The sequence below is a fragment of the Cotesia glomerata genome, linkage group LG9 (genome assembly GCF_020080835.1).
Source record: "Cotesia glomerata isolate CgM1 linkage group LG9, MPM_Cglom_v2.3, whole genome shotgun sequence".
NCBI classification, from domain to species: Eukaryota; Metazoa; Arthropoda; class Insecta; order Hymenoptera; family Braconidae; genus Cotesia; species Cotesia glomerata.
The window spans coordinates 10,866,903-10,938,991 of NC_058166.1; the positions used below are offsets into that span (position 1 = coordinate 10,866,903).

The 72,089-nt window shown below is 33.7% G+C and overlaps 2 protein-coding genes and 1 long non-coding RNA gene across 3 annotated transcripts; all 3 read right to left on the reverse strand.

The window, feature by feature from the left end:
- Window positions 1–5,592: 5,592 nt before the first annotated feature.
- LOC123271844 (prion-like-(Q/N-rich) domain-bearing protein 25) lies at window positions 5,593–30,889 on the reverse strand. Its single transcript, XM_044738339.1, has 8 exons — window positions 30,001–30,889; window positions 15,152–15,331; window positions 14,820–15,068; window positions 14,486–14,734; window positions 14,153–14,398; window positions 13,838–14,083; window positions 13,528–13,776; window positions 5,593–6,407 (listed from the first exon to the last, which is right to left on the reverse strand). Exons 1-8 carry the CDS (start codon window positions 30,236–30,238, stop codon window positions 6,148–6,150), a joined length of 1,917 nt encoding a protein of 638 aa, XP_044594274.1. The 5' UTR covers window positions 30,239–30,889; the 3' UTR covers window positions 5,593–6,147.
- On the reverse strand, window positions 18,627–24,365 carry LOC123271957. Its single transcript, XR_006510989.1, has 2 exons — window positions 24,326–24,365; window positions 18,627–19,236 (listed from the first exon to the last, which is right to left on the reverse strand). It is a non-coding gene; the product is annotated as an uncharacterized LOC123271957 (long non-coding RNA).
- Window positions 30,890–49,311: 18,422 nt separating the features above from the next.
- On the reverse strand, window positions 49,312–56,657 carry LOC123271847. The gene is made up of 2 exons (XM_044738344.1): window positions 54,998–56,657; window positions 49,312–51,201 (listed from the first exon to the last, which is right to left on the reverse strand). The coding sequence occupies exons 1-2, from the start codon at window positions 56,001–56,003 to the stop codon at window positions 50,360–50,362; spliced, it is 1,848 nt and encodes a 615-aa protein (XP_044594279.1). The 5' UTR covers window positions 56,004–56,657; the 3' UTR covers window positions 49,312–50,359.
- Window positions 56,658–72,089: the final 15,432 nt, after the last annotated feature.

The following is a 72,089-nucleotide window of genomic DNA, read 5'->3' on the forward strand; positions in this document are numbered from 1 at the left end:
CGTTTTCTTTGAGTGCCGTCGATTTTACCCACAGCGAGATGAGCTGGAGATGATCCTAAAGAAGAAAATCCAACCAGAGACAATAGTAGAAGCAATGTTGTCATCAAGAGCCTTCTGGAACGCCATCAACACATTTGCAACAGAAGTCCTTATAGACTTGCGTTCCATCGAAAGAAGAAGAGCAAATGACAACAACTAGAAGAAAGGTAAAATAACACCTTAGCTACCAGAAGAAAGAGCAGTAGCTAGATCCTCCCCTCACGAAGTAATGCCCAACGGCGGTTTCCATGAGGGATTAGGGGAAAGAGGAAAAGGGGTTTAGGGTTTAGTGGGTAGGGGCGCTAGCGTCGAGTTTTAGTATGACACTGCGTCGAGTCGCCACATATCCAGGCCAAACAACTATGCCTAGAATCCGTAAAAAGGATTCCCCCTTAAAAAAAACACACACACACACACAGGCATACATACATACATACATACATACAGACATAGTGACACCCTCGCGGGAATAGTCAGGAAAGCTTCCTAGAACCTCAAAACGTCGAGATCTGATGAAAACTCGATTTTCGAAAAACGGGGTAAAACCAATAACTTCCCGATTTTCGAAAATTTTCAATTTTCTTATCGGGAAGTTAAAAATAAAATGATAAATTTGACTTAGCAGCAGAAAAAGTTTAGAAAAGTTTGTATGAATATTAACGAATTAAAATAAAATGTCGACAATATAAATTAAATTTATGAAGGTAATATGAACTTATAAGTATCTAAGTACATAACAAGTAGTATTTATAAAATATTTTTCGATCGTAAAGTACTCTATGATACTTTGCATAATGAGTCGAGCAATAAATATTTTCTAAAGTTTAGTTTTGAATAGTCCGCCGTTACTCAAGAGAATCTATACACTCTGGTAGAAGTTGACTATTACACTACCTTCTGGTGATTTCGAACAATAGTCGAAAGTGCAATAGCTCAAGTACAATTTCAGCTGTATTCACGCATCAAATAAAGTTATATTTATAAAAATAAATAGTATGGTTGATCGAGAGGTAGAAAGTTGGTTGTAACTCCCAGTCGAAATATATTAATTATAATTAAACAAAACAATACTGAGCTAAAATTTCCAAAAAAGTTCTTCGCGTTGAACACATGAAAGGATTAAAAGCAAAATTGGGTTAGAAGAGAGGATTGATTTAAAGTTATTGTGTTTATAAGCCCAGTGATTCTTAAGGAATTTACTTCATGTCATTAAAAACAGTTCAATGATTGAGGCTTGAATCTGATCATCTTAGGGCTTGAATTTCAAAGAAATAGTTCTGAAATAGACAAAGTAAACTTGTATTCTGTAAAAAATTCTAGAAAGTGCGATGGCGGCGATAATACAGTGATAAAAGTGGCAGCGAGATAGTAACGGTTACAGGAATAGAGCAAAAAAAGGGAACGTGGAGAATAGGAAAGGTTGAGCTGGTCCTTGACGTTCCTGACAGAAACGGCTCACCCTAGCTGTTGGACATGCTGTAGCCTTCAACCGAATTAGAATAAATTGTCCCTTGTCCTTTTGGTTTGCTCACTTTTACGCCTTGTACTGCGCTATTTTTCCAGGTTTTCTCCCGAAATACTTCACACTATATCATACAAGTTTGATTAATAAATCTATTACTGAAAAAAAATAAAACTTTTATTCCTCAAAATTCTGATGATATCTAAAGTGATAAATCTATTTTATAAAGCTATTTTTCGCGTGGTATTAAATTTTTATAGATATCTTCGTAGGTCCTTCAACCTCCAGCTCTTATCAACATTTGTTGATATACAGAGAAATCCAGAACCCAATCTGCTGCGAGTTACATAATATTTTTACGATTTTCCGAGGTACTAGAGAGCCCAAAGAGACGAGAGGAGAAAAAGGTAAAGTCGGAGGTCTGAGACTTTAAGTCCCCAGTGACATCTTCAACAGAGACAACTGGATAAGTTTTCCTCTACCACGAGAAGGAGAACAGAAAATGAAATGGCGGGGATAATCTCGTGTATCTTTCGGATAAGAGAGCTATAAATTTGTTTGGCTTGTCAGCTAAGCATTAAGGCGAGTGAAGTAAGAAGCCTCCAATCTGTTGGTTATACCACCAATGGCGTTGTCCTGGATTTTCGGAAACACCCGAATCCAAGCTACGATTCTTAAACACCCACCGCGTACGGTCTTTGTATAAGTATATATATTCATCTTTATACACAAACAGAGCTGGGATAATGTTGTAGGGGAAGGGCGTAGGGTCGAATCAAATGAAACAAGAAGGGACGTAGGACCTTAACTCAGTGAACTCTTATCCTCGGCAAACTTTTCGCCTCCTCTTTTCTTTTCAGTACAAATTTATCTGTATCTTTTGTTCCCGTGCTGGAGATTGTCAGGTGTGGTTTATGGGATTTTGTTTTAGTCAATCCTTGACATCAATCTTTTGATACTAAGATGAAATAACTTTATAGGGCATCATATATTTTATATTTAGATTTATAATTTATAGTCATTGTAAGAATTGAAAAAATTTTTTATTGTCAATTTTTGCGAAGTAATGTTGTTCTCGAGTAGTTCTGTATAGTAGCAATTATTATTATACTCTGGTTAGTACGTGAAACTTTCATAAATTGTTTACCATCAAACTGATAATTCAATCACAATTAATTATCTAATCTTAAAAAATTTATTTAGTGTAATTTTTCTGGTTTGAAATTTTGATTTTTACAAGTAAATTATGAATACTGATTCAATCTATTGAGTTAAAATGATTGAGTTACCAAAATCATTTATCTTCAATATAGAAATCGCTATTGCATAAACTACGGAGATTAATATTTATTGATAAATAAGAAAATAGCTGAGATTAAAAGAAAACTCAAAAATTAGCCTTTTTTAACTTCCCGCTAAGAAAATTGAAAATTTTTAAAAATCGGGAAGTTATTAGTTTTACCCAGTTTTTTGAAAATCAAGTTTTCATCAGATCTCAACGTTTTGAGGTCCTAGGAAGCTTCACTAACTATTCCCGCGAGGGTGTCACTATGTCTGTATGTGTGTGTGTGTGTGTGTGTGTGTGTGTGTGTGTGTGTGTGTGTGTGTGTGTGTGTGTGTGTGTGTGTGTGTAAACCTTTCATAACTTTTGAACAGATCAACCGATTTAAACGAGGTTGGCGCCGTTCGAAAGGGCTTAACCAAACTTAGATTTTAAATACAATTTAGACCGATTCGAACCAGTAGATTTTGAGAAATCTAAAAAAAACTACAAAAAAAAAATTTTTCAAATGTGGTTTTGTTGGAATAATTTTTAAACGGCTTCCCCTATCAGCTCCAAAAACCAATCAGCTCTCAATATTAAAAAAATTAGGAAAACGGTTGACCCTGAAGGCCATCCCTGCAACTTCCCGCTTATTCCATACTTAGGCGCTTAAAATTGCACCAATGACGTTTTTGAGCTCTTCGAGCTCAAAAATACAATAGGTTATTTTGAACTCTCCAAGCTCAAAGAGATTGCTTTCCTATGCTTTTGAGCTCTTTGAGCTCAAAAGTCTGATAAGGATTTGATGACACTACTTTTTGAATTTTTAAACCGCAATAACTTTTGAATTAATGAACCGATTTTCACGCGGTTGGCAGAATTCGACGCAGTTTTTTAAGCCTCACAAAGAATCTTAGATTTTAAATTGATTGCGCTAGAAATTTCGGAGTTATTCCGAAAAAACACTTTTTTTGGTTTTCTTTCGTTCACGATATCTCTCGAACGAATCAACCGATTTCGACCGGACTGATGGCGATCGACGTAGTTTTTTGAGGTCAAGAGCTGATTAGTTTTCGGAATTGAACCATCAAGCCGTTTAAAAGTTATTCAAAAAAAAAACACATTTGAAAAAATTTTTTTTTTCAGTTTTTTGAAGATTTCTCAAAATCTATTGATCTGAATTGGTCCAAATAGTTTTCAAAATCTAAGTTTGGTGAAGCCCTTTCGAATGGCACCAACCGCGATGAAATCGGTCAAGCCGTTCAAAAGTTATAAGCGGTTCACACACACACACACACACACACACACACACATACAGACACCTTGACAACCTCGCGGGGATAGTCAGGGAAGCTTCCTGTGACCTTCAAACGTCGAGATCTGGTTGAGCTGGTCAAAATCGGTCGATTTGTTCGTGAGTTATCGTTGACGAAAAAAATCGAAAAAAAGTGATTTTTTCGAATTACACTGGAATTTCTGGTTTGATCAATTTGCGTTCAAAAGTATATCATAAGATTTAAAAAACTGCGTCGAATGCTGCCAATCGCGTGAAAATCGGTTAATTCATTCAAAAGTAATTCCCGTTTGAATATTTAAATAATAGTGTTTTATTAAACGCCTATCAGACTTTTGAGCTCAAAGAGCTCAAAAGCTTAGAACAGCTAACTCTTTGAGCTCAGAGAGCTTAGAATAACACATAAATTATATTTTCGAGCTCAAAAACGTCATAAGTGCAATTTGAAGCGCTTAGATATGGAATTAGCAGGAAGTTGCAGGGATGGCCTTTAGGGTCCACCATTTTTCTAATTTTTTACGATATAATTGAATGAAAAATGAGCAGTTAAGAATAAAACGCAGAAACAATGTCTAATCTTGCAACTTTCCTTCAGCTCATTTTGGCAGAAACGGAAATGCCGTACATAGATGGCTCATCGTAAACGCGCATGATTTGAAACATAACAGTGTGGAGTAATAAAGTTTTTTGCATAATGGGAATAATTAGAGAGTGCTCTACGATCAATAAATTTCTCTCTTTTTAAAATTTTATATCACAGAAAAACCCACTTTGTTTTTATAATAATACATTAGTGCCATCATTATTTAGATTTAAAAAAAAACGCATGCTACTGCTCATATTCATTTGTTACAAAAGTGTATCTTTAGCAAAAAATTACACATGTCTGCCTGGAACAGAAAAATCAAAGTTATTAATTATGCCTTTACTAAAAGAATGACGAAAAAACAAATAAAGATTGAAATATCATTATTAAGTTTCATAAAATAGAGTTCATTTTTTGATTCAACGAAATTATTATAACGTTAAAGTAAGAAAAAAAAATGTATAAAATTATTTTATTAAACAACAATTCACATTGAAGTTTAAATTAAATAACACATCAAATCTGATTTCTGTACAAATTGTAACAAAATAGAAAGCCAATGCTTTTGTAATTGTCTAATAAACTCGAGTATAACGTATAAGTAAACGGTTTTCCGCATTAAATTTGCGGTTGAGTGTATCATTGTTTGCACATCAATGCATACTATCTCAGCTCATAGCAGATAATAGCAAGCCCATGAGTAGCAGAAATCGAGTGGTGCTCATTATGCCAATTGCAAAGCTGCGATTCATTAATAATTGCGCGTACTCTGATACCATTCCCGGGAGAGTGGTAAACGGTAGAATGGTAAAAAGATAATGAAAAATTTTTAATGTTTGTTTTTATTAAAAGGCATCGATAAACGCTAATGAATATATTTTTCTTTTAGTTTTTATTACTATTGAAGATTTTTATAATAACAGTGCTCATTGAGCTTCTATGTTCAAGTTATTTCAGACAATTTTAAATAACAAAACAATTAAATCGATTATTTGATCTTTAACTTAAAAACTTTCATTACTATTTACAAATTAAGTTCACAAATAATACACTTAAACTCATCGATCTTATAAAAATAAAAAGTTTCAAATGACATGGTAAGTCTAGTTTTATGGCGCTCTTACTGTAAGCCTCTCTACACGGGTCCATATGTTATAAAAATTTTCGTACAACAAAAATTATAATGCCTGGTCATGAAATGTAAGATTTTCTCGAATTTCTTTCTTAAATATCAAAAATTGAATATTGTGAGTACTTATTCTAGTTATTTATATGGTAAGTCATCTTGAAGACATCAGTTGTCGTTAAGAAGTCTTCTCTGTAAACGTACGTGGATAAAAAAGCTTCTCGCTTTGGATAATGCAGTTCGAACCCTCAGAAAATAATGTCAGCGAGAGATAAAAGAGGATTTGCTGTTGTCGATAGATGCTTTCTTATGGGTTAAAACTGCAGAGCTCAGTGGGTCATGAAGGTATTGATTTTGTCTATAGAAGAAATTATTTTCATAAATTCACTCTGACGCACAAATTATTGGCGACGGGAATGTAGCCAACTTCACAGAAGCAATGATAATCCAGACAAACAGAATTTTTTGTGACACATTGTTCGTCGCGCCAGCAGAGACCTTTTAGAAGCGGATAACATGTTGAAATATTGATCGCCACACTGTTTTCTTTGCATGAACACTTTTTTTCATTTGAGCATTCTCCGTGCCAGGGTTCTCCACATTCCAGATCATCGCTACAAGAAGACATCGCCATCTCTGCAATCAAACAATGCAATTAGGCATTTAAATTCTATTCCATCGCGACGTTCAAGAAATTTTGAGGAAGGTATTCTTACTTATTTGATCTTTAATTCTAAAAGTAAAATTTCAAATATGCAATAGTATTGATGAATAACTTTGATACTATTTTCAATTTTCAATTAAACGTCAACAGAAAGGAATTTATGTACTTCACAGTACCAGATTAAATTGAAATAATAAACCTTATAATAAAATAATTACAAAAAAATACAAGAAATTAATTTTACTTCGCAAGTTTCCATCACGGAGATGAGAATATTAACCTTCAGAGTATACGACTCCAAACAGAATTTTAGAGTACACACAGGGTCAAATTGACCCTACTTGACTTTCGAAGAATTATATTTCAGAAACAATGCATTTTATCGAAATTCAGGTTACTACATTTTTGGTAGGTAAAAAAATTAATTAAAAACGAACCTATTTTTGAGAAATATTTCAGGATAAAAAAAATTCTGGGATCAAAATGACCCCCAATGTATTCCAAGGGTTAAAAAAAATGGGTTGAGAAGTTGATATTTTCAAAAGTTATTGTTTTTATTTCTCTATAAAGAAAAATCCACGCCATAAGCCATCAAAACAAATCTTTATGTAAAACTTCTAGTGAATCGATTTAAAATATATCTTGATTAGTTCAGCGATCATTTTTCTTTCTAACAGTATGCTGTTTGTATCATTTGTAAGTACAATATGACTGTCAAATACGATTTGATGTGACAAAACGTGAAAATCTTGATTTCTAAGTGATAATACAGCTTACCGTCGCGCTTGCGTTTCAGACATGCAATAATATTTTTGCATCCATTTTTTTACCAGATATTTAATAATATTTCAAGAATCTACAAATAAACATTCAACCCAAAAAATTAAAAATTCAGACAGTTAGAGACTAGTAAAGTAGGGGGAGTCAAAAAGATAACGCGTTCCTGTTGACATGACTTTAACTCTTAATACCCTCCCGAAATTGAAAAACAAAAATTTAGATTCCTAATCAGTCACGATACCATTATCGTCTGAACCAAAAAAAAAGTTGGTTCGAAGAGCTCAAACCCTTGGATTACACTATTTCTCGAGCGTTTTGAACTCGTACTTAGTAAGAAGTTCTAGGGATGGCCTGTAGGGTCAATCGTTTTTCAGTTTTTTTTTTTTTTTTAATATTTTCGAGTTTTTTGAAAATAGTAAAAATTGTAATTATTTTATAAATCGAGTTCATTCCATAAAGAAAAGTATTGAGAGAGCCCACACCATATTTTACGTAAATCGGTTCAGTTGAATTGGAGGTATCATGTCACCCATCTTCAAAGAAATATTTTTTAGAAAAATGTGTTAAAAGTTTTATGCTCCTCCTAGACTATCTAAATTCTACGTCACTAAAGTAGCTATATCTCTGAAAGTAATTGGATTTTCAAAAAATCCTTGAAAGGGCATATTCTTAAAGGTTTGAACTTTGAAAATAGATTTTTTTACAATTCTAGACCAGAATATCCCCCTAAAAAAGAATTTTACTCACTTGGTAAGCACTGTTTTTCTGAAGCAGCATAAAAGCCTTGCTGACATTGACATGTACTACTTTGAAAACACTCAGAGTTATCAAATTCACAAGGACTTTCATTCGAACATTCTGTACCAAGCTTCGGTGCACAGTAAGATCTGTCTCGTGCATAGTAATTAGTTCCGCAAATACATTTTTTATCAATGGAACATACCGCATTGGATATTGTGCTGCAATCTGAACTCCATCGGCAGGATCCTCCGAGTGACTCTTTTTTGGAATGAAAGTAGTTATTAGGATAGATAGTTGATACTCATGATTCGTAAAAATGATAAAATATTTCGTATAGAAAAATTAAGTCTTACTTGGTACGCATTCACCGAAGATCATGTCATGATTTGGCATACACAAGCATTGTCCATGAAAGCAAAATCCGTTTATCTCAGAACATTCAGTATTGTCATCACAAGGAACGGAGGATCGTATCAAACATATTGTACTGTTTATTGCGACGTAATTTTTGGTGCAAGTGCATCTCTTATTTGAGCAGTATGAATTACTAATATCCGAGCAGCTAAGATCGGAAGAACATGATTTTATTGAAATCCCTAATAAGAAAAATTTTGTATTGATAAATGTTTTCAGACATTGATTAAGGTAAAAGTCCCAATAGATGATCACGTACCAGTATATGATCACTTCATGTATCTGTATATCTATATTCACAAATATAGGTATACAAATACATGGAGTGATCATATACTGGTACATGATCATCTATTGGGGCTTTTACCTTATATACTAATAGAAAAAATTAATTCTAATAAAATATTATTTTCGCGAAAAAAAAATCATTTTTTTAAGACAACCGGTTACTTCCGAGAATTTTTTATCTTAAATTTTTTCATGGGCCAAAAGAATCATATTTTGAATCGATAATTATCCTCATAACCATGCTAACTGAAATTTGCTGTTGATCTGCGTCCACAGTCGATAACCAACTAAAGAGTTGAAAGAGCAAAAGTTTTAGTTAAGTTGACAGTAACTTCCTCTGCAATTTGGCGTCAAGACTTAATGTGTAAGGTCCTTTAGTAAAGTTGTAGTAAAAGGATATTGACTACAAGCTTGATGTTAACTTGCATTCCAATTCCGGCCGTAAGTTTCCATCAAATTGTATACAACTTTGATTTAGAAAGACTTTTCGTAAGCTTTACGATAACTTTACTTATACTGTACTGCATGTTCTTGCACAGAAAGTAAGGCTATCAGGATATTTTCTGACATGATTTGACAGAATATTATTTTCAATTGATACCGAAAATTTTTAACCCAACAAAAATTCTCAAAAATTAGAAAGAAACTTCAATTTTTGTTTTCTTTTTTGCTCCAGTAAAAATTTTTTTATTCAATGTACTGAAACATCTTTGAAAAAAATGAAAATTTGAGTTCTACATATTCTGAATAGTATCTGACTTTATTGGAAAGGAAAGTGAAAAAAAGTTTGGAAGATCCAAAAGTGCACACCTCATAACGCTCGTTCATTTTTTAAGAAAAAAATAAATTGTGTAATTGATTAAAAAAAAAAAAAAAAAAAAAAAAAAAATAATTAAGTAATTTCTTACATAGTATTTTTTATTTCTTATTAAATACACCGGCACACAAAAAAAAAGTGGAATGTACTTTGGACCGGACCTACCGACCGACATGTATTTCGACCCACTGAATCCGAATTTAAAGTCTGTTTGGCCCGGTTACCCTCCAGTTTTGAGTAAAACGCAAAAAACCTCAAAAAAGGGCAAAAAATTGCAAAAAACTGCAATCATAGCAATGAAAAAATTTTTGTGGACCTCGATCACGTACACAGAGAAAAAAATTTTGCTATAGGAACTCTATAGTAGTTAGTTAGTTGAAAAAGTTCCAGTAAGTTAACGTATTCTTATGGTAACAATACCGTTTGGCTCCTGCAACTCTACATCGTTGAGCTCTGAGAGCTAAACGTTATTTACCTCTCACAACTCTACAGGATCGTTCTGAGACTATAACAAATTTTTGGCAGTCTGTTTGATAATTTTTTTTACGATTTAGCATTGATAATTTAATAAAAAGTTTGGAAAATCCAAAAGTACACGCCTCATAACGCTCATCCATTTTTTAAGAAAAAATAAATTGTGTAATTGTCTCAAAAAAAAGAAAAATTATAATTAAGTAATTTCTGACAGAGTATTTTTTTTTTAAATATCAGCGCCCTTTTTTTTTGTCATCTGCGCACGCAGTCTAAAAAAATCTAGCTTGATCAAGTGGCGCCATAGTTTTCACGAGACAAATAAGAAAAATTCGTTTGTCTTTGTACGGTTGTATCGTAATGAATCTTAATAAAAATTCAATTTAAAAAAAAGTTACGTAAACTAGGCTACTGATATGAAATACGGACCCAGTTCATCGCATTCTTAAACTAATAAAAAAGGCCCAGTCTTGAAATATCAATTTGTTCGGGAGTAATCGTTGGTACATCCAAAATGGGGTGACATCCGGACATCCACGTAAAATTTTTTTCAAAACGTTTTTTTTTTTTCAAAATAGCTACATGAATTGATTTTAGAAAATAAAAAATGGTTTTATTTAAGGGTTTCTTGGTGTGCATCTACTTATATTATTGTATAAGTGTAATATGGCACATCCATAGAGACATTTAAACATCACAAAATTGCTTGACCTTGACGAGTCGAGTATAAAGCACAACCTCACGCGCTTCGCGCTATGACGCGTGCAATAAATGCGGCAGAATGAATTTATATTGCGAAAAATAATTGTATATGACAAATAAGAATAGTATTATAATAGAAATAAAATAATAATAGAACTTATATTACAAATAAAAATTATTTGTTACATAAAAATATGGTCGTCTCAAAATTATCTTATTTTCTTAATTATATCAATAAATATTGGACATAAAATCACTACCGGATATGCACAAGAAAAGATAAATAAACGAAAAAAAATTTTATTTTGTGTTAAATGGGGTCTTTTTAATGTATTCCGATAACTTATTACTTATCACAATATATTCAACTAATAAATTAAATTAACAGTCACTGCAAATGAACCTTGAAAAACCATAAATACAAAACTGTTCTGACGAAATTCAATTTGACAAAAAAAAAAAAAAAAAAACCTATTTCCTCAAATAAATAAACTGGAAACTTAATTGTCCTCATATATTTTTAATAATATGAATAACAAAATAAATCTGTTTGTCATTTTAGAAGGTTATGAAATATGTCAGCGCACTCCACTACTGCGCAACGTAGAGCGCTTATATTTAATATTGCAAAAAATCATGAAAAATTGAAGTTTTCGAAATAAAAATTTTTTTGGACTCAGATTGAGTATGATTTTCATGTATTTTGTTCCGCTGAGTTTGAATCTGAAGTTTTCTTCCCCCGCTAACGTTTTAAAATTAAAAAAAATCTCCAAAACCAAAAAAATCGGGAAAATTGCAGTTACAAATATGAAAAAAAAATCTGTAAAACATGATTAAATACTTTTCTTGTATTTTTTCACGAATAAAATACAAGTTAAAATTCTGAAAATATGAAAAATTGTAATGTCTATAAAAAATGACGTATAACTAGAATAAAGAGAACGATTTTCTCGAATTTCAAAATGTTCTTCGTTGGTATCACTCTTTTGTTCTCAACCGATCTACGCAGTGGATTTTCCTTCCGTTTGTTATTATCTCTTGGTGTATCCCTTTTAAGTGTCCAGCAAAAATCTGCCATCGTATTAATATTCCAATTTCCTTGATACCTAGTCTCCATTTCACTTACGTCTTGATGGAATCATTCTTCCTGTTCTTCATTGTAGCCTCTAAGATTTTCAGGAAAGTGGTCAATGTGAGAATCCATGAAGTGTAGTTTGAGGTTCATTAAGAAACCTAAATTTTTGTAATTTGTCACCAATTTTTCTACTAACGTCCTGTAGTTTTCGCTTTTTTGATTTTCTAAAAAGTTTTGAGACACATTTTTGAAACTTACCCAAGCTGCTCTCTCCGTCTCGTTCATTTTCTCTATAAAATTTGCATCCTGAAATAGAGTTCGAATTTGGGATCCATCCAAAATTCCTTCTTTTGATTTTGCATCACTTATCGCAGAAAATTTTTCTTTCTAATACTGGAAACAATAGTAGTACACATAGTAGTAGTACACTGGACACTTAAAAGGGATACACCAAGAGATAATAACAAACGGAAGAAAAATCCACTGCGTAGATCGTTTGAGAACAAAAGAGTGATACCAACGAAGAACATTTTGAAATTCGAGAAAATCGTTCTCTTTATTCCAGTTATACGTCATTTTTTATAGACATTACAATTTTTCATATTTTCAGAATTTTAACTTGTATTTTATTCGTGAAAAAATACAAGAAAAGTATTTAATCATGTTTTACAGATTTTTTTTTCATATTTGTAACTGCAATTTTCCCGATTTTTTTTAATTTTAAAACGTTAGTGGGGGAAGAAAACTTCAGATTCAAACTCAGCGGAACAAAATACATGAAAATCATACTCAATCTGAGTCCAAAAAAATTTTTATTTCGAAAACTTCATTTTTTCATGATTTTTTGCAATTTTTTTGGGTTTTTTGTTATTTTTTCAAATTTGGACGACTCACCGGGCTAATTAACTATTAGATTTAGATTCAGTAAATTGAAATACATAAAAATCATACGTGATCCGGGTCCACAAAAATTTTTTCATTGCTGTGACTGCAGTTTTTTGTAATTTTTTGAGGTTTTTTGCATTTTACTCGAAACTGGAGGGTGACCGGAGCAAACAGACTTGAAATTCGGATTCAGCGGGTCGAAATACATGTCGGTAGGTAGGTCCGGTCCAAAGTACATTCCACTTTTTTTTTTTGTGTGCCGGTGATATCGGCGCCCGTTTTTCTTGTCATATGCGCACACAGTCTAAAAAAATCTAGCTTAATCAAGTAGCGCCATAGTTTTCATGTGAGAGAAATAAGAAAAGTTTGTTTGTTTTTGTACGTGTGTATCGTAGTAAATTTTAATAAAAATTCAATTAATAAAAATAATAATACGTAAACTATGCTACTGATATGAAATACGGCACCAGTTCATCGAATTCTTAAACTAATAAAAAAGGCTCGGTCTCGAAATATCAATTTGTTCGAGAGTAATCGTTGGTACATCCAAAATGGGGTGACATCAGGATGTCCACGTAAAATTTTTTTCGAAACGTTTTTTTTTTCAAAACGGCAACATGAAATGATTTTAGAAAGTAAAAGATGGTTTAATTTAAGTGTTTTCTCGGTGTACATCTACTTATATTATTGTATAAGTGCAATATGGTTGTGATAGAGGCATTTAGAGATTACAAAATTGCTTGACTTTGACGAGTCGGATATAAAGCACAATCTCATGCGCTTCACGCTATGAGGCTCTCATGTATAAGCAAACTTTCTAAATTAAGACTACATAATATCTCGAAACAAGCGTAAAATTTGAAAAAAAAAAAAAAAAAAAATATCTTTGTTGAATCTAAAAATTTTTGACGTCACTTACGTGGTATACATTGATTATTGTAGAATTGTTCGAAGCCAGGTTTGCATTCACAGAAATTATTAGTGCATGCTGAATTCTCCACTGGACAATCCTTGTTTGACGTACAAAATTCTTCAGTAAGTGATGTACACCTCGTCAAGCTGAATTGATTAAATGACTTTTTGCAAACGCACGTTTTCTTCTTCGAGCATACTGCATTTTTTATTTCCTTGCAGTCGGCGTCAATTTTGCAAGGCTCGTTCAACCAAGCTAAAGGAAAGATTTCAGTTACCACCAAAATTTCAAGTTCCATATGAAAATAGGTACTTACTTGGTAAACATTTGTCATTTAAATGCTGAACAAAATGATCCGCGCATTGACACTGGTCTTCAATGCAATACGAATTATCGACAATACATGTAGAATTTGAACAATCTTCATTCAAAAGTGGCAAGCATAGTGTCTGGTTTACTGAAATGTGATTCAGCTTACAGCCACATTCGCCATTCGCAAGACATTTTGTGTTTTTTACAACAAGACAATCTTTATCGTCTTGACACTTACGTGTCGAAGAAGCTGCAATGTTTAGATATAAAAGATATTTATCGCCTGTTTTTGGAATTTATAATATATTTAAATACATACGTGGATGTTGTTCGATGGTTCGAGGTCTCACATTTGGAGCATGTGCACACTTATTATCGATGCATTTTGTTTGATTGACAAAACATTCTTCATCGCTTTCACAGTATCCCCCTAAAAATGGTGCGCATGTCACGGCGTTTAATTCGATGTAATTTGAACGACAAACACATTTATTGTCTTTGGAACATTCCGCGTACTTTATTTGTCTGCAATCATCTTGCAGCTTGCAAGGTTGTTTCAAGTAAGCTGAAATAAAATTAGTGAATTGCAAGCTGATTTCATTTTTATCGTTTGTTAAAATATTTAATATTGATTCGATGTGACAATACTCACTTGGCAAGCATCGGTTAATAGATTGTTGCGTGAATAAAGTGTCACATGCACATGTATTATAGGAACAAATAGCATTGTCGGTCATACATTTTGTCTGTTTATCACAATATTGACCCAACAATGGTAAGCATGTATTCTCATCTGTTTGCTCATGATCTAGTTCACAAACACATACATTGTCATCCGAACACATTCCGTTCTGAATGTCAGCACAATCGTCATGAGTTGTACATTTTCTATTTGAGTAAACTTGATTCAAAAACATAATGTTGCATTATCAAGTGCTATTATTTCAAACATATCTAACAATGATGACCATTGGTTTTAAACATACCTGACACACATTTATTACCAGCTTCTGATGACATGAATTTCGGCTTGCATTGACACCAGTTATCAATGCAGCGAGAATGTTTCGGAGTACATTGTTCATCTAGCGTACATTTGTCTCCTATTTGCAACTTGCATTTAAAATTATGCATAAAGGTATAACTGGAATTAAAAAGATTCTTCATATCGATAGAGCATTTTTGGAAGTAGAGTGTTTTGCATTCATCGTCAACATTGCAAGTTGTCTTTAATTCTGGAAAATCAATGAGAATTAGTTAGCTAGGAATCATCTAATTTTTCTATAATTTTTGAGAAGGTACTAAAAACAATTATTACTTGATACACATCGTTTATTGAAGTCAGTTGCATAGTCGATTTTACATTGACATTTATTGTTGATGCAAACACTATTTTCAACAAAACAATCACTGTTTTTAAAGCATGATCCCTTTAATAATGATTTACAACTTGTGGTGTCTCCATTAGTATGTTGCTTACATGGTTTATCCAAAAATGCTTAATATATTAAAGAAGAAAGTTAGTATAAGTATAGTTTAAAAAATTGCACAACGTATAATGCGTCAAAAAATTTTCTGATATGGTTTTGATATGTCCACATATGGCCTATATGGTCTGATATGCTCATTAGAGTGTTTCAAAGAAACACACTATTTTTTTTTTTCGAAGAACATTGAAAATTCTTCAGAGTATTCCTAATCAATGACGTGAAAATCTCAGCCCTTAATATTGATGTATAGAGGTGGCTATACTTAATTTTTTATTTCCATTTAAATAATATGGAAAAAATTTTTTTTTACTTTTGAATTTTGCTAGTCGAAAACGAAGCATTTTAAAGCTATGATCAATACATATTCTTGTAGGAAATTTAACGATCTGAAAAATTGTCCGATTGAATATATGCGTACGGAGAACCATTTCGGAGTTATCAGGCCTCAAACATCGAACTGTTTAAAAAAATGATAATATTTATTTATAAATACAAAAAATCGACTTAAATCACTCCCGTGTAAAAAAAATTTATCCTAAAACTGTCATAAGCTTAGGATCCTAAACGTGACACAATTTAGGACATTTTTATGACAAATTTATGACACCAAACCGAAATGAAATTTAGATTTTAGAAAAATATTGTGGATATTACTCAGAGAAAAAATTAGAAAAACGGTTGACCCTGAAGGCCATCCCTGCAACTTCCCGCTAATTCCATACTTAGGCGCTTAAAATTGCACCAATGACGTTTTTGAGCTCTTTGAGCTTAAAAATACAATTTATGGGTTATTTTGAGCTCTCCGAGCTCAAAGAGATTGCTTTCCTATGCTTGATAGGGATTTGATAAGACACTATTTTTTGAACTTTTAAACCGCAATAACTTTTTAATGAATAAACCGATTTTCGCGCGGTTGGCAGCATTCGACGCAGTTTTTAAGCCTCACAAAGAATCTTAAATTTTGAATTGATCGCGCTAGGAATTTCGGAGTTATTCCGAAAAAACACTTTTTTTGGTTTTCTTTCGTTCACGATATCTCTCGAACGAATCAACCGATTTTGATCGGACTGGTGGCGATCGACGGGGTTTTTTGAGGTTAAGAGCTGATTAGTTTTTGGAATTGAACCATCAAGCCGTATAAAAGTTATTCCAAAAAAACCAGAAAAAGTTACAAAAAAGTTGAGAACACAAATATTCGATTATCAGAGCAGCCGCTTACTATTTTTATTGTTTGCTTCATATTACTATTATTCCCCCATCATACTCCGACAACAATTTGAGATAATAGCGCATGCGCACTCCTCGGATCCGGACATTAAGTCCCCGTAAAGCTCATATTTTTTTAGACTTGTTAATTGTATTTTTGCACTAAAAAATATTTTTTCTTAAAATTGTTTTTTTCATATCGATTATTTGTTGCCGAGAAAATTTTTATGGGAAAGCAAGTATTTTTTTTTAAATTATAGCTATTTCCTAATGCGTGGAGAACTTGTTAATAGTATAAACTTTTTTTTTTTTTTAATTTTTCTATCTCTTTGATAAATTTATTGGTTAAAAATTAAAAAATCAATTCCACAATATAGGTATTAATCAATTCTGAATTTCATGAATCATAAAGATATCCTATCGTGTGGGAAACTTTTTTTATTTTAATTTTTCCTATTGTTTAAAAAAAATAGTTAGATAACAATTAAAAATTTGTTGCCGTACTGAAGTTATGAAGCGATTCAGAACTTCATGAATCATAAAGATATCCTTTCGTGTAGAGAACTTTTTTTTTTAATTCTTTCTACACGGTAAAAAATTTTTCATTGTGTCAAGTGTAAAAATGTTTGTGTAGAATTTAACATTTAAGTGTGTAGAATTTAAAATTTAAGTATGTTGATTCAACACAATCGAGTGTTGATTCAACACAGATTGTGTAAAAAAAGTCATTAACACAAATTTTTGTGTTAAATTTGACAAGAAATTTTTTATTGTGTATTTGTTTAAAAAAAAAGTTAGTTAACAATTCAAAATATGTTTCCACATGAGGGTAACAATCGATTCAAAATTTCTTAAATCATAAAAATATTTTATCGTGTGGGGAACTTTTTTTATTTTAATTTTTTTAACTTCCCGCTAATAAAATTAAAAATTAAAAAAAATCGGGAAGTTATTAGTCTTACTCAGGGTTGCAAATTTTTTAATTAAGAAATTTTGCATTGAAAATTAAAACTAAAATTTACGACCCCAAAGTCGTGATTAAAAATATTATTTTTAATTTTTAATCCCAAAATCGGAATTAGAAGCTGAAAATTTAATCTTTAATCCTAAATATAGAGTAAAAAATAAAAAATTATTTTTTAAACTAAAAGTTGGGATAAAAACGTAAAAGATTCATTTGTAACTCAAACGCTAGAATTTTGAGTTATTTATTGAAAATGAAACAAAGTGTGACGGAAGTAAGAGAGGATTCAAACTCGTTTAACAGTTGTGAGACCCTAAAATAAAAATTTTCAGCGAGAATTGGCGTGATCTTTTCAATAGTCACGAAATTATGAATTGTTTAACGATAAGGGTGGTCATTAGGGTGGCATAAAGAGATATTCCGGAAGTCGGAGAGTGTTCCAATTTTTTTTATATCTTTGGGTACCCAAAATAAGGATTTTCAGCAAAAGTTGGCGTGATCTTTTTAATAGACACGTAGTAATGAATTTTTTAAAGTTAAGGTCGGGCTTTAGGGGGTGTTCCGGAAGTCCGAGAGGGTTCAAACTTTTTTAATAGTTGTAAGACCCCAAAATGAAAATTTTCAGCAAGAATTGGCGTGATCTTATTAATAGTCACGGAATTATGAATTTTTTAAAGTTAAGGGTCGTCATTAGGGGATGTTTCGGAAGTCGGAGAGGATTCAAATTTTTTTTATACCTTCGAGCCCCCAAAAGAACGTTTTACAGAAATATTTGGCGTGATCTTTTTAATATCGTTGAAATTATGAATGAAAAACGATTTCGTTTCACGAACGTTCGGAACTTCAGGTACATAAAAAACGCCCTTTATGGAGCTTTTACTCGGTGTCTATGGGGTCGATCGATCTATTAAGACGATGAAAATCTTTCTTAGAGTGTACTCTATGATTTCCATGAGTTTTTTTCCTTAATCTCCTGTGGACACCGAGGAATAAATTTAAAAAAAAAGGTGTGTGTGCGATTCACACACGATAGAAGTGAAACTTCAGTGAATCGACAAAAGAATGAGATGAATATTTATAACAAGGGTAGGATAATTACAAAGTTTAATTGTTCAAAAATGAAAGTATTTTGATTAATTTTAAAAGATATTTTATATTTTATTTAACATATGTTACATAATCTATTACTCAAGTTCCATATTTTCAGTTTCAACAAATGATACAAGAGGCTTATGATAACTAAAATACGATACAAATATTTTAGTTTCAATTTGGTTGATATATCTTTGGAACACTGCATCTATTACCGTTTTTGATCTTGTAGTTGATTGAGTGCGATTGTTACACATTTTTAAATAAAATGTTGTATCGAGAAACTCAATCAAAGGAAGCGCTGTATCTGATGCAAAATTTATGTTAAAATCCCCACTTAAAATCATCGGAATTTTATCATAATTCTTTTTGAGAATTCGCGATACCTCTGGGGTATATTTGATCAAATTTTCATGTATAAATTCAATAACTGATTTTATTGATTGGTTGGGAAAGATGTAAATTGCTACGATCAAAATTAAATCTCCTTGGTCATTTCTGCTCTCACAGGCACATATTTCTCCAACTTTCGAAAGCTGAACAGACAATGATTCTAGCTGTTGTGCATTGAGATCCATTTGTGGCGTAACAACACGGGCTCCATCATTTACGTTGTGATAAATTGCTACTCCGCCTGCCCTCGTACGTGGTCTTTGTAATTAACAACAATATTAAAATTTGGAATGTCTACAATATCTTCATTATTCATCCATGTCTCCGAAAGAATTAAAAATTTGACGATGACACTATATTGTCATGTTGCAGATCTTGTACATGAGCTCGTAAGCTTTGACAGTTAAAGGTAAACAGTGACATCCCTTTTCTTTTATTTAAGAAATCATATAAAACATTTGTAATTGTCTCAAGTCGATTCAAGTTCAGCCTTCGAAATTCATGTTGTAGATCAATTGTAGATACTGACGCTCTTCGGCCATGGTAAAATTTTTATCATTTTTTTGAAACGAGATATAAGCCGTTTATTGATGTAACTCGTGATAATGCGACGTACAGGAGTTGTTGAACGTGTGATTTATCATATTCATATACAATCTCACCAAAAGTAGCTCCCTGGGACTTGTGAATCGTCATTGCACATGCAGAGACTAATGGGAAATGATTACGTTTTACAATAACGGTTTTATTAGGTACTAGTGGTATAGATGATGTTCTGCGATCTATTGGTACTGCCAGTGGATGAAGATTATTTTTTTTGAATTGATGCCGCTGCCTTTCTTCTCAATTTTTCTCCGATTTTTGGAGATTCTGGAAATTCTAGCCATAAACGACCTATCTCTCCTTTGTCATTATATTCAATGAAAATTAATTTTCCCGTCGCACCATTTGCTAATCCATCTGATACATCGATGTTAGTTGTTATCATGTATGGTTTGTTCAAAACCAATGTAATTTGATATGGCAAACCTCCTGTATCAATAGTTGACATTTTATGTAATTTTTGACGCATAGAAGTTTGCTGTTCAACATTTCTACATCCAATATATATATCAGTTGCCTCTGAATTCACTTTTTCTTCTATAGAATTCAAAATTTTATTGTTGTATTCAGCAACTGAATGATTATTAAAACAATCGTATACCGTCTGGACAAAGTCTCTCAGCTTCTTCTTCAGAGTAAATCCGTGACTCAATTAAATCTAGCTCTTCCTGATCTAACAACTGTCCATTACCAATTTTTGTTAATATTGTTGCAAAACTTTGATTAGCTTGTCGCATAACTTCGTTTAGTTCGAAAAATTTCAACCCTCGCCATAGTGTTGAACCTGCTATTTGTCGTTTTATTTGTTTGTAAATTGGGGTAGCACGAACTGGCGGTAGTTGACGTAGATCACCAATCAAAATTATATCTAATCCACCAAAATGGACTTCAAAATTACCGGTGATTTGCTTTAACCTTGAATCTATTTGGGACAACAACTCGGCTCCAATCATACTAATTTCATCGATAATCAATACACGAACATATTTAAAAAAGTGATCTATATTGTTGGGCTACTTCAATTGATAAAGGAAGCAACTTTGAAAGACTTATCTTCAGTGCAGTGTGTACTGTTGTCCCATTGATAGCCACAGCAGCTTTACCAGTAGAAGCACAAGCGATATAAGCATTACAAAACCCATCACTTTCAGAATATCGATTATAAATTTCCATTAATAATTTAATAACAAATGTTTTACCACATCCAGCAGGTCCTGTAAAAAATATTTGCAGCGGAGGAGGATCTTCCAACTGAAGATTGTAAATGACGTGCATCAAAAGTTCCTTTTGTTTTTGGTTTGCCATTTTCATCAGCTCATAATATTGGTCGTTAGGCATTAAATTTTCTTTCCGTTTTGCAATGGCACCAAGTTTATTTAGGGTTGCGAGACGTAAATCACTGTTTACATCCGAATTCGGATTGTCATATAGCGTTTGGAATGGATTAATTTCTGGAAATCTAGTGGCAATATCATGAATCTCATCGTCATCGTCTGCTTCTTCATTTTCGCGACATAGTTTTCGGCATAGCTCTATAGTTTTATTAATGTCTAAGTCAGATTCAAACTCTTTACGTCGCTCCAGAATTTGATTTTCATTTTCGTCGTAAATCCTAATAAATTTCATCTCTTCAAGAATCTCGAATTCTTCATTCCGAAATGGGATATGCAAAGTCACCATTTCTCTTTTATACTCATTTATATCTGAGGCTATGTCATAATTCCTATAACGAATGATGCGTTGTTGCTTTCGACGAATATAATCACCTTGCGAATTTTTAGTAAAATTAGCAACGAATTGTGCAAGTGATAATTCTTCCATTTCTTGTGGCCGCTTCTCGTATTTATCAAACCAGTTTTCCTTCCAAATACTTGTTGAATATTCATCGATATTTAATTCATCTAATTCTTTTTGTGTTCGTCTAATACGCTGTCGTTCAATAGGCCAAACGGTGGGAATATAAACTATGGAGACTGAACTTCTAGACATAGGTTCACGAAGAAGGTACCATGCTGCTTCCTGGCTTGTTAATTCAACGGTGTTGAGCATATTAACACTCATTTTTCTAGTTATTTCTACTATATCAAACTCAGGGTTTTCATCCATGATTTCATGAATTTGTCTTTGTAAATTACTTATACCCCTATTAGTTTTATTGACATATTCAACAACATACGCTGCACATGAGTATTCTTCGATAATACATTGCATATCTGTATTTGATTGTAAGACATTGAGAATAAAAGGATTGAAAGGGTTGTGCCATTTTTCTTTAGGTTGTCGCTTCAAAAATACTTTAGGTCTGGTAATTCCAGCTTCAAGAATATGAAAATAATCATTATCAGAAGTTATATGATTTTGTGCATAAAACATTTCAATATTCTCGTAATCATTGTTCTCAAGATTAATTTGTATTTGTTTATACCGCTTAGCGTAATCAGCATATCCTGGATGATCTTTCTGCATTGGTTTTAATATTGTAGTGGATTTACATGGCATAAATGGAGCATCAAATCGGCATTTCTGAGGTTGATTGGCATGTACTTTTTATAACAGGTAAAGGTATGTTTGTGACTTTGCAAGCGAATATGTCCAGAAGCTTCTGATGAAGAAATTGATATCAATTGATCAATCATCATTACAGTATCTTGATAGTTTGTACCAAGAGGATCTGATGGAGCGTCATTCAGCCACAATAAAATATGTGCATGAGGACTACCACGATGCTGAAATTCAATTCGTTTAAAATAGTCGACAACATAATAATTTCCAAATGGGCTGTTCTTCTTTGATTGGAGAATAGTTATCAATATATTGACTATTTTATTAAAATAGATAGCACAGGTCACAGCATCTTCATTCACTAGTGTAGTCTTAGATATGTAATCCAGTGACGCAGCTTGTTCAGCTGAAATTTCAGTACCGTTATTTTTTAATTTGTACAATAATTGTATTAAATTGGTCCATCCGATTTCATTGGCACTCAAAGTAAGAAACATCGTAGGTTTTCCTAGTTGCCGAATCATCGCAAAAGATCTCTTTTTTCGATCGCTCCAATACCATACTGAATTTGGTATTGAGCGCAGAAAAGCTAAATTACTTTCGATACAATTATTAATGTAGTCAGCTGACTCAACTTGCTGCCGTGTAATATTAGTATTTTTTCCCACATGTTTAAATGCAATCGTAAGCGAGTCACGAACTCTTAACCTCATAATTTTCATTGCTAGATATAATAAATGATGTGGAGTAACTCCACGCCGATCTGATCTTCGTAATTCGCTAGTTGCTATTGCGAACGGTGTTGCATTTACTCCCTCTCTGAATTTTCGGAAATGACCCAAATAAATCGATGGGAAAGAAAGTTCTTCGGCATGTTCATCAAAAATTATACTTTTGGGAATATTATATTCTCCAGGAGCGATCCGTAAATACATATCTTCATTCCAAAGTAGAGTTTTCTGTTGTGCTGTTAGACTCTCTTCGACCGGTATATCTTCACTCATTTCTTCTAGATCGATTTCATTATTACTATTATTGTTGAAGAAGCTTTCATCAATTTTAATATCGTAAAATAAATAAAGTGGAGTTTGAAGCAAATACTGAAGCCATGCACGAATTGTCCTTTTATTAACTAGTCCCATTAAATAGCTTGATCTATGTATTATTTTTCTTTTAATGTGTACGTTAATACAGTAATCATCATCGACATTACGGGGTAAGAGTTTTACCATATTGTTTACCTCGACTGGTACATTAATGATTTGTCCATAAATTCCATATTGCCCATGAACATGTCGTAACCGTCGAATTTGCATAAATGGAACTCGTGGTGAGACAAGTCTTTCCGAAATTAAGTCAAGCGGTGGTAAAACCTCAGGTATTTTTTCATATTTAAAACCGTTATAAGTAGACATTATAGGAATCACTTTCCTCCCAATTGCTTGGTAACACGTGTTGCACAGTAAAATATCTTCAACTGTATTGTAATTTTCAACTATTACCCTTAATAATTGTTCATCTTCAGCACGTGGTGATTTTAAATCTAACTTAAACCACAATCGATCACAAACGGAGCACTTATGACCAAACATATTGTTTAAAAACTTGTCGTTAAATTCTTTATGAGCAAACTTATTTCGACGAAACCGTGAGTATGGAATTTCTGGCTGTACATCTACTGGAGGGTTATCTGAAAAACCATTCAAAGTATGTAACGAGTTATCTATCACCTCTGTATTGAGAATCAATTCCTTAAACAAATAAAATTTTTTACATCGTAAAATCGAAAAATGTATATAAAATTAATTTTAAACACTCATTTTAACATAATGATTATTTTCAAATATGGTTATTAACTTATATGTACCATTTAAAATTATCCACTCTTTAGTTTAAAATTAAATTATTTTTTTTTAATATCATTTTAATTTTTGAATTTTTTTACAATTTATTTTACCATTCAAAAATATTCATCCGTCTTAAAATTGTTTTTTTTTTCCTATAAATCTAAATATTAAATCATTTTGTTAATTTAAGAATTATTGAATTATTGAATATAAGTTTAAATTAAATTAAATTTTTTTTAATATTTTAAATCATGAATTGTAAATTAGGTACATGTTTTTAAATTAAATTTTTAAGTTTTTAAGTTTTTTCATTAAAATTATTATTAAATTGAAAAATTTCTTTTAAATTATTTAACATTAAATGATGAAAGTTAGTATTAATTATTAGTACTTACAATCATTATTTACTAAATTATATCCCGTTGGAACACTATTTTATTGCTGAGAGTGGTCTAAAACAGAAAAATAAATAAGGTTAGACACATGATGTATTGAGGTTATATATATATATATATATATATATATATATATATAATACATGATCAGTTTAAAATAAAAATAAAATTTATTGATTGAAAAACATTGATATATTAGTTTATACTTAAAACAGGATTAAAAAATATTTACACTTACCATTTATTACATCAGTCACATTGACACTTATATCTGAACATCTATTTTGATTGTTCAATAATTGTTTTTTACGTGCACGAAACTCGCGACTACGTTCTGTTGAACTTTTTGCTGAATTTTTTTTCATTTTAATTTCATTTTTTTTGCGTCGATATTGACGACACATTTCGGCATTAGTTTTCGGCATTTTATAAAATTTATTATTTAGTACAAGATATAAAAATACTCACAAACAGTTAAATAATAACACACCACGCTATCTTACTAAAACGCTGTAATACGCAGCCGCATACAGTGTACAGTAAGCTCACGTAGTTTTCACATGCACTACACACGTTAAATGCTCAAATACAAGCACGTATTAAACAGTGTGCAATATACATACACACTGACATCTGCTCTCTCGCTCTGGCTCACAAATTACAGGCGACTATGCTTAGAAGACGGGAGTGGGGACGCTACGAAGTATGGCACAAAGAGGAGAGACCGATAATATACAAATTGTATGTATATTTCTGTCTCATTCTTTCCCCTGGCTTCATCCTACACATTTTTGTATTTGTGTCTCTTACCTGTCGTTTTTTCGTTGCATCCGGTTTGAAATCACAACGATTCTAAAGAAGTTTCACTTCAAAAACTCAATTTCTGTCAATTTAGTCAAAAGTCACCACTTACGGGACTTACAGTGAACTCTGAGATTTTCATGAGTTTTTTTCCTTAATCTCCTGTGGACACCGAGAAATGAATTTTTAACTGTCAAATTTCTAGGAATTTAGTCAAAAAACGCCCTTTATCTGGCTTTTACTCGGTGTCTATGGGGTCGATCGATCTATTAAGGCTATGGAAATCTTTATAAGAGTACACTCTACGATTTCCATTGATTGTTTTTCTTTAATCTACTGTGGACACCGAGACATGAATTTTTCACTGTCAAATTTTTGTCATTTCAGTAAAAAAACGCTCTTTATGGGACTGTTACACGGTGTCAATAGGTCTGAGGGGGTTGATGATTTTTTTGTGGCTTTATAGGTTTGAAATAAAGAAGCTTATTAAAAATCAGCGTGCTAACCCGATTAGCCGAGGCCATACGAATTTTTATAACATAAGGGTCGGTGTTAGGGGTTGTTCCGGAGGTCTTAGAGGGTTGATGATTTTTTTGTGGCTTTATAGGTTTGAAATGAAGAAGCTTATTAAAAATCATCTTGCTAACCCAATTAGCCGAGGCTATACGAATTTTTTAACATTGGGGTAGGTGTTAGGGGTTGTTCCGGAGATCCTAGGGGGTTAATGATTTTTTTAAGGCTTTATAGGTTTGAAATGAAGAAGCTCATGAAAAATCAGCTTACTAACCCAATTAGCCTAGGCCATACGAATTTTTATAGCATAAGGGTGGGTGTTAGGGGTTGTTCCGGAGGTCTTAGAGGGTTGATGATTTTTTTGTGGCTTTATAGGTTTGAAATAAAGAAGCTTATTAAAAATCAGCTTGCTAACCCAATTAGCCGTGGCCATACGAATTTTTATAACATAAGGGTGGGTGTTAGGGGTTATTCCGGAGGTCTTAGAGGGTTGATGATTTTTTTGTGGCTTTATAGGTTTGAAATGAAGAAGCTTATTAAAAATCAGCTTGCTAACCCAATTAGCCGAGGCTCTACGAATTTTTTAACATTGGGGTGGGTGTTAGGGGTTGTTCCGGAGGTCCTAGGGCGTTGATGATTTTTTTAAGGTTTTATAGGTTTGAAATGAAGAAACTCATAAAAAATCAGCTTGCTAACCCAATTAGCCTAGGCCATACGAATTTTTATAACATAAGGGTGGGTGTTAGGGGTTGTTCCGGAGGTCTTAGAGGGTTGATGATTTTTTTGTAGTTTTCTAGGTTGAAAATGTAGAAGCTCACCAAAAATCAGCTTGCTTATCCGATCTAGTGTTCTTATTTTTAAAAAATACTATTTTTTTTTACGAACGTTCGGAACTTCAGGTACATTGTTGTTGCGACTTAATAGTAAAATATAGTTGGGTCATTCCATGTCAAATTGACCAACAGTTGGAATTGACCCTTTTTAATTTGGATCAATTTTGGTCAGAAATTTTCTTTTATCATACAACGAACTTCTGCCAAAGGAAAAAAAATTAAAAAATTTTTTTCAGAAGATATGCAAATTCGAAATTTCGCTATTTTTTCAATTTTATTTTTGAAATATCTCGTACGCTATTATAGATGCAGGAATGGCCTTCCATTTGTTTGAAAAGGGACACGGGGCTATTGAAAAAAAAAAATATTTTGGAAAAAAATGTCAAATTTGTCAAATTTTAAATTTTTGAAAATCGTAAAAAATGACGATCGACATTAAAATTTTGGTTCAATTTTTGATGAATAGTACCTTGTACTGATTTTAAAAAACCCTGAAATTTTTAGAACTATGTGTTTTTTTTAAATATGAATTTTTGAACTTCAAAAAACAGTTTTTTCTTTTTTTTTGCAACTTTTAAATAAGGTCAAGTTGTGCAGATACATAGTATTGTAATTTTGAGCATTAAAAATTAAATGCATAACGTGGAAATATTAACCTTCGGAGTACACTGGGGGTCATTTTGACCCCAGAATTTTTCTTATCCTAAAATATTTCTTGAAAATAGGTTCATTTTGTATTAATTTTTTCAACATTAAAAACTATTTAATTTAGAATAATAACGATTGTATTCAAAAGAGCATTGTTTTACCTACCAAAAATGTAACAAACTGAATTTCGATAAAATGCATAGTTTCTGAGATATAATTCTTCGAAAGTCAACTAAGGTCAATTTGACCCCGTATGTACTCTAAAGCTCTTTAAAGTTCGAAGGTGTGTACTCCGAGGGTTAAATAATAAAATAATTTTAACTTTTTTTTATTTTTTAGACGTAATCTTAAAGTCATTTATCGTTTTTTTAAGATGGAAATGATTTGAAATTTGACATTGAGCAACATTAATGAGCAGAAATATGTAAGTAAACAAGTATTCAAAAAAACGAAACAAAATTGATATTCTAATCACATTATTATGATTTTTATTGGAAATTTATATCTGTTTGAGTTATTTGACGTTATTGAAGTGAAGAAACGGACAATAGTATATTACACACCTAGGGAAGTAAAGTAAGAAATGTCTCAGATCACATGTAATTGTTGGCCGAGGCGAAGCCGAGGTCAACAACCATGTGATCTGAGGCTTTCTTATTTACTTCCCGTGGAGTGTATGGTTTCTCCGGCGTAGCCAGTCTGTTAAGTTGCCGCTTTCCGCCTTCGTCGGACAAAAAAATAGTATACACTCCTCGGGAAGTAAATAAGAAAGCCTCAGATCACATGTTTGTTGACCTCGGCTTCGCCTCGGCCAACAATTACATGTGATCTGAGACATTTCTTACTTTACTTCCCTAGGTGTGTAATATACTATTTTGTCCGACGAAGGCGGAAAGCGGCAACTTAGTTTAGCGCAGCGGGACGAAAGTTGTCACTTTCCGCCCGGAGGGCAAAAAAATATATCATGCGTTAAAAAAAATAAGAAACTATATCATGTGTTAAGCCTGACTTTAAGATTACTCCAAAAAAATAAAAAAACATTGAAATTAATTTATTATTTAATATTTCCACGTCGTGCATTTAATTTTTTTCATGTTCAAAATTACAAAACTATGTATCTGCGTAACTTTACCTTATTTAAAAGTTGCAAAAAACAAGAAAAAATTGTTTTTTGAAATTCAGAAATTCATATTTAAAAAAAAGTACACAGTTCTAAAAATTTCAGGGTTTTTTAAAATCAGTACAAGGTACTATTCATCAAAAATTGAACCAAAATTTTAATGTCGATCGTCATTTTTGACGGCATTTTTCAAAATTTTTTTCCAAAATATTTTTTTTTTTTTCAATAGCCCTAAGTGTCCCTTTTCAAACAAACGAAAGGCCATTCCTGTATCTATAATAGCGTATGAGATATTTCAACAATAAAATTGAAAAAATAGCGAAGTTTCGAATTTGTATATCTTTTGAAAAAAATTTTTTAATTTTTTTTCCTTTGGCAGAAGTTCGTTGTATGATAAAAGAAAATTTCTGACTAAAATTGATCCAATATAAAAGGGGTCAATTCCAACTGTTGGTCAATTTGACATGGAATGATCCAACTATATTTTACTATTAAGTCGCAACAACAGTAGTAATCCTGTTGCTGCAACAGGACTTTATCCTGTTGCTGCATTATGGCTGCCTCCTGTTGCAGCTGCAGGAAAATCCTGTTGCTGCAACAAGATTTTTTCTTATATGTAAGGTATACCTTCAAACACTTGATGATAGGAGGATTAATTCCACTCAGTTGATTTATTTTTTACCCACGGATCCATACTTAAATAATTATTGTTGTCAATTATATAAATATTTTTTTTATGCTCTTAAAAACGATGTTTAGGTTAAAGGTATAAACACGGTATATAAACACGGAGAAAAAAGAAGTGAAGTACGCGCTGAGTCTTACGCGGGAACTTTTTTTACTCTACTCTCTGAACTTGCAATAGTATCGTACGGAAAATATAAGTCACTCACTTAAACAGAGTATTGCGATTTTTTGTAATAACTCCGAAATTTTTTAGCAGATCAATTTTTTTGTTGAGAATTATTTATAGAGTTCAAAAAACTACATCGATCGCCACCAACCGCGTGAAAATGGGTTGATTCATTCAAAAATTATAGCAGTTTGAAAATTAAAAAAATCGTGTTTCATCGAACTTTGATAAGATTTTTGAGCTCGAAGAGCTCAAAAACATAGGAAAGCTATCTCTTTGAGTTTGAAGAGCTCAAAAATGTCATAAACGCAATTTTAAGCGCCCAGGTATGGAATTAGCGGGAAGTTGCAGGGATGGCCTTCAGGGCCAACCGTTTTCCTAATTTTTGTAAACAGTTCGATGTTTGAGGCCTGATAACTCCGAAATGGTTCTCCGTACGCATATATTTTATCGAACAATTTTTTTAGATCGATAAATTTCCTACAAGAATATGTATCGATCATAGCTGTAGAATGCTCTGTTGTCGACTAGTAAAATTCAAAAGTAAAAAAAAATTTTTTCCATGTTATTTAAATGGAAATAATAAATTAAGTATAGCCACCTCTATACATTAATATCAAGGGCTGAGATTTTCACAATGTCTTTGATTAGGAATACTCTGAAAAATTTTCAATGTTCTTCGAAAAAAAAAATAGTGTGTTTTTTTTAAACACTCTAAGCTTATATATAATTTTTGATGTGTTCATATATCCGATATTGCTTAATATAAAAATTGGTCATAACAGGTTATATATCGTCATGTCTGAGAATTTTTTATAGGATTCTATTTCTGAGAAATGGAATGCTTAGCATTATGAGCTGTGCAAAAATATAAAAGAATCTTATATAAATAAATGAATATAAATACTTGGCTCGCATTTTAGCCCAATGTAACTATAATGAGAAGCACATCGGCACAAATTATTGATGCAAACCGAGTTTTCAAGCTTGCATGGATCGCTGTCTGAACAATACGACTCATGATAGGGCACGCACGCTGTTTCATTGATTTGAAAATAAGTTGGAAAGCATTCACATTTGTTATTTTCTGAACACAGTGAGTGCTTGATCAAACTATTGCAGTCAGTGTATGTGCTGCAAGGCATTTTCAGTTGAGCTGCATCAATAAAACATCTTAAAATTCAATTTTCATCTCGGAATATCAATAAAAATAATTAACATACGTGAATTACACTGCAAATTGCCTTCACGGAAAAAATTTGGTTCACATTTGCAATGATTGTCAACACAAATAGAATTCTCGGGACCACAGTCATCATCTTGCCGGCAAACGCTATCCAAGAATTTTCCACACATGGTTGAACTAACTTTCATTGTTCCCGATCGACAACTGCAAACATTGTTTGAGCATACAGCGTTTTTTATCCCTGAACAAGATGGGTTATTGGCGCAAGGAACTCCTAACGTAGTTCGTATGCAAAGGTTATGGGCCACGGCTAGGTAGCGGTGGCTACATTTGCACTTTTTGTTCGAGCAAATAGAGTTTTCTGGAGTGCATTGTTCATTGTAAATGCAAAACCCGCCTATAAACGCTTCACATCTTTGACCGACTTGGATAGCGTCTGATCTGCAAGTACATTTCTTCTCACTGGAGCAATGAGCATGCCACAATATTTGGCTACAATCGTTATTGTAATGACAAGTTTCGCCCAATCCCACTAAATTTTAAAAATTATTAGAAAAACTATTGGTGCTGATCTTTATGAGTCTTGAGGTAATTTGAGAATATTATACCTTGTTTGATGCATCTGTACCTTCCTTCTGGTTGAACGAGTGAGCATTTAAATGTTTTATCACAACAAGGTTTTATGAAGTCAGGATTACACTACAAATTTTTGATCATAGTTGTTATAGAAATCAATTTTTATAAACAAATCAATATTTTCAACTCATGGATAATAATATTTTTAAATTAAACCGTCGATTATATTTATGAAGAAAAACCTACTACAATAATTACGATTTTGTTTAGAAAAATACCATGACAAATAAAAAATTACCTCTCTGTCCTCCGGCCAGAAAGCGCCAACTTCCGGGCCGCTGCGCTAAACGAAGTTGCCACATTTCGGCTACGTCGAGCAGAAAAATAATATACATACCTTGGCCAGTAAAGAAGAAAGCCTCAGATCACATGTTTGTCGACCTCAACTTCGCTTCGGACGACAATTACATGTGATCTGAGACAATTTCTTACTTTACTGGCCTAGGTACGTAATATACTAATTAGGAAAATAGTTTGTTACGGGACTTATTCAATATCAGTTGAATGAAGGTCCTCGCCCTGATCGTGGTTATTTATTGACGGATCACAGGGCACTGTGGTCTAGGACGCTCGCGCAGTTGAAATAAGAACGTTCTAGAGACTCCAATAAGTGCTGAAAGGGTGGGGATAAGACCACACCGAGGAGAAAAGAAGTTGTCGCTCCGAGAGAAAAGACATTGTGAGGAAAGAGTCCGACAAAGCCCCCACGAAATTTTAAAGAACAAAGAAATAATAACAACGCCTGAGATTTTGGATAAGTGCAGCTGAGGAATAAAATTAAGAGGAAGAAAGTCAACACACGAAGTCGCCGAGAATTAATAATAATCCCAGGTATTGACAAAAATTAACCTCAATATAATTAATTCCGCGACTCAAGGAAAGACAAAGTATCTGACCAGGTTTCTTCGTCACAATCGTTAGGTTGAGAAATAAATTTAATAATAAAAAGGCCATTCGGCAGCCGAAATAAAGGAAGATTTCATTTTATCAACAGACTCGATAGAGTCTGGCGCCAAGTTCCATTCTCAAGCCAGACTACCAAGTGTGTATATACGGTAAGCAGAACGGTTTTTTGAGGTCACAAATTTTTTTTCAAATTTATTTTGATTTTTAACTTCCCGCTAAGAAAATTAAAAATTTTCAAAAATCGGGAAGTTATTGGTTTCACCCCGTTTTTTGAAAATCGAGTTTTCAACGGATGTTGACGTTTTGAGGTCCTAGGAAGCCTCCCCGAATGTTTCCGCGATGATGTCCGTACGTCTGTATGTATGTATGTATGTGTGTGTGTGTGTGTGTGTGTGTGTGTGTGTGTGTGTGTGTGTGTGTGTGTGTGTGTGTGTGTGTATGTGTGTACGGCCGTATGTAAACCTCTCATAACTTTTGAACGGCTTGACCGATTTCATCACGGTTGAAACCGTTTGAAAGGAATTGATCAAACTTAGATTTTGACCATAATTTGGATCGATTCGAACCAGTAGATTTTGAGAAATCTCAAAAAAACTGCAAAAAAAAATTTTTTCAAACGTGGTTTTTTTAGAATAACTTTCAAACGGCTTTACTGATCGATTCCGAAAACCAATTAGCTCTTGACATAAAAAAACCACGTTGATTGCCGCCAGCCCGGTCGAAATCGGTTAATTCGTTCGTGAGTTATCGTTAACGAAAAAAATCGAAAAATCGTTTTTTGGGAATTATTTCGAAACTCTACGTTCGATCGATTATAACTTAAAAGTTCTTCATGAGGCTTAAAAAACTGCGTTGAATGCAACTAACCACGTAAAAATCGGTTAATTTATTCAAAAGTTATTGCGGTTTGAAAATTTGAAAAATAGTGTGTTATTTAACTTCTAGCAGATTTTTGAGCTCGGAGAGCTCAAAATGATACGAAAATTATATTTTTGAGCTCGAGCTCAAAAACGTAATAAATGCAGTTTTGTGTATGAAATGAGCGGGAAGTTGCAGGGATGGCCTTTAGGGTCAACCGTTTTCCTAATTTTTTTTTTTATATGATATTTTATAATAGTAGTTTATGCTTTTTTATTACGCGTATTACTTGATTATTATCAATTATCTTTATAATTTCTATTTATAATTATTAAAAATAATCAGCACAAATTATAGCGACCCAGATTTTTAGATTTTAACTTTTTTTTTATGTAAAAAGCGGACGGCCAGAGACTAAATAATATAAGGATGCATGCTAATCTTATAATAGATGGGAAACTACAGTGAAAAAAAGATATTTGACAGCTTGCAATTACGAACGCCAGGCGGCGCAAGAATAACTTTTACATGAACTATAGTTTAAAAGGGATAGTTTGCCACCATATATAGATATTTTTTTTATATTGTCAATTTTTATTATAATTACAAAAAATACTGAAATCCGAACAAAAACAGTTTCACTGTAAAAAAATCGCGCTAAGTCCACGTTCAACACTTAACACTATTAAGAAAACAAAATTTTATTTCTTTACAAAAAGATATAAAATAAAAAATTAAAAAATCCAAGTAACCGATTTGATTGTATATGATTTTCGGAAATCATATAAAAAAAATTTTGTTGTAAATTTAAAAATTAAAAGAAACAATTTTGGAACATACTTGGTGTGCATCATTGTGTACTTCAATTTTATTTTTAAATCCTAGTAGATAGATTTTAGGAATTTCATAAAAAGTGAAATATTTTGTAACCACGCACACTAAAAACGTTCCAAAATTGTTTCTTTTAATTTTTAAATTTACAACAAAACTTTTTTTAATTTCTGAAAATCATATACAATCATATCGGTTACTTAGATTTTTTAATTTTTTATTTTATATTTTTTTGTAAAGAAATAAAATTTTTTTTTCTTAATAGTCTTATGAACGTGGACTTGGCGCGATTTTTTTTACAGTAAAACTGTTTTTGTTCGGATTACTTGCTAACCATAATTACAAATAAATTTTAACGTATGATTTTTATTGTAATCATTATAATCAAAGTTTTCTAATAAAATAAAAATTTTATAAAACGAATGCAATAGCAAATTTCATAATTAGCATAGCAGAATAGGACTTAGTTTTAAGAATACACATATGATATGGTACGCAAACTGATGCTTTCTTCAAAAGTTTCAGATGCAATTAACAGAGATTCAATAAATTATCCCATTCAAAAGTTATTCGAGTGAGAAAGTGAAGGAATATGAATTTTTATGATTTTAAAAATTTTGAAATCCTGGCATTTCTAAATTACTTGACCGATTAAGCTCATCTTCAAACTTGACTTCGGTTTCTATCTGTAGAATAAGTACCTTTGTTGAGTTTGGTAAAGATCCGTTGTAAATTGGCGACGCTATCTTCGAGCTATCTTCAAGCTCAAAAGTCTGATAGACGTTTAATAAATTATTTATTATTTAAATATTCAAACTGCAATTACTTTTGAATGAATAAATCAATTTCCACGAGATTGGCAGCATTTGAAGCAGTTTTTTAAATTCTATGATATACTTTGATAAACAAAAATTGATCAGACCGGAAATTCCGTCATAATTCGAACAATGTGTGTGTGTGTGTGTGTGTGTGTGTGTGTGTGTGTGTGTGTGGGTGTACGTATGTAAACCTCTTATAACTTTGGAACGGTTGAACTGATTTTATCGCGGTTGGTGTCATTCGAAAAGGCTTGGCCAAACTTAGATTTTGAATATAATATGAACCGATTCAGACCGGTAGATTTTAATAAATCTCAAAAAAACTACAAAAAAAAATTAGGAAAACGGTTGACCCTAAAGGCCATCCCTACAATTTCCCGCTAATTCCGTTAATACCTGGGCGCTTAAAATTGCGGCTACGAAGTTTTTGAGCTCTTCGAGCTCAAAAATACAATTTATGTGTTGTTTTGAGCTCTCCGAGCTCTTTGAGCTCAAAAGTCTGATAGAAGTTTCATAAAACACTATTTTTTGAATTTTTAAACCGCAATAACTTTTGAATGAATAAACCGATTTTGATGTGGTTGGCGGCATTCTACGTAGTTTTTTTAAGCCTCATAAATAATTTCTAAGTTTTAATTGGTCAAACTAGAAATTTCGGAGTTACTCCGAAAAAACACTTTTTTCGGTTTTCTTTCGTTCACGATATCTCTCGAACGAATCAACCGATTTTGACCAGATTGGCGGCGATCGACGTGGTTTTTCAAGGTGAAGAGCTGATTAGTTTTTGGAATTGATCGATAAAGCCCTTTAAAAGTTATTCCAAAAAACCACTTTTGAAAAAATTTTTTTCCTCATTTTTTTTTGAGATTTCTCAAAATTTCTCAATTCACACACACACACACACACACACACACACACACACACACACACACACACACACACACACTATCGCGGGAACAGTTAGTGAAGCTGCCTAGGACCTCAAAATGTCGAGATCTGATGAAAACTCGATTTTCGAAAAAGGGGGTAAAACCAATAACTTTCCGATTTTTTTTATTTTCAATTTTTTTAGCGGGAAGTTGAAAATATTCTCATATTTTGAAAGGTACATAATAAAAATTTACATACCAAATCTGTGTAGTTAGTGCAATAAGAGATTTTACTTTCTTTGAAGGCAAAAACAGTAGTGATTGCTAGTAAATCGAAAATCAAAATCGCATGCATTTTACCACAATCGAATAAATAACACAATCGAAATAAAACTAGATAAGTGGATCGGTTGATATAAATATTGATGAAACAGGACGAGTTTTCAATTAAAATAAGCTTACGAAGTTATGACAGGATAACTATAATAATTGTTCCGTTAATTACTCGTAATTGGTTATTATTTTTATCTGGCTCATTAATATTTTATTATGTCGGGGCATTGCTTCAGAAATGCTATCATACTATTATTGAATTTTTTATTGTTTTATTATTAACTGATTTACTGACAGCGTGCCTAATTTAAATCATAACTAAATAACGACTTTATTTTTATACTGATAGTTGAATAATTGTTTAGTTTTCTGTATTTATTGTTTGATGTTCTTACCCAGGTCAAGAAATTTGATGTATTTAAGGATATAAATGAAAATTTTTTACATTTTCCATTCAATTCAACTTTATTATGTGTATCGATTTTATGTAAGAATTTCAACTGTTTTAGCTTGTGTTATTCCCAATTCAGACCTATTTAAGACCAATTTTAATATTATAATAAAATTGTTTTCGATTTTTTCTGGACCAAAATCGGACTTTTTTCATCATTTGGCTGTTTTGATTGCATCAAGGTAAAAAACAGACCAAAACGGTTCATAATTTTTAGGCGGTTTTTGATCGCCTGTAGATCGAAAACAGACCTTTTACCAATTCGATAATAATAATAATAATAATAATAATAAATATATTTTTTTACTCATTTCTTCGAAGATCCTCCACAGGGCACGGCTTTTCATTCTCTGAAACTGAAATAGTGACTATTCACGATTTTGTAGTGCAATAAATACCAAATGGTATAAGGTAAAAGCCCCAATAGATGATCATGTACCAGTATATGATCACTCTATGAATTTGTATACCTATATTTGGGAATATAGATATACAAATACATGGAGTGATCATATACTGGTACGTGATCATCTATTGGGGCTTTTACCTAACTTTGCACTGTCAAATAGTGAATACTGCTCATTAAATGATGCGTGAAAGTATAAAGTTTAATATTTATCTTGTCATCTTGTCAACATTGTAATCTTGTAGATGTATTCATGTTGTGCTTTATATCAATATTTAGAGAACTCTAAATTTAGATCCAAGAAAACAATGAAAACTATTTTATGTATGTTAATACAATAGTATATTACATACCTAGGCCAGTAAAATAAGAAAAGTCTCAGATCACATATAATTGTTGGCCGAGGCGAAGCCGAGAATAGTATATTACATACCTAGGCCAGTAAAATAAGAAATGTCTCAGATCACATGAAATTGTCGGCCGAGGCGAAGCCGAGGTCGACAAACATGTGATCTGAGGCTTTCTTATTTACTGGCCGAGGTGTGTATACTATTTTTCTGTTCGACGTAGCCAGAAAGCGGCAACTTCGTTTAGCGCAGCGGCCCGAAAGTTGACGCTTTCTGGCCGGAGGACAGAAAAATTTATTTTCTTGCTCTCCTACCCGAAAGTACGCTCTTTCTGGACGCATTTTACTCCAGAAAGAGCGACATTTGTGGCTTGTTTTGGCGCATGCGCGCTACGCATATTTTCTGGCCGGGCAGCACAGAACCTCGCTTTTTTTCATATTTTCGTGGCGCGAGTTTCAACTGTCTGACAGTCACAACATCGTCGTCTGTATGTAACATGTCAGCGTATAAACTAACCAGAAAATGTCAAAGAAATAAAAATTAATTTATTACTAGATTATTATTAATGAACTATTTAATAATAACACTACACAAATGATTTATATAAAAAGTTTATACAAAATAAAATATAAAAGTTTTGTGGAGTTTATTTGCTTTCTTTTATATTTTGACAGCTAGTCAAGCAATGTTTATAAAACAATGGGTACATGTACTCTACAAGCTTCTAATAATTTAATTTCAATCTTTCTTAGCCGTCGATTACTAATTAAAAATTAATTTTTAATCAACTCAAAAATAAATTCTGTTATTAGAACGAGTTCAAATATTTGTGCCAAGTTCTGTGCATTTTATCACTCTTAATTAGAACAGTTGTTAGTAAACTTTAAAATAACTTATTTTTTTTTTTTTAATGTATTAATTTTTACTTTTTTTTTTTATGTCCGCCCCAACCAGCAGAAGTCGGCTGGCGCCCCCCTCGAGCCCGGCAAAACCTCGACTTTGCCTCGGTTTTGCAAAACCCCTTCCACGGAGTTGCGTACTTTCGGGTGGAGAGCAAGAAAAATAGTCTACAACCCACGACCAGAATGTTGGATGCCCTGACGTATGTGATATGATGGCTTCGGCTACGCCTCGGCCATCATATCCCATACGCCAGGAAATCCAACTTTCTGGCCTAGGGTTGTAATATACTATAACTATCACTACAACTAATATTCGCAGATACAAAACTTTTATTATCCATGACATGTTAAGTCATGAAAAATAAATATCACAGATGTAAGGTTATGGTCAGCGATCAGTTTAAAAAAACAAGAGTTTGGCAAATCCAAAAGTACACGACTCATAATGCCCATTCTTTCGATAAATAAAAAAAAAATAGTTGTTCTGACTAAAAAATAAATGTTCTGGAAAAAAATTTTTTTTTTATTCTATTTCAAATATTACCTTACTTTTTTAACTTCCCGCTAAGAAAATTAATGATTTTCGAAAAATCGGGAAGTTATTGGTTTTACCTCGTTTTGCGAAAATCGAGGTTTTAACAGATCTCGACGTTTTGAAGTCCTAAGAAGCTTTTCTGACTATTTTTACGACGATGTCCGTACGTCTGTGTGTGTGTGTGTGTGTGTGTGTGTGTGTGTGTGTGTGTTTTTTTTTTTTTTATTTTTTTTATAGAGGAGGTCAAATACATTTACGTATACCAGGACGAGATGTTTGTCCTGGGTATGTCGGACTCGGAAGTCAATATTATTGACAACAATACCGACTAAACATCCTCCTCTCTCTTTCCTCATAGATGTTACGGGGAAGACTGGATCGGGACCGCGTTAGCATTACTTCAATCCAGTCCGTGTTGCGTCTCACACGTGTGTGTGTGTGTGTGTAAACCTCATAACTTTTGAACGGCTTGACCGATTTGATCGCAGTTGGTGTCATTCAAAAGGGCTTCGCCAAGCTTAGATTTCCTGTAAGGTGGAACCAATTCGGACCGGTAGATTTCGAGAAATTGCAAAAAAAGTGAAAAAAAAGTTATTTTTCTTTCATTTTTTCAAAATATCTCTGAATTGGCTGAACTGATCGACCTCAAAAACTAATCAGCTCTTAACCTTTAAAACCCGCATCGATCGCCACCAAGTGCGTCAGAATCGGTTGATGCGTTCGTGAGATATTGTTGACAAAAAAATCGAAAAAAGTGTTTTTTTTGTAATAACTCCGAAATGTTTCATCAACTTTCTTTGTTCCAAATTTTCTATAGAGCTCAAAGAACTACATCGATCGCCGCCAACCGCGTGAAAATCGGTTGATTCATTTAAAAGTTATAGCAGTTTGAAAATTAAAAAAATCGTGTTTCATCAAACTTTGATAAGACTTTAGAGCTCGAAGAGCTCAAAAGCACCGAATAGCTTTATCTTTGAGCTCGGAGAGCTCAAAATAACACTAAAATTAAATTTTTGAGCTCGAAGAGCTCAAAAACATCACAACTAGTGACAAAATCGCATGCGTTTGAAAATTGAATTTAGCGGGAAGTTGCAGGGATGGCCTTGAGGGTTAACCGTTTTCCAAATTTTTTTTCTTTATTTTATTTTTTTTTCATTTCGAATATCGCGTGGTGTTTTAAATTGATCATGCGCACTGAGTGTGCGCCTGCATCAGCTGTCATATACGTCGGTAGAATATTTTCTGATATGGATATACGGATATAGGTATACAAACACTCATGTGTATTTTTTTTCATTTTCATTGATTTTAGTTTTTCATTAATAACGATTAATCCACACTAAATAAGATGACCATCTTCGATGGTAATCTCCGCAAAGTGGATCTTAAGCTAATTAAAAGAAAAACCGATTGAATCCGTGAATCTTTACAGAAGTTATCGTGTTTCAAACGGAAAATTGTGCTGATTGACAGGAATTTTCTTTTAACTATTTTGATATTTTTTTCTGGTTCTATTATTTTAAATTAATTTTTACCAGAGATAGAATTAATCTCTATTAAATTATCTATTGAATGATGCACAAATTAATTAGACTACGTGGATTACCAATCGTGTAATTAATTAATTGAATAGTTGCAAAACCAAGGCAAAACAAATTTTTCGATCGTAAAGCACTCTCTGATGCTTCGCATCATGAGTCGTGCAAAAGAGAGCGCATGAATATATTATGAATTAGTTTATTTTTTCAAATAAATGAGACTTATAATAATTTTTAATAAGATACTTAAGACTCGAAAAAATCATTAAGTCGCCATCTTAGTCGAGTTTTGGCCTTCGAACATTGAGAGTTAAAATTGTAGACCAAAAACAGGATAAAAGATTGCATATTGAGTTTGAAAACAATACATAGAGTCCAAGTACAGATTAACTATTAGACTTAAAACAGATCAAACTTCTTAATCTCATTAGATTAGAAACAGCATAAAATATTTATAGCTGCTCAATTATTTTACTGAAAGGTTGTTTAAACTTAAAATGGATCAAAAATAATTTGATAGTAGATCAAATACAGAAGAAAATGTTCTTAAAAGTTTAAATGCAGATCAAAAAGTTCAAATGCAGATCATTTTGATCAAAATCAGTTTTAATTTTTTGACCCGGATATAATGACATTATTTTTCTGAAAAATATTCTTGTTGCCCATTAAAGTCAATAGAATTTTCTAATCAGAAAAGTTAGGTAAAAATAATTTTTAAACAAAACATTATGTATAATTTTATTACTAAAAACGACATTATTAGATACTGAATCTGAACGTTTTCTCTTGTCTCAGCAGCCCTTATTTGTAACTGATGATGGTTAGTAATCTCTTCGTTGAAGACCAGAGTTATATCTGTCTTATCAACAGCCACCGTCCTTGAAAATCTCTTGGAAGTAAATTTGACTCCAATAGCTACACGGAAAGAAAAATATGGGAACTATTCCCATAATTTTATGGGAACAGTTCCCAGGCAATCATAAGAACTGTTCCCATAAATTATGGGAACTGTCCCCATAATTATAGGAAATTTTCCCAGAATTATGGGAACATTTCCCATAACGGTGGGAATGGTTCCCATAATGGTATAGGAATGGTTTCTATAATTATAGAAATGATTCCTATACAATTATAGGAACCATTCTCATAATATTATGGGAAATATTACCATAATGATATAGTAATGGTTCCTATATTATTATGGGAACTATTCCCATAATGGTATAGGAAGGATTCCTAGAATATTATAGGAATCATTCCTATACCATTATGGGAATCATTCTCAAAATAAAATAAAGATAAAATCTTCGTGCGAAGTGAGTTCGAAATGATTCCTATAATATATACACGGAAAAAAAAAATTGGGGCTGCCAGATGATCCATTATTTTCATGTGACAGCAACATAATTTTTATGTAGTAGTCAAAAATAGTTAAAACAACAATAATAATTAAATAATAACAATAATAATAATAATAATAATAATAATAATAATCTATATTATTAAGAGAATAAGAAAAATTTTGTGGCCAATGTATTTATATGATAAAAAGGGTATTTGCTTGCAGTTATGCCTTTTCAAGATTTCATATCATTCTCACTAATAGTCAATTTATTATAATAAGAATTTAGGCTGCATTAGAAAATGCTCTGTGTCTAGATACATAATGAAGAAATGACCTTGTATCTGGTAAACTATTGACATTTTTGAAGATATAAGCTCATCCCGATGTTAAACTCATCAAGAGCTTTCATTTGAATACCCACATGCATTTCGATATATTTTTCATATATACATTTATATAATATATATAAAATATATGAAAAATTGATGTGGGTACTCAAATGAAAGGTCTCGATGAGTGTAATGTCGGGATGAGCTTATATCTTTAAAAATGTCAATAATTCACGAGATACAAGGTCATTTCTTAATTATTGATATTTTTAAAAATATAAGCTCGTTTTGATGTTACACTCATCAAAAGCTTCCATTTGAGTACTCACATGCATTTTGATATATATTTTTCATATTTACATATATATAATATATATAAATATATAAAATATATAAAAAATTGATGTGGGTACTCAAATGAAAGGTCTCGATGAGTGTAACATCAGGATGAGCTTATGTCTTTAAAAATGTCAATAGTTCACAAGATACAAGGTCATTTCTCAATTATATGTTTAGAGATCGAGCATTTTCGAATGCAACCTAGATGTCTATCATCATAAACTGACTATCGACGAGAATGATATGAAACCTTGAAAAGGCACAAATTCAAGTCAAGTCCTTTGCAACGACACTAAATTTCACTAAAAAAATCGATTTCATCATGTGACTATCCAGGAGACATAATTGTTCTTATTCTCTTAATAATATAAATTATTATTATTATTATTATTTAATTATTATTGCGTTGTTTTAACTATTATTGCCTGCCACATGAAAATCATGTTGCTGTCACATGAAAGTCATGTATCTTCCACAGGAATGTATCATGTGGTAGCCCCAATTTTTTTACCTATATATTATGGGAACCATTCCTATACTATTATGGGAATGGTTCCCATAAATTATGGAAGCCATTCTTATAATAGTATAGGAATAGTTATTATAATAGTATAGGAATTATTCCTATAGCATTATGGGAACCATTCCCATAATGGTATAGGAATAGTTCCCATAATTTTCTTTCCTTGTAGGCATTCTCAACAAAAAAATTTTCATCAGTAGTTACAGTCGATTTGACGTTAAGTTACCGGCAAATCTATTGCTGTCAATATTGCCCGTGCAAAAAAAAATCTGATTTTAAATGAATTTAGGATTGAAATTCATATTTTGACACAAATATGAATTAGTTTTAAGATCAATCCAAATTTGAAATTGATTTGTAGATAGAAATTTATTTAGGATAAATTTCATACATGAAGTATTCTTAAGTCTTTTTTAAAATTTTTTATTAAAATTCTGAAGCAGGATCGAAAGTTCTACAGGCATGCCAATTTCTATCTACTGCAGAAAATTTTTTACCAAATTATCCACAACCTTGCTCTATCCAATTCTTGGCATCAAATTAACTGTATATTCCGGCCGTAGGTTTCCGCCAAGTTACCATCACGATGCTTGCTAAAACCTCCCTGATAAGCACGCTTTCTTAAAAAGTAGTTGACGTTTAGTAGTTACAGTTAACTTAACATCGAGTTTGCGCTAATTCTTCACTCAATTACAGTTGTAAGCAAATTGACGAAAATCTACGGCCACAATTTGAATACAAGTTAACACCAAACTTTTAGTTAAATTTCCTTTCAACTTTACTACAACTTGACTAAAATACTTGCACAGCAAGTTTTGACGTCAAATTGCAGAGTAACTTATAGGCAACTTAACTAAAAACGTTTGCTTTGCCAACTATTTTCATAACTATTTTCATCAAGTTGACTACAAATTTTGGCAGTAGATTGACGGCAAGTTTCAGTTAAGGTGGCTATCAGGGCTGTTCTGGAAGCTCTCGTACCAATTGTCGAACAATTGATTACTGTCGGTACATGTTAAAACTACATTATAGACTGACTGTCTTTAGCTCACGAAACAGATTACATTCACTAAAAAAAAAAAAAAAAAAAAAAAAAAAAACTAATCGAAACTTTCGAAATCAGTGTTACAACAATGAACTGGTTTGTTTCCAATTTTTGGAGTTTACATCTCATGAAGATTTTGTCATAAAAAGGTCGAATAATTTTGATAGACCATCAGTTAAAGCATGCTAGTGCCGACAAATATTTTCATGTAAAAGTTTATTTGACAGAGATCGTAACAAAAAAATTAGAAAAACGGTTGACCCTGAAGGCCATCCCTGCGACTTCCCGCTAATTCCATACCTAGGCACTTAAAATTGCACTTATGACGTTTTCGAGCTCTTCGAGCTCAAAAATACAATTTATGTGTTATTTTGAGCTCTCCGAGTTCAAAGAGATAGCTTTGCTATGCTTTTGAGCTCTTCGAGCTCAAAAGTCTTATCAAAATTCGATGAAACACGATTTTTCTAATTTTCAAACTGCTATAACTTTTTAATAAATCAACCGATTTTCACGCGGTAGGTGGCGATCGATGTGGTTTTTTGAGCTCTATAAATGATTCTCGACAAAAAAATTGATCTGATGAAAAATTTCAGAGTTATTACAAAAAAACACTTTTTTCGACAACGATATCTCACGAACGCATCAACCGATTCTGACGCTCTATGTGGCGATCGATGCGGGATTTCAAGGTTAAGAGCTGATTAGTTTTTGAAATTGATAGGTTCAGCCAATTCGGAGATATTTAAAAAAAATGAAAAAAAAAACAACATTTTTTGTCACTTTTTTTGCAATTTCTCGAAATCTTTTTGTCCGAATCGGTTCCAACTTACAGTACATCTAAGTTTGGCGAAGCCCTTTCGAATGACATCAACCGCGATGAAATCGGTCAAGCCGTTCAAAAGTTACGAGAGGTTTACACACACACACACACACACACACACACACACACACACACACACACACACAGACGTACGGACATCATCGTGAAAATAGTCAGGAAAGCTTCCTAGGACCTCGAAACGTCGAGATCTGATGAAAACTCGATTTTCGAAAAACGGGGTAAATCCAATAACTTCCCGATTTTCGAAAATTTTCAATTTTCTTAGCGGGAAGTTAAAAAGGCGAAAGTATCTTTTTGAACTGGATTGACACCCTTGTTTTTCATCATTATCCCCTATCAGTATTTCAACAGAGATGTTCTACAGAAAGGGTTCACTCCTCCTGTAAAGCCGAGAATCCCAGCGTTATAAATGTCAAGTTACCACTCAGCTTTTGGATTTCAGTGCGCCTTTCCTTCACACAAGTAGTCCTTGAGGGATCGCACAGATCGTACCTTCATCCCTTATTTTGTAGTTACTTCCCCGGCGTATTTTCTCCGTAGTATCATCTCTTTCAAGTGGTTAAGGCTCTCTCAAAGTTTCCTAAGACGCCGACAACCGGAAAAGTTCAGCCTCAAGACTGAATCTTTACTCTTCCACGGGTAGTATTTTCCCCGCTTTTTGGCCAACAACAAACAAACTACCCCGAGATCAGTAGGGTGAGCATAGCCTAGATGGAATTCGAGAGAAACAACGAGAGGAATTTCGGTTAAGTCTAATCGCGCGATCTTTCCACTTGCTGAGAAAAGTGAGTAGGTAATTTGGGGCTAGCCACCAAGGCCTTGCAAGGTCCAAGTCAGAGGATAATGAAGAGCCAGTGCCGGGTAATTAACGGCGTTTTCCACTTCGGGAGTGATGCGGCTCGTTAAGGAGGTCCGAACTCGTAGACTAGTCTCTTTTCTCCTACGACAACCAATTAATTTCACCTTACTACACCCACAGACTACCAGATACGCTGCTTATTCAGGTTCCAGGCCCACTAAATATCAGGGTTTACAGGCTGAAGTAGATCTTTAGAGGATCTTCATCATCATATTTTGAAAGCAATCAATCTGTAAGCTTCAGAGACCCAATGATAATGATAATATAATGATGAGTTGAATGTTGCACAGCCAACCTGAAGCCTAGCTCAAAATAAAGCTAATTAGAAATGTCACAATTTGCCAAGAGAAGTAAATACTGGTTGACGTAATGATTCAACTAGATTAAAAGGGCCTTTATAAAAATTAAAATTTGATTCTCTATAAAACTTGAAAAAAACCTTCAAGCAGACCTGTAACACTCCCAATCTTATTAGGCAAGACTTTTCCCACCCCCTAGCAAAAAAGCTTTTGATACTTAGTTGTCTTGAGGAAAGTAACAGTAAAATTAAACTAATGCGATTCTCCCTTTTTCTTTAAGCACTCCTTATGCCCCTAATTTGCATTTTCTCTGGTATTATCCCCATGAAAGGCGACGGGGAATGGTGGATTTACAAGGGAAATACGTGAAACACAGGTAGATAAATCATAAGAATAGATTCCGTTGAAAACGTATATACTGAAAGGTAGAGCCTTGAAGAGAGGAAACGAGAAGAGCAAGAAGAGAGAGGTTGAATATCAGAGATGTGCTAGGTGAGTGGGTGGATGACACGCCTACCTAACGCGACTGCGGCGGAACGCGGCCAGAGATAGTTGCTTACCCTGGTAAATAATGCAAGCCGGGGGTAATGGCGCTATCTCTGCGCATCTTTTATTAAACGTTCGCATCGCCGCCTCTATTGCCTCTTCATCCCCTTGAAACAAGCACCCGCGGGCCACTCTGTCTCCGTCTACGTTAGTCTCTGTGTCTGTCTATCTACCCCACCTACGGACACTTATAACGAGCCAGTGTGTATTTCCACCACAATATACATCTTGCTTCATTTTCTTCCTTTAAATCGAGAATCATACACCTACACCAACATCTCTTTCTCCCTTCACCTAGTATCTGGTTCCCATGCTCCTCATTGTTGTCCTCGATTGCTCTCTTATACGATGCGCAACGCGCGATTTTCGCCACGTTCCATTGTTCCATCGTCAACCAGATTATCCGGATTATCGATAACACACCCCAAGAGACTCCTATATACTTTTCTTTCCTGCTCGTTCCTCCCAGTTTCCTACCATTCAGTTCAGTCCCTTCCTCCTTTCCACCTTTACTTGTTTTTGTTCCCGTGTATTTTGTATCGACCGATGTTTGTTATTTTTTACTCGCTGTTTTATTTCCATTCTACGCTGACAACTATTTTTTATACTTCTGATCATACTTTCAAACCACAGGTTCATTTTTTTACAAATGGTACCTCCACCAATGCCTGATTCTCTGATGCAGATAGCCAACATGACAATAATTAGCATAACTATTGGTAACATTCTGAGCTGGCTGCTTATTAGCATTCATCGATGCTGTCCTAATTTATCTTCACCAATCGCTGTCTTCACCTCAATAACATCGGACAGCTACATGTGATTATAATGGTAATGTTTGTGTTATATCAGCTTGTATAGCAGCAATTATATTTAAAGCGTTTGGGTCAGACAGAAAGCATGTATATACGCTTATACTGAGGGACAGAGGGTAAATGCGTTGAAATCAATGCTTCTGTTTGCACTGTTGAGGTTGAGCGAAATTCCAGTTTACGAAGGCCAGAGAACGACAGAGAGGCATGTCTCCCTCGATCTATCGTCGGGTGTGTCCACACGTGCACATATATATATATATATATATATATATATATATATATATATATATATATATATATATATATATATAATCATCGTTTGCGGGGATCAGTTAAGGCCTGTTGTACGATACAATAAAACGTAAGGGTGGTTTTTATTTTTTCATTCACTGAAAACACATCCCCTTCAATTATAATCAAATTGATACCAATATGTATAATCAGGAAGCGTAAACACTGTTCACTTAATCTTTATTTTGACTGTATATTTTGATGATTAACTTGAGATTACGATAATTCTGATTATGATGATGATAATGATAGATGGGATAACTTTATGTAGATGTGATGATGACTTTATCGGATTTGTTCACGCTCAAGAAAATACAATCGTGTTATATTCAAAGGATTTACTAAGTCGAAACGTATCATTTGATATTAGGTTGCTTTGGTTTGGACGTATATGGAATCAAGAGAATGAATAACTGGATGGAGACTGGAGTGTATAGCACGGCATAGAAAGATAACCTAGGGCCTCACTCCATGACCCGGTCCATCGATCGATTTTCAGCTCCTTTTGTTCAGCTGGTATCCGATTTGACTGGAGATCCTCTATCCTTTATAGACAGTTGGAGATACGTATAGTGAGCATCACTGGAAGGAATTGGATCATCTTACTGGGATCGATACTTCGGCTTAGATAAGTTCTGGTTGAGATTGTATCGGTTTGATTTTGTCTAGAGAAGGACACTGGCTTAATAAATTAAGGTTTCTAGAAGTTTCATTAGTATTCTAGCTTCTAAATGGAAAGGAATGGAAGAAGTGAAAATATCTTTTTCCAGAAAATAGAGTTATTCTAATTATGCTAGGTAATTTAATAGAAATTACAATCCGTTTTGCAGAATGGCTCGGGCGAATAAGAAACGGGACGCAACTATTAAACCTATTACACGCTCAACTGCACTTTCGTAACAGTGGCGTGTGAAAATAGAACACCCTCTAACTTAAATTCCGATCTTTTAGCGTCAACTTTAGTTAGTTATACATTGAGAAAAGGAGTTCCAGGGCAACTTTAAGTCAGAACTTCACAGTCTACATGATAACTCTGAATTATTTGATGGCTCGACTTTTCCAATTACTTCAATCTTGTTCTAATTGTAAAAGACGGATCAAGAGTTTATAAATTATGAGTGAGTCTGAGTTAAAACGGTAATGCTTGTCAGCTAGCACTTTTTTAAAAACAGGAAATATACTTGCTAGTGAAAACAGAGACTAAGATCCTCGAAATCGTGTGACGTTAGGGCAAACAGAGTACGAGGGGCAGACGACAGAGTTGGTTATTTCACGGTCCACTCACTCTGCAACTCACACCCAGGGAGAATACTTGACGGAAATCGGCCCCTTCCCAAATCCAGTCCCCGCTCTAAGAATTAATTCGAGAGAATCGTCCAGCAAGCCCGACAGCACCTATACCCTAACTCCTAACTCTCTTCTGTCATTTGTTTAGCTTCCTTTCTCTCTGGAGAAGCTTTGCTTAATCTTTTATTTTCAACCTTTTTACATCGATACACAGCCTTTTGTTTCCAACTCGAAGCATTCTTCAGCTGTGTCAATCCACATTCACCTAACTTCTGATAACGCGGTTGGTTTGGCACCACTCGGAATCTTAGAGACCTTTGAGCATCGAAGTATGGAAGAGTCTTCCTCTCCCTCCTCTGCGATATCGTGGATTAAGATAAAACGAAAGGTCGAAGGCTAATCTCCTTGACGTTGGATTCGTTGAGAAAGGACAAGACTGAGAAGTTATAAAGAGGATCGTATTTCGTAGGACGGATACTACCATTCTGACGTATATATATATATATATATATATATATATATATATTTATTTATTTATTTATTTATATAGAGCTGAGAGGCTGAGGGTCGCCAAAGGCACTTCAAGAGGGGTGTCAATGTTTCCTTGAACTAAACTTTATGGGTAAGTTCAGTTTCAGGTCGGATAATCAGTTTTAGAGATTTGATATCTCTGGTTAAATTACTAGGTTACTTCCCGCGAAATTAATGTTGTTGGATTAAGGGGATTTATCGAATCATATTACAAGTTATTTCGTGTCATGGTTCAAGGTAATTCAATGATTTGATGTTACTTTGCCCCATGATTTATTAAAAAAAGAGCTTACGGATTGCAGTTTTGAAAATCAACTTTCCAGGATTTATCTTCTCGCAAAAGTATAAATGCATTTGTAATTAGCGGAGCTTTGAATTCACTGATAGCGATGATGAGTTTGCGGAGACAGATGTGACAAATAAATATACAAACAGCGTTCACAGAAACGTATGTATCTAATTTAATCATCAAAGCTATGAGGACAATTTTTCATTAATTTGCCGTGGCCGCTTTGGGCTGTTAATACAGACCAGTGATTGTGAATCGCGAGCGAAGCATAAAGGCCGTAATGGCTAAGGGGTTCCAGAAACCTCAAAGCAAAAAATGAATTCATTGCCATCGTACGATTTGGTTTAAACTCTCCTAATTATCCTCCTTTTATGCAAGAAACTTATTTAAGACTAATATTAATTTACGTTTCAATGGTTTTGTGGAAAAATATTTAATATCGTACATGCTATGCAGGCTTTCAGGAGTTTAAAAAAAATAGTGGGCTTCAGGATTGGTTGCTTAGATAAACATTTATCAGATATACATGCTAAATTATTTACAAGCATAACATAATAGCATTTATTTTACATTTGTCAATAATAGTTATCTTTTTATTCATTCACATCCACATTCACATCTTATAGTACCTTAAACCTATATTTACTCTCTTAATTATCACACTTGTACATAATTATAATTAATAGTAATTTTTGCACATCATCATTACAATAATAATCATCATCGAAGACTTTTAAGTATCTTGTTATTGCGTAGTCTCTAAAAAAACTGGTCTCATTTTCTGTTTACAATTGATTCTGTTACGTGGATAAAAACAGTCAAGAAAAAGAATATGGATTTTTAGAAAATACACAATTGGATTAGTTGCTCTTCTCAGTGTACAATCACACACGGTATACAAGACTTTGGCATCATTAATTAATTACAAATCCTCGGTTAATCAGGTCACTGCCCTAACGCATGTGCGATATATGCATAAACTCACACATGCACACGTATAGTACAGTTACACACATGATTGTATAGTCGGAATCGTAGGTAATCAGGGAGCATTAACGGAAATGTTTGGATTACAATGTCGAGTTTCGGGGAGAAAGCCAGGTACTAAATGTCTCTTTGTCGCTTTGTCAATGACAAATTTGTCGAGCAAGAGACGATATTGTGCGGACAGTGATTCAACTGATTGTAAATAAAATAGTGTGATACGCATAGAAAATTGAATAGACAAAATCGAGGTCTAATTAAACAATTTGTAAAGGGAACTCGTTACTATTATTAGGACGAGATTAAACCAAGTTGCGTGACCGCTCGCTACGCGTGTGAGTGCGCGTGTGCGTGTACATGGTGTGACGACAATGACAGACCTACGCTGGAGGTAGTTGCTGCTGATGATGCGCTTATCGACGTTGGTGCTGTAACCGCGGGTGACCCAGTCAAGTGATGTCCAAAAAATGTTGGCGAAGATCCGTAAGGTGGAGCTGGGTGGTGGTAGTAACCTGGAGGCGGTGGTGGAGGAGGAGCATGATGCACGTGAGAGTGCGGATGCTGATGAGGATGCGTATGAGCGTGAGGATGGGCATGTGGATGGGCAGCGAACAGGAATGCTGGAGCGTAGGGGGAAGGGTGAGGCGGAGTAGTTGGCACAGTTGGGCTGTTGACATCTAGACCAGGATTCTGCTTTTTCCACTTGGTACGCCGGTTCTGGAACCATATCTTCACCTGGGTCTCTGTCAGCGACAGTGATAAGGCCAAATTAAGCCGCTCACAAACAGAGAGGTACCTTGTTGTCTTGAACTTGTTCTCCAACGCCACTAACTGTTCGTACGTGAACGCAGTCCGTGCCCGACGGGGTTTTCCACCAGCAGATCCACCCGATGACCCGCCGTTTTGTGAAGATCCACCTTGACAAGACGGATTCTGACCACCTGAAGATGATGATGATGAAGAAGATTGTCTCTTCTTGCTGCCGTTTGACCCCGTTGACGCGGTGTCTCGAGTTACGGTTGGTGTTCCGCGGTCATCGATTCCCTGCATATCAACGTCTTCATCGTCTTCATCGTCTTCGTCGACTTCTTCCTCCATGTCTTCCACTTGGTCAAGCATGCTCTCGTCTTCTTGGCCGCTGCTGCACAATTCTCCTCTTGAGTCACCATCTGTAATGACAAGAATTTTGAGACAATTAACATGCACTTATCAGGAGACTGATTGTTATAGGACTTAGACGTAAAAAATGTTACAATGATCTGGAAAACGCAGACGAGTAATCGTGGTTTTAAAAAATTAACGGTTAAGTTTTATTGGAAAACAGCTTGCGATGCTTAAGCAGCTGAGCTGGGAGAGCTTTGTGAAGTGATGAGAGACTGAAAGCGAGAGATACAGGACAGAGAGAGAAGGAGGCTGTAAGATTGAGAGAGATGGAAATAATTGCGCCAGCGGCTAGTGTAGTTGAACGAACGAACGACCGGCCCGTTCGTCCGGCCAATCGTTCACTCAATGAGAGAGACGAGATTGGAGATTCAATCAGCGCGCAGATGTCCCGGGGAGAGATATTCCCTGGCTTCAAACTCCGTACACAGTTAGTGGCCGTAATAGTAGTAGTAGTAGTAGTAGTTGTAGTAGTCGCAGTGATAGCATAGACAGAAGGGGAAGTTTTGGTCCAGGACGATGGATCGTGTGACAGACTGAGTGAATAAGAGACAACGTCAGCCACAAAGTACGATCAGGACTGTCCCCATCTATATACCTAGACTAGAATATAACGAAACCGAGCGAGACGGAAATTTTATCCGAATTGACGTGGCTGTTCGTGGGCCTCGCGCGAGAGAACACGGTTTGCTGCTACTGCTACTGCAAGTCCATAGGGGGCGACGGATCGAGAAGCTTTACGCCGTAATGGGATTTGTATCTCGTTAACGCGCGATCGTTCTTCCAGATATATTCAGGTCTCTCTTCTTCTCATTGTCGGTGTATAGACCGTCCTTTTTTTCGATCATTCTTTGTAAGAATTACTTTCACGGTAAAATATACCGTATATCGGTTTCCGTATTCCTGATAGTAAAAAAAGTATTACTAGTCCTCGAATAAAGGATCTTTAGAGGAGCTTTTTTCTACATACGTGCATGGATATCAGTGGGGACTCTATTTCAATTGATTCAACGTAATTTCCATTGCGTAATTCACATTCCCTTAGATATATACCTTTTCAAGGATTTTACTTTCCAGGATCAAGAGAAAAGATTCCTTTTATCGACATGTGCTTTTACTGTTTTTAATTAAACTCCTCATCGAAGGTATCTTGTTTTATGTTAGTTAGAAAATCTTTACAAAAAGCAGCTGCTTATCAGTCTCATCCCGAGAGAGCTGTCCATGAAAAATAAAATAACGAATTCGAGTATCTATATGGTAAGAGCAACGAGTGCTTGACCGCAAATATCACGGCAGGAAGAAGTAACGATCACGTACATAAACCAGCAAAGAGAAATTTATTACCACAAAAAAATAATGGAACATGAGCGAAGAAAGGTTTGTCAGTGAGATGAGCGAGCTTTTTTTATAGATCTTTTCAACTCGGAATTTAAGGGTCCACTGGGGACCGGCAAATGTCGACGTTGGTGACCCTAAAAAAGTTTTCTGTACTTCGAAGTGTTAGTGCTGTAAATCTATGTCCGTGTTATGCCTTACATTATCAGCAGCTCGTGCAAATCGTTCAGCTTGAGTCGTATGAACGATTTGTCTTCCTTGACTTGAGCACGGTGTGATTTGCTGTAACGAGCTCGTACTTTTTTTCTCAATTTTTTTCGTTGGCCACTAAAATAACTGGTTATAATTAAATTTGCCTGACATTCAAGAATACTGCATAAATTTTACCGGAAAAGGTCAAAGTTTTCAACTTGTCTAATTTCTTTAGAAAGCATCATAATCGCCAGATTAATCATGCTGAACTTTATCTTTTTCATTGTCTTGTTAATCAATTACCATAGTGACTTGTCAAAGACAAAAAAAATGATCTTTTACTGGTTCACACACGAAAAAAGCCCTCCTCTGTAAATTAAACAAAGAAGGGCAATTGATTTTCCCTGACCAATGCTGGGCGCCTTTTTTTTCTAATTTGACCCTTGAACTGAAAGCCTCGTAATTAGCTATTTTTATTTAAACTAAATGGAAGACTTACTCGAGCTTCGGCTTCTATGTCTTTTGCTTCCTGACACGGAGTATAAAAGCTGTATAGAAATGATGGTAGTTTTCGCACGTTCAACAAATCTACCCTGGTTATCGGGTAAACGCTCAAGCTCAGATCGGAAGAATATGACGGAGACAAGCCAATGGGATGAGAAGAAAAACTTGCAGGGAGAGAAAAAGATAAAGTGAGTTAGAGGGTTGGAGGGCGTCATTGTGATGCAGAAGAGCCAATTTTCTGGGCGGCTTGGCGCGATGCGACGCGATGCCGTGCGATTATCATAACAACCGAGGATATTATTCCCTCGTCCATGACGCATGTGGGAGAGAGAGACATGGTAAGGACGAAAATAAAATGTAACTAAATTTTTAGGGGGCTCATCACCAAATCCCTAAGAATTGTCGAATATCTGATGTACTTTTAATGATAATATAAAAGCTTGAGCTATAATAGCACTAGTGGAATGTCCATCGTGATTGATTGACAACTGATTCTCCAATTTCGGAATCTCTGAAATCTCTTCAACGTGATCAATCTTCAGGCCTTGTAATACGTTTCTGCATCTGATGCTGAGGCTGTTTCGTTAAGATAATGCTGATGTTCTTTTGATAGTTATTCTTATTGGAACTTTGTTCCTTCTTTGGTTTTCGGACCCATCGCTCGAAAAATTATACGCAAGATTGATTCGATAATCGTGTCTTTACTTGAGTACTTGATGTCCCTCGCTGGGACTGGTGAACCCGATGATTACAGCGTTCAAATACTGTTTAAGAGAGATTAGCACAGCTATTTGTCACGCTACGACAGTTTACCCCCATCTTACTAAACAACTTTGACAAGAGCTATTTAATCTCTGTTAGTATTGTGCTTTTGTTTTCGATGTACTTCAACAATTAAACATTCGATTGGGTGGATTTGCCATCACAAATATATCAATAAATTTATTTATATTTTTGATTAAATAAAAATAGTAAAGAGGTAACGTTTTTAATAGCCGTTCAGAAGTTATACATTCGCTTTGTTTCTGGATGAAAAAATATCAAAATTGATGACGAATATTTTCGGTTATGTACCTCATACAGATGGAAATATGTCTGGCAGTGTGTGTGTGTGTGTGTGTTGTTAAATAACACGCGTTTGCGTAGGTATATATCTGTTTCTGTCTGCCTACAGCTTATTCGTTATGGCTAGTTGCTTCGGCAGACGGGTCGTTAATCATTGCTACGGTTTCATTGTACTTTTATGAGGCTCACATATTTTACTGTTAAATGAGGTTTTAATAAACATCAAATTTTTATCATCATTATTATTGATACTTTGATTTCAAAATGAAAAACAATCATCCCATTTGATACTATAAACAAATTGAATATTCAAGTGATGAATTCTCGACACCTAATTACTGACCAGTTTTAAATAACCCTGCGTTATTCGACAATCCCTACTCCTATAGCTGACATTCAAGCGACAAAAAATTAAACTCATATGGAGTCTAAATATAAGACAGGATGCCAATGTCTTCGACCGCACAAGCTGAGATTTACAAGAGCAACAAGGAAAGCCAAAGAAATAGAGCTAAAGAAATAAAGCTCTTACTAAAATGAGCCAGCTAAATAATTAGTGAGGGCTGTCTTCCCGTCGGACCAGCGTAAAAACTATAACCAGATTTCACACTCTCACACATAAAAATTTACAAGCCTTAGCGCTAATTGATGATAAATATCCTTCTTAATCGTAAAACAACGATTACCAATTCATTGATAAATAATTACCTTCATGCAAGCTCCCATTTCTCCGTCGTCTACGGTGTCCTCTATCATGAATTACCCTTCCGCCGGTAAATTTATGAGGGTCGAGGATATTTTCTACGGAGAACGCAAGTCCACGCTTGTTGTTTTGTACAGTAGCATTAGTACTCGTTAAACAATTGTTACCACTAGCAACACTGTTACTCCCCGAAAGCGAATTAGAGAAATTTGTTCGTAATTGACTTCCAGTAGTGCAAAGACCCGTAATCATAGATCCAGTAGCATGTCCAGTTGCTAGATAAGGCGCCATAGCAGTTGTTGTGTGGTTAACAACAACAATACCATTGGGATTTCCACCAACACTAATAACAGCACTATCATTGTCACCATTACCACTACCAATACCACAACCACCAGCACCACCAGTACCACCAGCACCACCACTAGACGGTAAGCACGATAACAATCCAACAGCCCGGTTCCCAAAAGGAATAAATTGTTCATTGACACTCATTGTTCTAGAGGAAGCCGTCAAATCAACTGGGCTGCTGGGATTGCTTTCGAGATCGCGGCACACGTCTACCTCGACGTCTTCATCTTCATCGTAATTCCCGTTTTTCTCCGCTTCATCCTCCTCGTCTTCTTCATCATCATCAATCACTCCCCTTGACGACAGCCTCATTCTACTTGCAACATCCTCATTGTCAACATCATCAACCTCATTATCTTCTTCATCTTCCTGATTTAATAGACCCTTCTTTGCGTCATCGATGTCCTCCTCCATTGCACTGCTCCTTGAGGCCGGGGATGCTATTGGCGAACCCGCCCGAGCACTTGTCTCCAGCATCTGCTGCTTAGAATGTTCGAACCCAACAACAAAGGGGTCACCAGTTCGCACGTGGAGCAGCAATCCACGTCGTTTTTCCCTCGGCACCACCGCTCGCAGATTCACTTCCTCAGGGTCTAGACACGTAATCGGACCCTCTGCATGTGGGGACAGCGTTCGCGGCTCCTGATGCATCCTCCACATCTTACATGGGGAGGAATCGTACTGACAGTTCTATCTCCTTGGAACTGACATCGTATTGCACTGAACGTAACTTGTGATCACTGAACGCTGACCAACACTTCTTCCACTTGCTCTTTAAAGTGTCGACTGATAGCTGGCACGCGTTACGCTGAAGCTTGTTAACACTTACAGTTTTTGACACTGTATCAACTTTTGATTCACTCACTTTTTAAGCACTGACAGTAACAGGATTAGTAGCAATTATAACGAAACAAATGAGTGATAATCCATTTCATTAACGAATGCTTGCCACGAAAGATGTCAGGTTTTTTTTTTACTACAAGTATCAGAATAGTAACAAACAGACAACCAATAACTTTAGCTACTTAGCAGACGTAGTATCAGTCTTGGCAATGATTGTGTCGCGTATAGAGAGCCATGGTTCTGGAGTAGGTGCGTATATCTCGATAATATTATCCCAGTAATACTGTCGGGGTAGTAGTTGATACAGAGCGTCACTAAGTTGTGAGTTAGAGAAAGAGAGTAAGATAACACCGAGGCTGATGGGGATGGTTGGTACGCCTCGGATGGGCGTGCCCAGATCCGACTGCTCCCAAAACTAATGGTAGACCGGCCTATCACAGCATCCGGATGTTTTCCCGGCTTCTCCGGACCACTGTTGAGAGTCTACTCAGCATGGTAGTAGTCGGTGTCGCTGATTACTGGGAGTTGCGCGGTGCTCACAAAACTCAGATACCTGCTACACAATGTTACATTTGCTGATATACGCTAAGTTATTATTCAAGTTATGACAGTACACTTGAATTGGTGGTAAATTCATCCAATTTTTCACGATTTTTGTCCTGCCTTTACGTCTCTAAACTTTTGACCAACACCTCTGAATTTTCTGGGAAAACTAAGGCCAATTAGGCTTCGCTAAACTAATGGCTAATGAAGTATACCACTTTCATGATTTCCAAACTTTATAGCATGTTTCTCGTGAGTACGATGATGCTGATAGTGAAGGAACAAGGATACTGTTTGCTTTGCCATTTAGGTAATTGCCGTTTTACATCCGCCATTATTTTATCCTGTCCCTAGGCATATTTAGCTAAAATCAAACGCCAACGATGATGAAGTTTATGCTCAACGATACTCCTATGTACACACCTTCTCCTTACATCTTCTCCGAGCTTGTTTCGGCTCTTTAGCTCTTTGTATGTACTTACTTGAGCAAATCTCTCCAGATAGCATGCTATCTATGAACGTTATGTACCGAATTTTCTTGAAGTACTAGAATTAAATCCGTTTATTATGCCAGTACGTTGGCAGTACCTTGTAGTAACTGATGACTTAATCAATAGTGTCGCATAGTTAAGCTTCTTTATCATAAAATAAGAGATTTGAGACGAAAATATATTTTTTTAACTTCCTGCAAAGAAAATTGAAAATTTTTAAAAATCGGCTTATTGGTTTGAACCCGTTTTTCGAAAATCGAGTTTTCATCAGATCTCGACGTGTTAAGGTCCTAGGAAGCTTCCCTGATTATTCCCGCGATGGTGTGTGTGTGTGTGTGTGTGTGTGTAAACCTCTTATAACTTTTGAACGGCTCGACCGATTTGGTCGCGGCTGGCACCATTCGAAAGGACATGAGCAAACTTAAATTTATAATACAATTTGAACCAATTCAGAACAGTAGGTTTTTGAGAAATCTGAAAAAAACTACGAAAAAAAATTTTTGCAAATCTGGTTTTTTTGGAATAACTTTTAAACGGCTTTACCGATTGATTCTAAAAAACAATCAGCTCTCAACATTAAAAAACCACGTCGATTGCCGCTGGGTCGGTCAAAATCGGTTTATTCGTTTGTGAGTTGTCATTGACGAAAAAAATTGAAAAAAAGCGATTTTTTCGAATTACTCCGAAATGATCGGTCTGATTAATTTGTGTGTAAAAGTGAATCGGATTTGAAAAACTGTTTAAAAATTTAAAGAATAGTGTTTTATTTTTTATTAAACCTCTATCAGACTTTTGAGCTTAAAGATCTCAAAAGCATAGAACAACTAACTCTTTGAAGTTGAAGAGCTGAAAATAACACATAAGTTAATTTTTTGAGCTCGAAGAGCTCAAAGACATCATAAGTCCAATGTTAAGGTTTGGACTTATTCGTACACATAAGCGTTTAGGTATGACATTATCAGGAAGTTGCAGGGATGGCCTTTGATGTCAACCGTTTTCCTAATTTTTACTTAGATTAATTTCGTTCATTTGATTATTAAAACCGATCAGCAGCGATCAATTACAGTGATTCAATATTCGAAAAAATTAATTATAATGATGACGATAACAATGGAGTAAAAATGTGTTGATAACGATGAATTGAATATATGTATATTAATTGATTGATTAAAGATAAATAATAAATAACTGGTATTACGGCACGTGATTTAGTCAAACACTGCAGCAATTGAGTGTATTCAGTATGGATATACATAGTTATAGCCCAATCAATTTAGCGAATGCCAGTATAAAAGTTTAATAACTACGTGGTTATTTAGCAAGCCACCTCGACTAAACTCCAATTAAATGGCCTATCGATTAGATAATCCAACCGTACTATCGAGTTAGCTGCTACTGATGGTTATACAAACGATAAACTACTACTTTTATATCGTATATATACGTGTCTGTGAGAGCATAAATGGTTTAGTGTAACAGATGGGGGGGGGGAGGGGCAAGCAACGGGGCACTACGTCGTTGTCATCGTTCAGGGTGTAATGAGGCGCGAAATAAATTCCCCGTTCAAGGAGTCACTCTATGTGCGGCAAGAGTATGTAAGCATATAAGAATACTTTTGAACGTCTTTCCTATAAACCTGGTGTATTGACCAAGCTTTATCTACATGCATACATATATACATGACTGTGTGTAGGGGGAGGTGGGAGGGATTCACGATACATGCCATTGAGTTTTAGTTAAGCGAATAATTATCGGTATAAAACTTTTTTTTTTAAACCATAAAATTTTTTTTACTGAGCAGCAAATTTTTTATTGCTTGAACTTTTTACTATTGACTACAGTTTTTTTTTTTCGGCAAAAGTTGGTCATATATAGGCACACATGATAACAGAAAATCAAATAAGTCATAAATATAGTCACATACAATTGGAAAAGATCATATATAAACACGTAATAACATATGAGGTCAAACATATAGCCACATATGGTTATAAAAGATCGTACAAGGTCACGTAAAATAACATATAATCCCGTACAATCAAAGACGATAATTTATGGTCACAAAAGACTATATATGATCAAATAAAATCATACATGATTACATATAATCATTTGCGATTACACATATTGTCAAATATGATTATTTGTGATCACACATGTTCGCAAAAGATCATATATAGTCATATATATCGCGTTCAAGATGCCATAAGGGCGTATAAAAAAAATTTTTTTTGGTAACCGATGTATTTTTGTATGAAACGTGTAGAAATGCAAAAAAATAAAGTTTTTCCATATAAAAATTTTTTTTGGACTTGAAAAAAAAATAGAATTTTTATTATACGCCCTTATGGCATCCGAGGTGAGTCCCGGGAGCCATAAAGGCGAGTAAAAAAAATTTTTTTTCGGGAATCAACGTAGTTTCGTCTGAAATGTACAGAAATGAAAAAAAAAATTTTATACGCCCTTATGGCTCCCGGGACCCACCTCGGATGCCATAAGGGCGTACAATAAAAATTCTGTTTTTTTTTCTAAGTCCAAGAAAATTTTTAGTCAGGAGAAAAATTTTTTTTTGCATTTCTACACGTTTCATACAAAAATACGTCTTCCTAAAAAAAATTTTTTTTGATACGCCCTTATGACATCCGAGGTGGGTCCCGGGAGCCATAAGGGCGTATAAAAAAATTTTTAACTTCCCGCGAAGAAAATTGAAAATTTTCAAAAATCGGGAAGTTATTGGTTTTACCCCGATTTGCGAAAATCGAGTTTCGATCGGATTTCGACGTTTCGAGGTCTTAGGAAGCTTTCCTAACTATTTTCACGATGATGTCCGTACGTCTGTATGTGTGTGTGTGTGTGTGTGTGTGTGTGTGTGTGTGTGTGTGTGTGTGTGTGTGTGTGTGTGTGTGTGTGTGTGTGTGTGTGTGTGTGTGAACCTCTCGTAACTTTTGAATGGCTTGACCGATTTCATCGCGGTTAATGTCATTCGAAAGGGCTTTGCCAAACAGATTTCCTGTAAGTTGGAACCGATTCGGACCAGTAGATTTCGAGAATTAGCAAAAAAAGTGACAAAAAAAGTTGTTTTTTTTTCATTTTTTTTAAATATCTCCGAATTGGCTGAACCTATCAACTTCAAAAACTAATCAGCTCTTAACCTTGAAATCCCGCATCGATCGCCACATAGAGCGTCAGAATCGGTTGATGCGTTCGTGAGATATCGTTGTCGAAAAAAGTGTTTTTTTGTAATAACTCCGAAATTTTTCATCAGATCAATTTTTTTGTCGAGAATCATTTATAGAGCTCAAAAAACCACATCGATCGCCGCCTACCGCGTGAAAATCGGTTGATTTATTAAAAAGTTATAGCAGTTTGAAAATTAGAAAAATCGTGTTTCATCGAATTTTGATAAGACTTTTGAGCTCGAAGAGCTCAAAAGCATAGCAAAGCTATCTCTTTGAGCTCGCAGAGCTCAAAATAACACATAAATTGTATTTTTGAGCTCGAAGAGCTCGAAAACGTCATAAGTTCAATTTTAAGCGCCTAGGTATGGAATTAGCGGGAAGTCGCATCAGGGATGGCCTTCAGGGTCAACCGTTTTTCTAATTTTTTTTTCGGGAATTAATGCACTTTTGTATGAAACGTGCAGAAATGCAAAAAAAAATTTCGCCTAATTAAAAAATTTTTTGGACTTGGAAAAAAAAAAACAGAATTTTTATTATACGCCCTTATAGCATCCGAGGTAAATTCCGGGAGTCATAAGGGCGTATAAAAGAATTTTTTTTTCGGGAATCGATGTATTTTCATCCGAAATGTGCAAAAATGCAAAAAAAATTTTTATACGCCCTTATGGCACCCTGGAACCATAAGGGCGTATAATTTTTCTACGCCCTTATGGCATCTGTAACGCGATATGGTCAAAGAAATCATGTTTTTACTGCATTTTTAACTTTTCGCTATGAAAATCAATGATTTTCAAAAAATCGGAAAGTTATTGGTTCCATCCTGATTTTCGAAAATCGAGTTCTCATCAGATCTCCACGTTTTGAGGTCCTAGGAAGCAATCCTGACTATCCCAACGAGGATGTCTTTTCGTATGTATGTGTGTATTTGTGTGTGTGCGTGTGTGTGTGTGTGTGTGTGTGTGTGTGTGTGTGTGTGTGTGTGTGTGTGTGTGTGTGTGTGTGTGTGTGTAAACTCCTTATAACTTTTGAACGGCTCGACTGATTGAAACACGGTTGGCGACATTCGAAAGAGTTCCTTTGCCATTAAATTTTACGTGAATTTCAAAAATAAAATTAGAAAAAGAAAAGGTTTTTTTGAGATAACTTTTTAACTAATGTATCGATCAATTCCAAAAACCTATCAGCTCTCAAGCTTGAAAAACAACATTGATTACCGCCAACCGCATCAAAAGCAGTTAATTCGTTCGAATGATATTAAATTTTTTAAAATTCCCAAAATGTGTTTTTTTAAAATAACTTCAAAAATTAACGTTGAATCGTTTGGTAGGTGATAAATAATCTTTTTGTACTAAAAAAACAGCGTAGAATGCTGCAAGTTTCATAAAAAACGTTTGGTTCGATCGGACGATATTGCAATTAAAAATTTTTAAAAAGTATATTGTTAACAACCACTAGATTTTCGAGCTCGGAAATGTGTTGAAGTTGTGTTTTTGAGCTCGAAGAACTTAAAAGTTCGGAATAGATAATTTCACGATCGTTTTAAACTCGTACATAGCGGGAAGTTCTAGGGATGGCCTGTAGGGTTAACCTAATTAATGCTTTAATAGTAATGCTACACTGAGAGAAACAAATCCTAATATCAAAAAAATTTTCTGGACCCAAGAGCATATGGGATATTCCATGCCAAATCGACCACTTTTGAACTTGACCCCTTTAGATTTAGCTAAAACTTTACCATTCTTTTCTACCCTTTGAAAAACATTTTTGAGAATTTTTTCAAATTTTTTTGTCCAACCCAAAAAAGTTACGAATTTTTCAAGAAAATGGCTTTTTTATTTTCAAATAGCCATAACTTTTTTTGATATTGACCTTTGGGTACCTTTTTTTTTTTTTTAATTTTTTTTTGAATGAACTTTTCGAAAAAATACACAAAAAAAAATTAAATATGATCAATTCTATAAAATAATCAGTTTTTTTTAGCAAAATCGTTATTTTTTTAAAGTTGGTCACTTTTTTTTTATTTTTTTTTTTCTTAAAAAAAAATTTCAATCAATTTGACAACTATCCCCGCTCATCCCGGGCAGGGCCGATTTTTTTTTTATATTTTTTTTATTGAATTGAAAAAAAAAATTTTTTTTTATTTTAGAAAATTTGACAATTTTTTTTGCTCTAAAAAACCGATTATTTTATAGAATTGATCATATTTAATTTTTTTAGTGTATTTTTTCGAAAACTTCATTCAAAAACAAAAATTAAAAAAAAAAAAAAAGGTACCCAAAGGTCAATGTCTAAAAAAGTTATGGCTATTTGAAAATAAAAAAGCCATTTTTTTGAAAAATTCATATTTTTTTTTTTGGGTTGGACAAAAAAATTCTCAAAAATGTCTTTCAAAGAGTAGAAATGAATAGTAAAGTTTCAGCTAAATCTAAAGGGGTCAGGTTCAAAAGTGGTTGATTTGGCATGGAATACCCCACATATTCTCAATTGTTATTATCAAGAATATACTTTCTTGTTAAAAAAATTGTCGGCTTAATGGAAATAATTTTGATTTAATTTAACTAAAGCTATTCGTTTGTTTATCTATAATAATAGAGGCGATTTTTTCAATTAAAACAGATATTGATATTCCTTTCATCAAAAAATTACCAAATTTAAATGGTTTGTTTCAAAAAATTCTCGAACCAAGATATTCGTTTCTGGACACTTATTTTTTTTTCTCTCAGTGTATAATCAGTATCTTTTTTTATTGCTACAAAACTTGCATTAACTTTTAACAGGTTTTGGGTTTCGCATTTTACATAATGTTACTTAGAAAATAGTTATTTCCAACTTGCACTTAAATAAGTTTTACTTCAAAAAACTTTCATATACTTAGCCTCAAAAATAAATCTGTAGTATAGTATACAACTCAATTATATTTTACTGCTTGTTTATTTACAAAAAAGAACTTCTTTGATAATTAATTCTCTAAAAATCTAATTATTCAGATATCAGACAGATTTTTTCTCATCAGTACTCTTCATACACATTCTCATATCCATCTAACCTATAAATATAAACATAACTACATTAGAAATCTCGTCTCATATCACACACGTTGACAAACTCAATTTCCTCTAGTCACACATAATTTATAATTATTTTTCTTCTCCCAACAAATTGGTCCATAAGTAACCGTCAAAAACATAAGCAAAAAAACATAAATATATACCCTCAGTTCACACATCCATAAATATAAATGAATATTTTTATTTTCCCCAAGAAAATGACTCGTCGTTTCCATTAATAATCTTCCGTCATCCACTGTACGAATACATTTTCAATATCTATCTAATTATTGCCCCAATTATTTTTCATTAATTAACTAACTAAAGCCCCGAAAAATAATTAACCCAAAAAAGCATCTGATTAATTAGCAGACAAACATTAAAAACAAAAAAAACTAACAAAACCCGCGAATCGAATCTGCGTAATCATAAAATAGTCGGGCGCGGTCACTCTTACTCGACTCTCGACTGCTCATAGGGACTTTATTTATTTATTTATTTATTTTTTTTTTTTTTTTTTTTTAGATATACTTATTATTATTTTTCACCTATCTCCATCACGATTTCTCGCCTCCCCCTCTCCCTCTTTTAGCTACTCAACCTCCGCGTCTTTGACCCCTACGGCTGCTCCCCTCCACAGGATCGCTTCTCCTCCGAGTCCCCACCATCGGAAGCCGTCAGCCACCCCCACTTCCTCAGTTTCCCTCTCCCCAGGCGCTAGCTACGGCTCTGATTCAGATTCTGGTCCTCATCCTCATCCTCATTTCATCTTTCTCTATTTCATAATACCCCGCAGCATCTACACTCTTTTTATCTAGTGTCGCGTGAATACATATAGGCGAACCACTGTGATACCGTATAATTATCGGATGGCAGGTAACTCGAGCGAGACCGCGGGCGTTTTAATTGGCCAATTATCGTCCCGCGAAATACGTGTACAAGTTCAGATAGGCGTGAAGATTCTAGGGTGACCGGGCTCACCAAGTGATACAAACCATTATATACTTCTCCAACAAATATCTTGTCTAACTAAACCCTCTCCCTTACACACATATGGACATAATCACAATGATAATGATAATGGCAATAACAACGTAAAATGAAAACACTAAAAAGGCTGATTCTGATTCTCATATAAATTTTCTCGACCAAGCACTCGTAATTGGCTCCCTTTTCATTTTTCTATCTGGTCCCTTCGTCTTCTATCTTCCATCCATGAACCTATAGTGCCATGGATCTAAGGCCGTATTGTTGAAACCCCATTCACTAATATGACACATCAACCGTTTAAACTTAGACAACGGGAAACGATAACAAGATCGAAGTAATTGTTGCTCGTTTTCGCGGGTCTTTTACTTGAATGGGCTAGTGTATTAACCTGCAACGGAAAGACTTATAAAAGGAATAAGCCTGGTTCGATGGAATTTCTGAGAGAGAAAAATATCGACATCTTAATTAATAAATTGTAACTCCAATATCTATTATAGATATAGTATTTTTGTTTAGATCACTAAAATAATGTGTATTTAGACTATTGCTATCTTAAAATGTCAAAGAACCACCTCCTAAATAATTTGGAAGTAGGCAATTAGCTAGTTAGACCAGTGATATTTGAAAAATTTTTCAAATTTATGGGATAGGGACGAGCGTAAAACGGGGGACTTAAGGAAATGCTTAATTTTCAGGGACTCAGAAATATTCGGTCCTTTTTTTTGTTATATTTAAATAAAATTGAACAAATTTCCAGCTACCGTTCAAAAAATTTTTTCATTTTTGGCAAATTTAAATATACATGGAAAAAACATTAAATATACATGAAAAAAAATTATTTTCTCATTTTCAACCTAATAACTAAGTCCAAATGGTTTCGAAAATTTTTTCATATAACTTATTTTTTTCATACAATAATTTCTTTGATCTTTTTACTCTCAAACTGCTGAAAAACGTTTGAATATTTTTTGTAAAGTTTTTGCAAAATAAAACGAAATTTTCAAAAAATAAATAAAAGCTAAGTTGACGATGTTAAAAAGAAGTTTTGATAGTAAAAAAATTATCATTATTTTCGGAATGTTTAGTGATAACAACTAAACTATCTCAAATTTGCGAAACATTTACTGATTTTTATTTTTTTGAACCTGAACTATCTTAAGTAAACAAAAAGACGAAATTCTTCATCGCTAAAATAACATTTATTTTATCTCGTTACGCACTTTCTTAATTAATTATTGTTATTTGTAGTCAACATTTGAAAACAAAAAAACAAACGGCACTTGAATAAAAGAGAAAAATGATTTTTAATGAATTCAACACCAATAGCGTAACAAATGACGAAAAACGAGTGTATAACTAAAATGTATATGCGTGCGAAGGAGCGAATGGGACCCTAAGGAGGTGATTAGAAGTTCTCGTAACTCTTACTATACCAGATCCCCATTACAACTCTCCACACACATAGACTCACTCACAAACCGTGCGTATGGTACATTATACATCTCTAACAGTAGCAATGTGCTTCGAAGCTTGACATAACGCAGTTATGTCATATTAGAGCGATACATACACACATGTACAGTGACTAGGGGATGCTTCTGTCTCGATATACACATGCCCGGTATCGCTTACGCATTATTATTGCAGCGATACGACACGCCGTGGTGTCACCCGTGACCTCCCATGGGGTTCAATCCATATCATTCATACATTCTCAGTTCGTATACCAACTGTCGCATGCTAGTCCAGCAGTAACGCCACCAATCGAAAGATACATGGAAAAAAAAGATAGTGTTACTGATTTTATTAGTGATATAAGTCTAGGCGTGCTTTATGGCCCGTCAAATTAAAAGATTCCCTAAGTATATCGTATACTTATACACTTGTGTTAGTTGCTCGTCCCTAACTGCGATCCGATCCGCGTAGATGATAGACCACATGAGAAGACAATATTATTTATAACTGTATCTAGTTGAGATCAGATCTAAACGGACGTAAAGGGCTGGAATTATCTAGAAAATAGTTAAGAAGTTTTACTGCTCAGTTTAGGTCACCTCAGATGGATCGTTTCTCCGTTTTTTGAATTGCGGTAAAGTAATTCACGACTCTGAACTAAACTGCTTTCCAGGGTGTTTGAATCATCTGGATATGATCGAGCTAATGATGCGTAAATTATTGCTGTGGGCTTCATTGAGGATTCGTTACCTCATTATTACACACGATTTGCTTGTTATATAATAATGATGAATATTTATGGTAAGCGCAGTGCAAAGGTTATGAGTTTTTCTGTCGGAATAAGTTACGGATTAGAGTGGTGCTTAGCTTAGTTTATTGATAGTTCAAATCGTTTATGATGGATCAGGGTCTCGGTGGATTGTGATTGATGATCCATGATCATGATTACTAATTGGAAATTTTGGTTATTTGGGGTTTCATTTCTCATTAATGGACAGAATTAAATGAGAAGAATTTTGGGTCAATTACGAATATTGTGGAAAATCAATTCCATTGCTGGTAGTCAAAGTACTATTTAGGTTTTAAATAAAACTTGTTCAAAATTTTTTTGGTATGGTCATTAATCAAAGCAACATATCAAAGTTACTTAATTTAATAATTATAATAAAGAGCATTTGAGGCACCTAAAAATGTAAACTTATATTTTCTAAATCAACTATGAGAAATTGATTATAATACAAATTAAATTTTGTTTAACTGTCTATTATCTTTCCCGACCTATATACAAATAAATTTTTTACCTCAATAGGTAACAGATCATCAAAATATCTTTAGGATAAAAATTTTATATATTCTCTATGGGAAATAAATAAATTAAATAAATATCAAATTTCTTTATGTTGCTATACTCAGACCTGTCAAGCCATAATGGAAAATTTTTGGATGAGAAAGTAAGTTAATTTTTCCATATAATTTGTCATTTTCATTATTGATAGATAATGAAAAACTAAAAATTTTTCTGGTGAAAAATTTTCTGATATAGCCTGGAATGTTCATATATGACCATATCAGAAAATTTGATAAATCCATATATGGTCTGATGTGTACATAAATGATTTTTTATTTTTCCTGATATGGTCTGATAAAAAAATTCGTGATATCAGAATATTTGATAACACCTGATGTCATTTGATGTTACAACCGTTACTTGTCCTAGACCTCATGAGAAAAAGGAATGAGAAGAAGAATTTCGTCTCAACATTTTTCAAGAGAATAATAAATTAAATAAAATTACAGAATTTACATAGAATATAATTTGAGCCCAATGTAAAGGAATTATGAAAAAAAATATAACAAAAACAAGTTTTATGATTTTGAAAAATTTATCATTTAATATCGATAAAATTTTTTAAAAATGCAAAAAAATTTTTATCTACTCTTTCGAAAAGATGATCTGTTATTAGTTTTTAGTTTATTTAACTACTAAAAGACTATTCGTCTAATACGACATAATAAATGACAAACAATTTTTTTTTTCACTCAAAAAAAATTCTTAAACCAACAAAATTACTTTGAAGAGTTTTACTGTTATATCTTGAATCGAGACGAATGATTCTTGAATTAATTAAAATTATTTAAGCTAAGAAAAATATCTGAATTCAAACATTTTTCTACTTAAACCAAAATAATGAAGTTCTTCGATATGATTTACTTGGTTCAAGAACTTTTCTCTTGAACCAAGTCGATTTTATTTTCAGTGTTTAAAAAAATATGTAAAAATTAAAAATATTAATAAAATTTAACCTTCTGTTCTAATATATAGCTTGATATGATCAGATCAACGTATGTCAGAAAATTTTTCACAAACTTTTAAGTAAACGTCAAAAAATATATTTTTCATCTCTTCATAATACACATAAACGTATTCATCTAAATATAAATATCTCATAATCAACAAGTTAAACCGAAACCCACCTGTCACATGTTACACATATGTGACAATCTAAAGTAACTAAAAGTGATTCAGGTCGTTTGTAGCGCGCTCACATTATTTCTTTCATGCTATCCTAAACAAAACAAACAACTCCAATAAGCAAATTTTCTTTATATTCATATGTAATAACAATATCAATAACAACATCACATAGGAGCAGCCCCAGCCGTGTAGACATGATACGTCAGACATCGAAGAATTGGCTTACAGATAAAACAACAAAAATAGCGACGAGTGCAAGTTAAGGCAGAACATTCACTTTTCACTCGTATATTCATGTATTCACACCCCACATAGATGCATACAGTATACTACAGTACACTATATAATACTCGCAAAATGTTGTTGTGGTCGCGGCCGGTTGCCTCTTCAAAGTGTCAAGTGACAAACGGTCCCGCTAGTGAGTAGGCGTACTCGTCGGTGTAGATATAATTTGTCAGGAAATCACCCAATTAGCCTTCCAGTTATGCGGCCCAACAGATTTAACCAATTAGCTTAGCAATGTGAGCCCCTAATACATTTGTCTGCGAGGCTAACAACGATATTAGGCTTTCGCATCATCATGGGTGGCTAACACACCACCGATTTCGGTCTCTACATTCACACTCGACACATAACGCGCCTATTTGTATTTATAAAAAGGGTGCGTGGTTAACACTCAAAATGTGAATGTGTCCGCCTGAGAAATGACTACAAACGATCGCCAAAACGAAATCAGTAAGCAAGTAATTATACTTGCTAGCAACGTCTCTATCTATAGAACCAGTTGCTGATGTGTGTGCCGGATAAACTTTAAGGCACTACATTACATTACATTAAGTGAGAGATAGACAGTATGAGTATCATATAGTCATATGTTCACATGTTTTGTCTTTACTAGTGGTGGTGTTGGATGAATTTATTATGCAGGGATGGTACAGAAAGTTGCCGCGGGCTTAATGCATCCAGAGGGTTAGTCGAGAGATGACGGACCAAGTGCGCCGAGTTGAGGTAGAGCTATTTGTCTCACTAATGAGATGTCTGAGAGACATCTGAGATCATAAAAATAAGTTATTGGTTTTGGTTCTTTTGTTCAAGGTAATTGTTCTTGACAGATGATTTTTACTGACGTAATTAGGGATTCTTTAAAAAATTTTTTTTATTTTGAGATGAAATTGATTCAGATAAAAATACAAAATAAAAAAAAATGGTAAGAATTTATTGAAACTTCAAAAGTTGTGGATTGTTAATTTTATGATTTTGAATTTTTTTCACTGTAATGAATAATAATAATTTTTTTTGAAACAAACATATTGTTGATTTTGATAAAAAATATGGTTGCGCAAATATGATAGCAGTAAATTTTAGTAAGAGTATATGCAGAGAAAAATATTATTTTTAATTGGAAAATCAACATTGAAGCTGAAATAAATGTGAAACTTGTGATGATAATTTGATTTTAAATAATGTTTTCATGTATGTTAAGCACCAACAAGTGTTGTATATTACTTAAGTTAAGCAAAAGAGGATGTGAGTGAGGTATACTCAACTTGTCAGTGTGCATGAGCGTGACAAAGAAGTTGAGAAGTTGTGCAGAGTGTAAATGAAAGATCAAGAGTTTCGTGGCACTTGCCTTTTCTCTTTATCCACTAATTCATGGCTAATGACTCTCTGAGATCTCACGACGTTTGAAAATCCGCCAAAGGTCGTCAAAGGATTTGTTAACGAGAGCATTAGCTTACGAGTAAGTAAATTTTGAATTTATTTATACGTCTACTGACACTTTTAAATGTATTTATTATTATTTTTTTTTTCTTGATAAAAAGAATATAAAATTTTGAAATAAAAGATTGTCTTAAAGAATAACGTGATAAAAGAAATCATCCACCAGTAAAAAATATATAAAATAGAGTAGTCACAGTGGAAGTAAATCGAGAAGTAGAAAATGCAATCATCTATAATTGCTGCGCCTCCTTTGAATCCTTCACTCACAATAAATATATTCTAAAATTTTCTCTCTAACGTGCTTTTTTTATTTCCCATTGCTAACATTTGCTTTCAGCAACTAATAACGAAAAAAAATTGTAATAAAATTTCCACAGTTAACAATAAAAGAAAATGAATGCTAAATTAACAAGTTAATTCTTGTAAAGAGTTTGCTTAATTATTAATAAGCAAAAGGGTCGAAAGAAATTAATTAAGAACTCGGTTAATTTAAAAAATGGCAATAAATTAATTAACGGCTACACAATATCAGGAGTAGGGAAATTTCCTTGTTCAACTTAATAATTTTTTTCATTTTATTACACAAATTTTTAATGAAAATTCTTCACATATTCTCTGTTTAAATTATTTCATAATTAAATTTTTTATTCATCACAAAAAACCCAAAAATAATTATTAATTAAATGCTTCAATCAAAAAAAATAAATATATAATTTCTAAGCTGTCTTAATTAACGCGTCAAAATGATTATTCTTCTCACCAGGAAGTTACTCTAATAATTATAAATTTAATTAGAATAAAAAATGTGAGAGATTTTTTTTCAAAAACACTATATTTTTAAATTTCAAGCAATTTTTTTCATTCTACCTTCCATTTTTTTCTCTAATTACTAACAAATGACATTGATGACTATGAGTGACAGGAGATTAGTACAAGGACTGAACGGGATTAGTCAACTCGCTTCTAATTGAATCGTCCTTTGGACTCTATACAAGCAATTGTCGTGTACCGCCTATCTAGCACCTACGACCTTCGTCGTAGATCGTAGATGGAACATGTACACATGAAATTCTACCGACGGTGCGAGACGACTCTACTGACAACTCTCTACACCCTTCTAGTGACGTTTCTAAATCGTTTTCTAGTTGAGATACGAGACTAATGATGTAGCCGAGTATTGGGAGCAAAAAAACAACCACTCCTTCAATATTAATATTAATTAATAAATTGTTGACATAATTGAATTTTAATTTTAGATTTTAGATGAGAACATTTTTCCGAGTTAATTACTTGGCTTCGAATTTCTATTTGCTTGAAGGAGGACTTATTTTTAAGCTAAACGTGTCATTTTTTTGTGTTTTTATTATGATTATGATTATTAGTGACTGTATCAAAGACAAAATTCAAAACGTCACTTACTAAAAATAAAGGAGGGGTTTATTTTAATAATATATGAAATGAAAAAAATTCATGAATAACTTTTGTTCACATCCGCTTAGTGAGAGCTTTAAATATTTAAACGTACCGTTATTTGAGTAGATTTGAGATGAATTATTGATTTTTATGAATGATGTCACTGAAAAATTTGAAAGAATCAGAAAAAAATTTTAGAATGAATTTATTACGGTAAAGCAACTTCGTGTAATGATAAATTTTTTTGTTGAATTTTTGAAAATGAGCCAAATGAGTCTATTAGTTCGAAAATTGTATAAAAATTCATGAACTAAAAATGGACATGTCCACGCAGCGTGGATCTAAGGTCCTTATATTCACGCAGCATGGATTTATCAGGATTTTTTCACTTGTGAATAGATGACACTTCTATAAAAAATTTGAGAATTAAACTTTGAATTTTTGATTTAACTTTTAATTTTTTAAGAACTTTGGAAAGTGACACCTAAATATAACGTGATGAAGTTTGAAAAATTAGCACTCATCAAGTTATTAAACTTAAGTCTGATCATTTTCAAAATTATTCTCCAGCTTTTAAAGTTTCAAAA

Coding starts and splice junctions, on each gene's coding strand:
- LOC123271844 (XM_044738339.1), bottom strand. CDS start 30,238: ATGCCTTGCAGCACATACACTGACTGCAATAGTTTGATCAAGCACTCA. Junction 15,332..30,000: donor TGGGCTAAAATGCGAGCCAA/GTATTTATATTC, acceptor TAATATATTAAG/CATTTTTGGATAAACCATGT. Junction 14,084..14,152: donor AACCATCGAACAACATCCAC/GTATGTATTTAA, acceptor TAAACATTGCAG/CTTCTTCGACACGTAAGTGT.
- LOC123271847 (XM_044738344.1), bottom strand. CDS start 56,003: ATGTGGAGGATGCATCAGGAGCCGCGAACGCTGTCCCCACATGCAGAG. Junction 51,202..54,997: donor AAATGGGAGCTTGCATGAAG/GTAATTATTTAT, acceptor TTGTCATTACAG/ATGGTGACTCAAGAGGAGAA.